Genomic DNA, 65,383 nt, shown 5'->3' with positions numbered 1-65,383 from the left:
CACCTCCACTGCCACCACCACTCCTGCCACCATCACCACCACCATCTCCACCTCCACCATCTCCACCTCCACCACCACCACCACCACCACCACCACCACCTCCACCTCCATCACCACCACCATCACCACCACCATCTCCACCTCTACCATCTCCACCTCCACCACAACCACCACCCCCTCCACCTCCACCACCACCACCTCCACCACCTCCACCACCACCACCTCCACCACCACCACCTCTACCACCACCCCCTCCACCACCACCACCTCCACCTCCACTGCCACCACCACTCCTGCCACCACCTCCACCACTACCTCCACCTCCACCACCTCCACCACCTCTACCACCACCACCACCACCACCACCACCGCTCCTGCCACCATCACCACCACCACCACCACCTCCACCTCCACCTCCACCACCACCACCTCCACCACCACCCCCTCCACCTCCACCACCTCCACCTCCACCACCACCACCACCACCAGCACCATCACCTCCACCACCACCACCTCCACCACTACCTCCACCTCCACCACCTCCACCACCTCTACCACCACCACCACCACCACCGCTCCTGCCACCATCACCACCACCACCACCACCTCCACCTCCACCTCCACCACCACCACCACCACCACCACCACCGCTCCTGCCACCATCACCACCACCACCACCACCTCCACCTCCACCTCCACCACCACCACCTCCACCACCACCCCCTCCACCTCCACCACCTCCACCTCCACCACCACCACCACCACCAGCACCACCACCTCCACCACCACCACCTCCACCACCTCCACCACCTCTACCACCACCACCACCACCACCACCACCGCTCCTGCCACCATCACCACCACCACCACCACCACCTCCACCTCCACCTCCACCACCACCACCACGTCCACCACCACCTCCACCATCATGATCACCTCCAACACCATCCCTTACATCTCTCCCCGCCCATACCACCACCACCACCACCACCTGCACCACCGCTGCTGCCACCATCACCTCTCGAGTGAGCTGACAAAGGTGGGGGTAGAGGTCGCTGTTTTCATCACTGCCATGATCTGCTGTCAATACTGGGGTGATGGTATCGCACGGTTGTTTTGATTTGCGTCTCTCGATGGCTAGTGATCATGAGCATTTCTTTCTGTCCGTTGGCCGCCTGGATGCCCTCTTTGGTAAACTGTCCACTTATGTCCACTGGCCATTTTGTAATTAGCCTGTCTTTTTCTTGTTGAGTCACTGTAGTTTTCTATAGATTTTAGAAATCAGTTCCTTGTCCCATATGTCACTGCCATACATTTCTTGTGTTTGGGAGATCCCACTCATTCATCTCGTCTGTCTTCTGCTGCGTGTGTTTTCCTTGTGTTTGAGGGTGTGCTTATGTCCGCGGCTCCTTTGTGCTGCCACAGCGAGAGGATGCCATGGACACAGTGTAACACCTGAACAACAACTGAACAACCGACTATCTGGCCTTTCCAGAAAAAGTGTCCCAACCCCTGATCTAAATTAAGTGGACTCTGGCGATGATCATGAAGCCGCAAGCACTCAGCTCAGCAGTCCGTGGTGCCTGTCCGCTCCAGCGTGGCTGGTCTCGGCGCTGTGCTCCAAGAAGAGGGAGCCGTCGGCCCTTCCAGGCTTGTGCAGGGAAGGGAGGCACAGACCCTCCCTGGGCAGGCCTCCTCCTCACAGGAAGCAGCTGGGGAGCAGCAGCACGGCCCAGGGAAGGGAAAGCAGCTGGCGGGCAGTCTGTGCCCGCCCCACCCCAACCCCTACCGCCGCGCCAGCAAAGTCCCTCCCCTATCCAAGCCCCACATTCCCTTCAGTAGCCCGAGGAGACTGACCGGTGGGCCTTAAGGACCTCCAGAGGGCCCTCTAAGGAAAGAGGAAGCTGAATTGCTCCAATGGCTGCCACGGTGACAATGGCTCAAGCATAACCACTGTGAGGCTGGTGTAGGACCAGTGTTTTGCTCTGTTCCACAAGGGGTCGCTGTAAGTCAGAACTGACTTGATGGCACCTCATAACAAGAACAGCAGCAGAGACGACCCCCCAGGTAGACCTGGTGGTGGTCAGTTAGACGATGAGCTGCCAAAAGCAAGGTCAATGGCTCAAACGCATGAGCCACTCAGAGGGAGAAGGACAAAGCTACCTGTCCCCATAAAGACTTGCCATCTCAGATACCCTCTAGGGTCACTATGAGTTAATCAGCTTGGTGGCAGTGGGTTTGGTTTTTGTTGGAATTGGCAATTTCATGCTGGAAAATCAGCCATTGGAGACCCTATGGAGTAGAGCCACTTGGACACATTACTGGGACTCGGCTTGGTGGCAACTGGAAAGAAAAGCTAGTTCGGACATTCTCTAGAAGGAGGACCCAGGCCGCCTCCTTCCCCAAAGGCTATGCCAGCACCCAGCTGTAACCCAGCACACTCACACTCACACTCACAAACAGAGGTGCGTAAAGACAGAGCTCTGATAAGGCAAGGGACTCTGGTGATCCCACACTGTTCTGCAGGGTGGGAGTGCAGGCGAGGGGGAAGAGGATGAGGTGAGGGCAAACATGGGCTAGGACTGACCACTGCGGGCACTGCGGTTTGGCCAGTGTCAATGCCACCTGCTTTCTTCATGTTCTCACACTGCACAGAATCAACGATTTCCGGGTCGGCTTAGCGGTGGAGGCAGAGCCCCTTCTGCAGTGCCTCTCAGATGCCCCTGGGCATTTCTGATGAGGTATTCCCCAGTCCCAATGGGGCCCAGAGTGGTGAACACTTACGAACCACTTCCTACATATGCACTTGGAGTTTTCGGGTACTGCAAACAGTTAACAGGCTAGTGAGTTCAGCTGCTAACTGGAAATTTGGCTGTTCAAGCCCACCAAGAATACCTTGGGTGAAAAATAACGTGATCTAGTGTTCTACTTCCAAAAAGGCCAATGCCATTGGAAACTGTGGTCTGGGACACAGCTTTACTCTGACCCACAGGGTCACCATGACTCAGTCCACTCCATGGCAACTGGCCGGTGGTCTGGGCACAGAAACAACACATGTGCGCACCAAGCACTTGCTCACGAATTCCATCAAACAGTGAGAAGGTACTATGGGAGAGGGGGCAGATTTTGTGTACTCACACACACACACACACACACACACACACACACATACAACAAAGCCCCACCAACCTTTACCATAGAAAATAGAAAGATCATCACCAACATCTCCAGTGATTAAGACCATGGAAAGGCAATGGAGGAGAGTAACAGATGACAAGGAAGAGCTAGGTAGCCCAGGAGAGGTCACTGGGGACTGTGGCAGAGACCCACCCTGCCCGGCACCACAGGGACTACGAAGGGCTGGAGTGGCAGAGCTGCTTCGGCACTCAGCACACACTACCCCCTCCTGGAGATGCACCAGACACAAGAACAGGGTGGGCAAGGCTCAGGGTTGTCAGTGGGTGTGGAGGCCTAGCACATCTCTAGCAGGCGTAAACTGGCTAGGTGCTCAAATACTAACTGTGAAGCTGATAGTTCAAACCTACCCGGAGGCTCCTGGAAAGAAAGGCACACTGACCTGCTTCCCAACGGAGCCAAACCAAAATCAGGATCATTAGGTCAAGTCTGACTTATGGCAACCCTATCGGTCAGGTAGAACTGCCCTTGTGAGCAGTGTTTTGTTTGCTCATTTTTGAGGGGAGGGGTTTGGAGGCCCAGAGAAGAGCCTGCCTCAGGCTTGCAATTGGGGATCCAGAAAAGCAACTCAGTAACCACTACTTCACACTTCAGTCTCCCTGCCTTGGCCTCCTGCATCCAGAGCGCCCCTTCCAGGAGATCCAGAGCAATGAAAAGGGGTCGTTGCAGCAGGACACCCCACTAGCTCCCCAGTCTTCATGCCAAAGAGGAAGCGACAGCCCCAGAACCCCAGAAACAGGAGCACCAACTGCAGCAAACACAAAGTCAAATCAGTGAAACAGAGAAACTGCACCCAGAGAGACAAGACAGAGACCGGAAAAGAACCTTCAGATCTAAGAAGATACTACAGTCACAAGAGAAGAACAAAGTGGGGAAATTATTTTTAGCCCCAAATCCTGTCTTCCTCCAAACTATTGAGCAAGTTGAGGGCAGTCAGTGACTCAGGGAAAAAAGTACAAAAAATCCTAGCACATTCCCTTGGTCTTCACAGTTCCCTGTAAACAGCCTGTAACTGAAGTAGGTCTTCTGGTGTACCCATGAAAGCATGTTTTTGCAATGTCTCAGAAGTCAGAACCTCAGCTAGGCCTTCTTCACCCAGGTTCTGTAAGCTCTGGCTCCCCAACCTGCTTTTTGATGTGTGTAGGGGGGAGGTGGGTGGCGGCTTAAAAGGATTATTTTGTTGCTGTAACATTTAACCCTCTGCATGCATTCAAACTGTGGTGGCGAAGAATACAATCTATATCATGAGATGCAAGAACAACAAACCAATCTTCTCTTGGGAACGGCAAGGCTTTGGCTCATTTTGGACACATCAGTTAGACCTCAGTCCTTGGCCCCGTGCGAGAAAGAGTTCACGCCGAAGCCTGGTTCATGTGATCCAAGTGAGTTTTATGAGAGTTAGAAGAAGTTTCAGGTTTACACGGCACCCATAGGACTCCTCCCGACCATGCAGCCTGGCGGAAGCTGCTCGGCGTCAGGCAGACAAAGTCCTTCTCTACTCTGGGCTCCTGCCTTTTCAAGGATTCTACAGGAGGCGTGGTGGACGACCCCTGATTGACCCCATTGGCTGAATTGAATTCACCTGGCCTAGGTGGGCCAATCTAGGTCTAGCGCCCACCCATGCCTACCTGCGGGGAAACCTGAACCTCTGAGCATGTGCAGTGCGCCACTCCTTGTTCCGTGCTTGGCTCTCTGGGCAGGCGTTAACGGACATTCCCATCCCTATGCTAGAACTACCTAACAAGACCAAAGGGTATCATGGTTAACAGAGGTTGTGTTAGGTAGCTTAGTTTAGGGAATTGGGAAGTCCATTTACGCATGCCCAGGAGAGCCAGCAAAAGACAAAGCTGGATTTTCCCACCAGTGGGTGGAGATGGGCGTTACACCTGGAGCAGCCAACATGGGCCAGGTTACTGCAATTCAGCTAATGGGATCGATCTGGGGACGTTCACCACGCCTCCCCCGGGAACCCTTAAGAAGGCAGGAACCGAGAGGGAGAGGTTCTTGCTTGGGTGGTCTGGTCGACTTCATGGGAGGAGAGAGATCCTTGCGTGTCCCGGAGCAGTCTCTGCCAGGCCGCATGGTCAAAGGAATCCTATGGGTGCCGCGTAAAACCTGATGCTTCTTTGAACTTTCATTAAATTCACTTGGATCACGAGCCCGGCTTCAGCGTGAAATCTTTCTCGCGTGGAGCTAAGGACTGAGGCTGAAATCTAGTCCCGGAGAGAGAAACCTTACAGTTGAGCAACAGGTAGGAAAACTACCAACAACATGGATTGACACAGTAGCTACAGTGGGTTCAAATATCCCAAGGATCATGAAGATGAGCTGAGCCAGGCAACCTTTCCTTCTGTTGCGCATAAGGTCGTCCTAACTTGGAGCTGACTTACTGGCAACTACCAAGAGCATCCCTAATGAACTTCATCCTGACAGGCTTCAGTGAAGTCTTGAGTCCTTCCAGATCCTAATCCGGAAGTAAAATCCATGATAGGAGCTAGCATAGACTTGTAGAAAGGACCTTGCCTTGGGGATTGGAAGGCGCACTCCTGTACAATGGGCCATATCTGAGATGAAATGGCTGGGTAACTCTGGGCTCACCAAACTGCTTCAACTTCCCTCCGTAATTTATCTGCATTAGATGGCCCCTTTGTTCTTATCAACTGGCTGGAGATAAAGTCCACCCTCAGGTCATGGCGACCCCTTGTGTAACCAAACAAAACAGTCTAATCCTGGGCCATCCCTGAATCAGTTTTAGATGGGACCATTGTGATTCATAGGGCTTTGCTTGCTTTAGAGTGAATTAAGTGAAAGTTTATGGAGAGCGATCATCATTTAACACTCAACAATTCGTAGACATTTTGTTTCAATTCATCCATTGCAATTCCTTGAAAATACCTTTGCTTATCCATCCTCCTTGTGTTTCTGTTTCCATTCCTCCTTCTTTTTCTAAACCCTCTGAACTTTGTCCTTGTGTAAAAGTTGCCCTTTGTTCTTAAATGGGTAATGATACATACACAGTGGGGGGTGAGTTCATTTCCAGACCTGAAGGGTGACTAAGGACCATAATCGTGGGGTCCCACCGGTCTCCCATTCCCCAGAGGAAAAATGAGGTTTTCTACGACTGTAAAGTTTAAAAAAAATCATTTTATTAGGGCCTAATACAGCTTTTATCACAATCCATACATACGTCAGTTGTGTAAAGCACATTTGTACATTCATTGCCCTCATCATTCTCAAAACATTTGCTCTCTACCTAAGCCCCTGGCATCAGCTCATTTTTCCCTTCCCTCCTTGCTCCCCCCTCCCTCGTTAACACTTGATAATTTATAACTCAAAACAGCTCCATGTCCAGCACGCCCTTGGTAAAGGACCAAAGACTAGTACATTCTGGAAAGGAACCAGAGTAACACTTGATAATTTATAAATTATTATTTTGTCATATCTTGCCCTGTCCAACATCTCCCTTCACCCACTTTTCTGTTGTCTGTCCCCCAGGGAGGAGGTCACATGTAAATCCTTGTAATCGGTTCCCCCTTTCCAACCCACCCTCCCTCCACCCTCCCAGCATCACCACTGACACCACTGGTCCTGAAGGGATCATCCACCGTGGATTCCTGTGTTTCCAGTTCCTATCTGTACCAGTGTACATCCTCTGGTCTAGCCAGACCTGTAAGGTAGAATTGGGATCATGATAGTGGGGGAGGAGGAAGCATTTAGGAACTAGAGGAAAGTTGTATGTTTCATCGTTGCTGCATTGCACCCTGAATGGCTCGTATCCTCCCTGAGACCTTTCTGTAAGGGATGTCCAGTAGCCTACAAATAGGCTTTGGGTCTCCACTTTGCACCCCCCCCCCCATTCACTATGATTTTTTGTTCTGATGATCCTTTCAATACCCCATGATCACACAGGCTGGTGTGCTTCTTCCATGTGGGCTTTGTTGCTTCTCAGCTAGATGGCAGCTTGTTTACCTTCAAGCTTTTAAGACCCCAGATGCTATATCTTTTGTTAGCCGGACACCATCAGCCTTCTTCACCACATTTACTTATTCACCAGCTTTGTCTTTAGCAGTTGTGTCAGGAAGGTGCACATCATAGAATGCCAATTTAATAGAAGACAGTATTCTTGCATTGAGGGAGTACTTGAGTAGAGGCCCAATGTCCTTCTGCTACCTTAATACTAAACCTATAAATATATGCACATAGATCTATTTCCCCATCCTCATATAAATATATTTACATATGCACATGCCTTTATTTAGACCTCTATAAATGCCCTTTGCCTCCTAGATCTTTTCTCTATTTCCTTTGACTTTCCTCTTGTCCCACTATCATGTTCAGTCTTCATTTGGGTTTCAGTAATTCCTCTTGGTTACATGACCCTTGATCACACCCTACCAGGCCTCCTACACCCTCCTCACCACCAATTTGGATCACTTGTTGTTCCCTTGTCCCTGGGTTTGTTAACACCACTTCCTTTCCCCCCACTTCCCCCTCTCCCATGTCCCCCTGGAACTGTCGGTCCTGTTGGTTTCTCCTCCAGATTGTTCATCCAGCCTATCTTATTTAGACAGACCTGTGGAGATAATAACATGCACACACACACAAAAAAAGACAGAACAAAACCAAGCAACAATATACAATAAAGCAACCACAAACCAATGACAAAAAAACAACACAACAAAAAAGAAAAGCTTAAAAAAAAAAAAAAAGAAAAGCTTGTAGTTAGTTCAAGGATTGTTTGTTGGCCTTTAGGAGTGTTTTCCAGTCCAGTCTGTTGGGGCACCACACCCTGGCCCCAAAGTCCACCTTCGGCATTCTCTGGGGACCTGGTCACTCCAATCCCTTGCTGTTCTGTTGCATTCCCTTAGTGTTTTGCCTTGGTGTAGTGGGATCAAATCAGGTGCAATTCCCACACTGGGTCTCCAGTGATGTCCCCTGTAGGGCTATGGGTCAGTGAGGGACATCATGTCTCATAGTGGGGCCAGCCATGTGGCTGTTCTGTGAACTGGCTGCTCTAATCAGGAACATCATCCTCAAGGTCTGGTGGGCCAGGAGGTGCTCCACTCTCTCCTCCTCCCCCTTCATCTGCTTCCGTGTGCTCTGATCAGATATGTCCCTCTCCCAGAGCTGCAGATTCAATGCCGTCCTTTGAAATAAATTCTTCTAGGGGGAGGGGCAGGTGTCCATGTAGTAGTTGTAATTGGGGCCGGCCCCTCAGACCTCTCCACTGGTTCCCTACACCACGCTAGCATGTTGCATTCACATCTTTGAGCACTGAGTTAAAATCTGGTTCCTCTTTCGCTGTGGAGATATAAACAATACCCTCTCCTTGGGTCGTTTAGTGCCCTGTGCCCCTGCTACCCATTTCTTTATTATTATTATTTTTTCCTTTCCCCTCCTCCTTTTAGTTGGCTACCATATGTATCCCTGTATTTGGTCTGGTCCCTGCCATACTACCTGGTCCTCACCCCAGGAATGTTTATATGAGTAGCTTTTTCCCTATGCCCATTTTGCATTTTTTTTAAAGCTTACCTCAGTGGACTTATGTTGTACTTGTCCTTTTGTGCTTGGCTTTCTTCACTTAGCATGATTTCCTCCAGTTCCTCCCATGCAGCAATGTGCTTCATACGTTGCTCTTTGGTGATACGTAGTACTCCATTATATGTATGTACCACAGCTTTTTAATCCACTGGTCAGTTGATGGAAATTGGGGTTGTTTCCAACTCCTAGCAATTGTGAACTGTGCCTCAATGAACATTGGAGCACAGATGTCTGGCCTTGGTTTGTTTCTTGCCTCTTCTGGGTATATGCCCAGTAGGGGGATTGCTGGGTCGTATGGTAACTTGATTTCCATCTTTTTTAGGTATCGCCAGATCGATTTCCATAGTGGCTATATATACTTACAGGTCCACCAGCAGTGGATGAGAGTTCCTGTCTCCTCACAGCCCCTCCAACACCTGTTGCTTTCTGATTTTTTAAATTGGGTTATCTTTGAGGGTGTTAGGTGGTACCTCATTGTTATTTTAATTTGCATTTCTCTTATGGCAAAGATCGGGAACATTTTCTCATATGTTTATTGGCCATTCGGATTTCTGGCCCTGTGAAACTTCTATTCAGATCCTTTGCCCACCTCCTCAGTGGCAATTAGTTTTTTTCTTTTTGGAAGCTAGCAGTATTGTAGATCTTAGTTAGTAATACAGCCTTTGTCTGATGTGTCATTGCTAAAGATGTTTTTTTCCCAGTCGGTGGACTCTCTTATTACTCTCTTGGTGCATCCTTTCGATGTACACAGGTGTTTTATCTTCAGTATATATCATTTGTCAATTTGTGCCTCTTCTGTGTTTTTGTCCTTCCCTATTTATGATAGCCTGTGTATTCCCTGTGCCAAAGTTCTCAAGTTGGTCCCAATTCCCTAATAGTTTGGGGAAGATTTTTTTTTTAGTGGGCCAGTTCATATTTTTTTTCTTTTGTAAATCACTTTATTGGGGACCATAAAGATTTAGTCTCAGAAATGTACAGAGGCTGTTCTACGCTGTCCTATAGGAGGATTGCTCTGAGAGTCAGAATTGCCTTGATGGCAGTGCATTTGTGCAGCAGACCCGCTCAATGCAACGTCATTTGATTTTTTAACTGCTGCTGCTACTATGAGTATTGATTGTGGATTCAAGCAAGATGAAATCCTTGAACACATCAATCTTTTGGCCATTTATCATGATGTTGTCTATTGATACATATGATTTTGATTTTCTTTTTGTGATTTTGATTTTCTTTATACTGAGCTGTGATCTACACTGAAGGTTGTAGTCTTCCATCTTCATCAGCAAGTGCTTCAAGTCCTCCTCACTCTCAGGGAGCCAGGTTGTATCATTTGCATATTCAAGGCTTTTAAGCCCTCCTCCAATTCGGAGGCCAGGTTCTTCATCCAAATTGAGTGTGGTCAAAGCATACAACCCTGAGATATCCCTTTCCTGATTTTAATCCACGCAGTATTCCCTGTTTTTTTTTTTTTCCTGAATGACTGCCTCTTCGTTCACGAACAAGTTTTACACAAGCACAATGAAGTATTCTGGAATTTCCATTTTTCTCAATCTTACCCATACTTTGTTATGATCCACAAATGATTTTACACAGTCCATAAAACACATATAAACCTCTTTTTGTTTACTACCCATTTTGCTTCCGGCCAAGATCCTTCCACCATTAGCCATGCTTTCTCTAGAGTTATTTCCTTTGCCATACCCAGCTTGAATGCCTGACAATGTACCACTGGCAATCCTGTTGACTTATCACCTGTTGATGTACTACTGTAATCATGTTATCACCAGCAAAATTTTACTTGCATGTGATATTAATGAAACTGTTTGATAATTTCTGCATTGTGTTGTTGTTGTTAGGTGCCGTTGAGCCAATTCCTATTCATAGTGACTTTAAACACAACACTCTTCTGCAAATTTACCCAGTGTGCCGTTGACCTCCTGCTGCTGCTTCCATAAGCCCTGACTGTGGATCTAAGCAAGATCCTTGACAACTTCAATTTTTTCTTTGCCTTATCATGTTACCTATTGCAATGCCAATGACTGGTGATTGGAACGCAAAAGTTGGAAACAAGGAGGAAGGCACAGTAGTTGGAAAATTCAGTCTTGGTGATAGAAACTAAGCTGGAGATCACATGATGGAATTCCCCAAGACCAACCACTCACTGCTTTATTTTGCCTAGAGAATGTTTTGATATAGCAACTTGAGGCTTGAATTTTTTTCTTCAGTTCTTTCAGCCTGAGATATGCTGCATGTGGTCTTCCTTTATGGCTTTCTAGTTCTGAGTATTTGTACATTTATTATAATCCTTTGTCTTCATAAGCTACCTTTTAAAAATTTCTGTTTAGCTCTTTTATTTCATCAAATTTTCTATTTGCTTTATCTACTCAACACTTAAGAGCAAGTTTTCTAGTCTCTTCTGACATTTACTTTTTAAATTAATTTTTAAATTGTGATTAGGTGGGGGGAATTACATTTCAGACCCTCAATCTGCATTCAACAGTGCAAACCATTCATCATTCATGCCCACCACCCAATTTTACGCCTTCCTATCTCCTGATTTCCCTTCTCCCTCTTACAGCCTTTCATCCAAGTTAATACTGTGCAGCATCCATTGCTTCCTTCATCTTACCCCCTTGTCGTCCCTCTCTCAAAAACCTCCAGTCTATTCACCTTGGTGTACAAGTCTTTGATTTTTTTATCCTTATAGCATTGGTCTCAAACAAAAATTTGTTGGCATGGGGTTCCTCCAATATTTGTCCTTTTGAGAGTGACTAAATTTATTCAGCATAATCTTCTCCAGATCCATGCATGTCATAAGGTGTTTTGCGGCTTCATCCTTGCTTCTTAGCAGTGCATAGTATTCCATTGTGTGTATGGACCCAAGTTTCTTTACCCATTCTTCAACTGATGGACATGTGGGCTGTTTCCGACTTCTTGCTATTGTGAACAGTGCTACAATCAACGCGGGAGTATATAGGTCTGTTCGTGTTGTGGTTCTTACTTCTTCCTGGTACACTGTCAGTAGAAGTATTGCTGGCTCGTATTCTGACATTCACTTTGATCTTTTTATGACATTTCTTCCTGTTTGATGTTCTTGATGTCGCCGTACAGCTTTTCTGGCTTTCAGTCACTAGTGTTCAAGGCATCAAATCTATTCCAGAGATGTTCTTGAAAAGTGGCATTTTGGCTCTTGTAGGCTTGTTTGTATTTTCTTCAATTTCAACCTGAACTTACATAGGAGCAATTAGGCTGTTCCACAGATTTTGGTTTCCAATATTGAGCTTCTCCGTTGTCTCTTCCCACAGATGTAGTTAATTTGGTTCCTGTATTCCATCTGGCTAAGTCACCATTTATGTTGTTGAAAAATATCTCTGCAAAAAAAAAAAAAATCTCTGCAATGAAGTCAATGGCTGCGTCCTCCAGCTTAATTTCTACCCCCAAGGCCCTGTTGTCCAACTACTGTTCCTTCCTCTTTGTTTCCAACCTCGCATTCCAATCACCAATAATTCTCAATGCATCTTGATTATATGTTTGACCTATTTTAGACTGAAGAAGTTGACAGGAGTCTTCAATTTCATCACTAGCTTGAGTGAGCCATATGATTATCTGATTCAAAATGGCCACTACCAATGGCAGTTCACCAATGCCTGGGATAATAAATCTTTCTGCATTCCATTTTAAAAAAATCAAAACAATTTATTGAAGGGTCATTTTATCAGGGAATCTTACAGCTCTTTTAACAATTCATACATCAATTGTATCAAGCATGTTTGTACATATGTTGCCATCATTATTTATTTTAATTGTAAGCATTTATTATTTATTTAAGATAATTTTATTTTAAAAATCATTTTATTGGGGCTCATACAGCTCTTATTACAACACATACATACATAGTGTCAAGCACATTTGTACATTTGTTGCCATCATCATTCTCAAAACATTTTCATTCTACTTGAGCCCTAGGTATCAGCTCCTCATATTTTCCCGTTTTATTTTTGACAGATCCCAATTTTCCTAGATTCATACTTTGTACATTCTACATTCTGATTATTAATAGATGTTTGCATTTTGAGTCACGGTCCATCAACAAATGAAGGTCCACCCAATTTTACTTCATCCACAACATTATGGAAGATTCTACTTTGAGAAGACAGCTCTCCCTCAGTTGCATCTTAAGTGCCTTCTAACTGGAGGGGTTCATCTGCCAGCACTATACCTGGCAATATTTCGCAGCTATTCAATGCCTAATCCCTCAGAAGTGGACCGCTTATTCTGTCCTTGTTGTCTAATCTAAGTCTGGAGGCTTTGCTAAAAATCTGTTCACCTTGGATGACCCTGCAGGTATTTCAAATCCCAGTGATAGATTCCAGCATCAGAGCAACACGCAAGCCACTATAGTACAGCAAACTGACAGACGGACAAGTGGTGGCCACAAGTTCCTTAATTAGGCGCCTGGAGCAACGCCACTCCAAAATCAAGCCTCAGGGTGGAAGGCACTCAGTTATTCTTGCTCACTGTCCTGGGAAGCCCACTGTTCTGTATCGTGCTCTGGTTCTTGGTTCTGATGCTGCTGCTACTGTTCCTCTTCTGCCACTTCTCTGGTGTCACAATTTTCTGTCCCTGGATCAAGGAGGCTTGATGCATAACCATATTGGGGTCCACAGGCTGAACTGCACCCCTGGCTCTTTATTCCTCAGAGTAATGAGATCCCTCTTCCTGCTTCCTGAGGTGGCCCTTTTCATACCCAGCAGGATAGCACAACTGAACAATGAGCACATTAGTTCTGAGTTTTTAGAATTACAATCAAGGACTGTTAATCACTCACACAACTGCAGCATACAAGCAGCATCTTCCCTCACCTTCTCTTACCTGGACCTATAAGGAAAAAGTAATTTGGTGGAGTTACAAAGACTATAATCAGAAGAGTCATCTTACGTAATTCACTGCACTGCCACCCAGAGGATCCTTGAAAGAAAGGCCTGTCAATCACCTTCTAAAAACCAGTTGTTGAAAACCCTACGGAGCACATGAGTCAAAACTGTCTTAATGGAGACTGGTTCCATTTTTGGGGGTTTGGTGTCAAAACAGAACTGTTAGGGCAGTGGTTCTCAACCTGGGGGTCGCGACCCCTTGGGGGGTCTAATGACCCTTTCACAGGGATCATTCGATTCATAACAGTAGCAAAATTACAGTTATGAAGTAGCAACGAAAATAATGTTATGGTTGGGGGGGGGTCACCACAACATGAACTGTATTAAAGGGTTGGGGAATGAGGAAGGTTGAGAACCACCGTGTTAGGGATACCAAGATCTGGTCCAGCCCAGGCCTGCTCATCTGACCAAAGTCCCTGTCTCTGAGTCCCCTGCAGATCCATTCTCGGCTCGGCTGTGTTTCAGATTGTGTGCATATTGCCAGGCGGTAGCAAGAGCTTTGAGGAACATAAAAAGGTTAGGAGCTGCTGGTGCGTGGGAGGCCAGAGGGGGCTGCAACTTTGGGGAAAGTATTCAGGAGCCCCTCTCCCACGGCGAGGCATTAGAGCAGATCGCTAAAGGAAGCAAGAACGCGCCTCGGAGCTATCTGGGAAAACGCAGTCACCGGGTGCATCGTACGCTTCCTTCCGCAGCAGGGCAGCGGAGTCCACGAAAGAGAAAGCACGCGAGAAGGCATGAAGCAAGAAAAAAAGAGGAAGAAGTCATTGGCTGCGTCAGATTTTTCTTTCCCATTAGAGAAACCAGCCAGCACCCAGACCTGAGCGGGCTCGGAACTAACCGGCCACCTGAGGTGCCAGACGTCTACCTCAGCTCTTTCGGAATCCCCGTGAGAGCAAACAACCGGTTCTCCCGGGCCGTGGGCATGGCCACGCCCCCAAGGGCTCCCCGCTCCGCGTCCCGCGACGCCAAACCCGGGAAAGTCCGTCCCGCTCTTCCCCGACCCCCTCCCCGGTCAGATTTCCTTGGGCCCCGCCCCTAACCATCTCCGTCCAATCGGAATGGCTCCACCTCCCACGGCTCGGATTCCGCCCTCCCTCGACCCAGAATTAATTCAGAGGCTGAGTGTCAGCGATTGGCTTACGAGCGGGAGGCTTTAAAAAAATCTGGCGTGTAATTGGCTGTGGCGCCTGCCGACTTCCCGCACTGCCGGACGCCCCGGAAGTGGTTCCCGCAGTGGCTGGCCGCGTGGGTTCGCCTCCCGGGGACTCGGCGTGAGAGTTGCTGCGGCCGCTGAAATGACGAAAATCAAGTCCGACCCGGACGGGCCGGAGGCGCCGGCGGAGGCGTGCGCCGGCGGGGAGCGCACTTACTACGAGCTGCTGGTCAACCTGAACCCCATCGCGCAGCCGCTGGCCTCCCGCCGCCTCACGCGGAAGCTCTACAAGTGCATCAAGAAAGGTGCGGCGGGAGAGCGGGCGGGCGGCCGCGGGGCGGGGGCTCCGGGGTGGGGGGCGGCGCGAGGCCCCCGACTGACTCCACTGCCGTCGCAGCCGTGAAGCAGAAGCAGATTCGGCGTGGTGTGAAGGAGGTTCAGAAGTTCCTCAACAAAGGTGAAAAAGGGTAAGCTAGATACGCCCCCGCTCCCCACCCTGGTTGTCGCCTTTCTCAACGGGAAACTGGGTTGTTCGCCACCTTCGAGCCCGTTCCGACCCAGAGCCGTCCGATGCACAACAGAAGGAAGCCCTGCATGGCCCCGCACCGTCGTCCTCACAGTGGTTTTCTGCCGGAGCCCCTTCTTACGGCCACTGGCTGTGTTGGTCCAGCCGGTCAAGGGCCCTCCCTCTTTTTCGTTGCGACTCCGTTACCAAGCCTCACACCCATCTTTGCCTCTAAGGATCACTCTGGGACAGACAGTTTACAAGACAGCTTTGCCTGTCCTCTTGGCAATCCATACTTTCCATGTTCTTGGTCAGCACCGTAATTCAAACACCCCAGTTATTTTTCGGTCTTCCGTCGAACTTTCACATGCATATGAGGGGATTGAAAATACGATGCCTTGGGTCAGGTTTCCTTGTCCTCAAAGAATGCTCCCTTGCTTTTGAATACTCAGGTCTTGTGCAGATTTCACCAATGTAAAAAACACTTCTGATCTCATGATCACTACTGTTTCCATGAGCATTGATTGTGGATCTAAGCAAGATGAAATCCTTCACAACTAAACTCCTCTCTCCATTTATAATTGGTCCAGTTGTGAGGCTTTTAGTCTTGACATTGAGCTAATCCATACCGAAGGCTGCAGCTTAGCAACTGTTTATTGTGGGCTATATCAGGTACCCTGCTGTATGGATGCAATGGTATTTTTTGAGAACGTAATTATAAACAGGAGCTGAATGAATGGGGGTGGGGGGAAAACTACCTTAATTGAATTAATTGATATGGTTCGTATCCTTGAGTTCACTTTGCTCAGTGTCCGTCTGAGCTCATGTAAGTGACATAAGGGTATCCGTGTCATGTGGCTTTTACGGACTGCTTTATTATCTCTAATGTTTAGAAAAAGCTCAAGTATGACTTCAATCCTTTTAATATCTAGCAATTATCAGAATCTGAAGTTTTCAGATTTTTATCCCCAGTATCTCCCACAGGCCAAACTAGCGCTTCTTGACAATAAGGCCCCTAACTGATTTGTCCCAAAGTCAGCCGCACTGTTGGTGCTCAAGGATTAAGGCTGGGGGATTTAGTGTACAAGTCAACCTCGGACAGGGGGTGCGGGGGACACATGCACCAGGGAGCTTGATTTGAGCTGAGATCTGAAGATGCAAGGACTGAGTCAGAGTGAGAAAGGGAAGGTAGGAGGTTCCAGCCAGGAGAGGGGCCTGCACAAAGGCCCCAGGGCAGAAGAAAGTGTTGGCAGCCAGAGGCCCTACTGTCTTAAGGGCCTGTGAGCCATGGTAAGGATCTTTGGGGACCACTGAAGGATTAATGCCAGGAAGTGACAGAGTTATGCCTCAGCATTTTTTAATGGAAGGAAAGTTGGATTAGAGGGGCAAGAGTAGACGTGGAGAAGCCGATTCGAATTGCTGCTGGAGCTGGAGAGTGAACATGGATGGAGGTGAGATTTACGTTCGAGTGAGGTATTATGGACGGAGGGATTTTGTTGTGCCCAGCCAAATGGGCAGAGTGGGCCAGTTTGTAAGGGAGGGCTGAGTTTGTCGAAAATCAAGTTTGGGTTTAGGGTTTTTTAAGACAGCATGCTCACAAGGGTGAGCACAAGGTAAGAGACACCCCTTGCCCCCAACATCCCTCAGCCTGTCACACGGCCAGAGAGGCATGAAGCCTGAAAAGAGGGCCAGCTAGAGAACAAATTTGGGAGTTGTCGGCACACAGGCGGAGGTTGATGTCATGGTTGCGCATGCATCAGCCTGAGAGACTGAAGCGTGAAGGGCAGCCCGGGGTCTAGCTGAGGAGCAGCAGCACCTAGAGGAAGAGGAGGCTGCAGAAGCAATGTTCTGAACCCAGGCTGCCTCCCTTGTTTCCAGTAGCCCATCCTAGGAGATGGCAGTAGGGAGCAGCAGATAGGACTTGCCAGCTGCGAGCCTGAAGATGCCGTCGTGTCCTACGTGGTTGCAAACACTTGTGAGGCACAACCCCCGTTTCAACCTTTGGCATCATAGGTCCTTGGCTGGGTGTGGCCCCAAGCCTGCTTTCCTACCCCCGTCAGCTCCCAAACTATCCCAGGTGACCAGGACCCATTCTGGGGAATCGTTGTGCTCCTTGCAGTCTTGAAAGTCTCTCCACGGCCTCTCCTCCCTTTTCCTGACCACAGTTCTCTTTCAGCCTTCAGTTCGGTTCTCCCCTTTGTCTCCAAGGAAAGCTTACACCTTGGGGTCCCTGCACACCTCACCTGTCCAGGCACTTGGGTCAGATGGGGCTTTTGAAATTGTTTTAAGAAAATAATATGGGCCATCTCCTCCATAGAGTGCATTGGTGCAAGTAAGTATACAATTCTGCTCCCACTGTTAGAAGTCTGCATTCCCACATTCATCAAGGGGCTCCTTGCGGACAGGGTCATCTTACTGGTTCCTGTACTCCCAAGACCCGGCCCAGAGGCAGCATTTACTGACGGGAAGGGAAAGCACGAAGTGATGGATTTATTTCATTTCAGGATCATGATTTTGGCAGGAGACACACTCCCCGTTGAGGTGTACTGCCACCTCCCTGTTATGTGTGAGGACCGGAACTTGCCCTATGTCTACATCCCCTCTAAAACGGTAAGGAGCCCGAGAGCCCGCTGACTTCGGTCAGCACCGACAGGCTGCAGGGCAAACAGACAGGTCTGGGTCCATTCACAGTGCTGCCACTTCGTTGGAGGTGCAGTTACGGCTGCACACTGCTTCCTTCCTGTCACGTGGGATCACTTCTCTGTGGGCTGAGCATGAAGGTGGAAGGTGTGTGAATGTGCTTTTTTGTAATGGAAATGCAGCCTGGTAGCCTAACGTTAGAGGGGTGTTTGGGGTGGCTACAGGGCTAGCAGGTAACCAGAGAGCAGAGGCCCTGCTTAAGGGGGCTGTGTGGCCAAACTCTAGCCCCATCACCAGCCATGTGGGGCTGTAGGTTATGTTGGTAGGTTGTGGCTTGCAAGTGAAGTGAGCTAAGGTTGAATGACGGCAAAGTGTTTTACACATAACAGTTCAACAGAGACGACCAGATTGGGCTCCACTCCAGCAGCATCCTTCAGCACGTTGTGACTCTTGGTATATTAGTTGTGTGACCTTTTTGCCCCAAAGATCCCCACTTTCTTTGTAGGACCTGGGAGCAGCAGCCGGCTCCAAGCGCCCGACCTGTGTCATAATGGTCAAGCCCCACGAGGACTATCAGCAGGCCTATGACGAGTGCCTTGAAGAAGTCCAGACCCTGCCCCAGCCGCTGTGAAGGACGCCGGCAGCAACTTGGCACCTGTTCTGGAAGCAGGGAGCCAACTGGCAACCCACACGCCCAGCATCTCTTCGGTTGCCTGAGGCGCGCACTCTTCCCAGGCTGCTATTTCATGAGGATGCAGTCAGCGGTTCTCAATCAGCACTGTCTCCTGGTGTGCTCACAGGAAGACAGTTCCAAGACTCTGGTGTGGGGGAAGTAAATGCTCAGACTGAAATGTGAGTCTGTGGGTGGTGGTGCTGTGTTTTTTTAAGCAGCAGCTGCTGGTGGGGCCGCGGAGTCGGTGGGCAGGGAAGAGTAGAAGCAGCCGTTCGGAGAGGAACCCCACAGGACACCAAGAGGGCTTCATTCTCAGCCACCCAGAGCTGGGTGCTTGGGCTCGGGCTGAGAAAGGACTCTGAGCTGCCCACCCAGTGCTTGTAACTCCCACCTTCCATGTAGGGAGCTGCAAGGCGAGGAAGCACAGAGCCCACTTCAGAAAGCCACAGCCCGTGTGGCAGGGCACCCCCATTCCTCCTCTTACCCCAGGAGCCTTAAATGCCACTGTAAAATGAAAGGAAGCAATTTACCTGCCCACACAGTACATTTTAAGTAGGCTTTGAAGTTCAATACAAAACCTCAAGCCCCCTCTCCACTCAATATAATGGCCCCTGGTAATCTGATCCCTCAGGCATTTTACACTTAGGTGTCCTTTTAATGTGCATGTCCCCATGTTGGACTCAGTGCACACAGTGACCGAGGGTCGAACACCCTGGAGTACACCGGGAAGACTGCTTTAAACTCTTAAAGTTCTCTGCAGGCTACAAGCCCTGCTGTGCAAGTCACGGCATCTTCCCAAGTCCCCTCGCACTGACTGGTGTTGTGGGGTAAGGAAATGTGCACACAAAAACATCGTGCTTTAAGGCTAGTGCTTCTGCGGGGCACAGGCCAACCGTGCTCCCACCACAGCCTAGGCCGGGCCAGGCTGGACCGGGAGCTTGTGGACAGACCTGTTCTCACTAGTCACATGAAGCTGAGGGCAGGTGGGAGAACAGTAAGGAGAAGGGCTAGGAACATTTACTGGAAGGTAGAAAACAATGACACTCAGCTCTCACTCGGACTATTTACAGTAGGAAGTAGATACATAGAGTTTGTTGTACAGTGGGAGGGAGATGGCCACAGTTGGGACCTGTGGGCTGCCGGCCATTGGACATGATGTGGCAGTAAGAGCCCTGGCTGAAGGCAGGGGTGGGCAGATGTCTGCTGAAGGCCAAGTCCTTAGCTACTCAGTTGCTACGAAGCCAACAGCAGCTATAAGGGACTTGAGAACAGGCTGGTGCAGTCCATCCCTGCCAGCAGAGGAGCCAGCTGCCTGCCCAGGACAGGTAGTTCCCTTCCTCAGGTCCTGGAGGGAGCCCCATCAGTCGGCTGCTCTGCAATGATCAGAGCCTCTGGGCCAACCACCTGACAAGGCTCAGACACTGAAGGCCTTCAACAAAGTTCCTTGCAGGAGGAATCAGAAGATGATGCGTTTCCCATCTGCCGGGTTCTGCTCCATCGGACAGTAGGGACACTTGAGCCTGCCAAGGAGAAGGGCCAAGGAGACCTTAGGGGCCAGCCAGCAGGATGGCCATCCAGGTGCTGCAAACCCCAGGGCACTTACTTCCCTCCGTTAATGAGCTTGTTGAGCGCATCTCGGGAGATCACGTGGCCACAGATGAGCTTAATAGGAGGGTTGGAGTCTGACGTCTGCTGGCGGAGGATAGGGCAAGCAAACACCGAGTGATACCAGCACTTCATGCCAAGTTCAATCTCGATCTGGGGGATCAAGCAGAGCGGTGAGCTCCACTCCTGTCCAGGCTGCCTTCTGGGTCCCTTCCCCTCACCATCCGCCCCCCAGCCCCCCACCGTGGCTCACCGGCAACTCATCCTTGTGACTCCAGACTCCAGTGCACTGGCGCTGTTCGATCACGGCTTTGATGTTCATCAGCACGGGCAGGGCCACACAGCCAGAGGCAAAGCTGTGGGACAAAGAGCCTCAGGAACCCAGCATAGCCTCGGGACATGCCTGAGACCAAACTGGCCTTTGACAAGTCTCTTCTATTGCGTGTAAGTGCACAACAGTCACAAGTAATCCAGCTCTAGATAATTCTAGAACACCCCCAAATGTGAGAGCCTACACTTCAGTCATTCACTGCCACTGAGTCGATTCCAACTCCCAGTAACCCTAGAGGACAGAATGGAGCTGCCCCTGTGGGTTTCTAGGGCCGCAAACCTTTATAGAAACATCTTTCTCCTGCAGAGAGCTGGCGGGCTGTAAGGACTGATCTTCAGGTTAGCAGCCCAATGCTTAACCTGCGATGCCACCGGGGCTCCTTGAGAGCCTACAAGGAAAAATCGGGGGCATATGGCCGCTCACTCAAGACATTAAAAAATTCTCCATATGATAGCTCTAGCCTGCCTGCAGTCACCTGAACCTCTCACAGTTGTATCTCCCAGGAACGAGGGAGGGGGGCAATGGAAGCAGGTTGGACGCCTGCTGGCATGGAAACTCCCATCTAAGTGCCTCAGCTCCAGGAGGAGAGGAGCGCCAGAGGCTGCATAGGAGAGGCCAGTGTGTCCCAGTAAAATGCCCCCACCCCAAACCAAACTGGCCATGGGGCCAATTCCAACTCACAGCGACACTACTGAGCGTAGAAACCACTCCCCAGAGTTTGCAGGATTGCAAATCTTTACAGAACAGTCTGTCTGTGTTTCTCTCTTGATGGGGCTAGTGGGTTTGAACCACCTCGGCCTTGTAGCAGCCCAGCACTTAGCTCACTGCACCACCAGGGCTCCTTGCCCTGTGAGACCTTAGGCAAGGGAGCTCTGCCTTGAGTCTCGCTTCCTCATCCGTAAAATAAGGTGACTAGTGCCCGACTCCTCCCACGCTGACTGAAGCCGAGGGGCCTTTGTGTAAAAGCCTCCAAGCTCCGCTGACAGCACAGCTCCAGTCAAGTCTTCCCTGAGGGAGCTTGTGAGAAGCAGGCCACTGGAGAGGGTCGGGAGGCAGGGGCACACTGCAAGAGACCCTACACAGAGCACCAGCCTGCGAGTGACCTCAGGCTACAGCTTGGCTGTGAAATCGGAGGGGATTTCAATGTGATGAAGGACTATGAGCCAAAGTGCCTGTGGATGCACTGGGCCCCACAAAGTCCCCTGTTCCCTTCTTCCCCTGCTGCCCCCCAGAGCTGAGTGGTACCTGACGCTCAGAGGGGACTCCACAGAAAGCCCCAGCAGGGAACATGCGTCCCGGGTGAAGGTCTCGCAGATCTCAGCCCAGTGACTGTTGTCCAGGAGGTGGCAGTAGGGTGACTTCTCCAAGCCCAGCCGCAGGTACACCAGGCTGCCCATCATCACCTGGATCTCTACAAGGCAATGGGGGGGGGGGGCAGCTCAGGGTGGGCCCTAGCCCCAGAAGTGGCAGGGCTAGGTCATAGGGCCCTCAGATATGACTAGTTTTCAAAAAGATCCAGTTTAGGGTTTCCTTGATTCTAGACAAGGAGGCCGAGTAGGAGCCAAGTGGTCTGCTCAAGTGGGATTAAAAGAAAAAGAAGGCCCAAGTTCACTGATGCTGACTCATAGTGACCCTATAGAACAGGGTACAAGTGCCCCTGTGAGTGGCCGAGATTGTAACTCTTTACAGCACTAGAAAGCCCTGTCTTTCTCCCTCAAGAGCAGCTGGTGGTTTTGAACCGCTGACTTTGCAGATCACAGCTCAATGCATAAGCACTAGGAATTAACCATTCATATCCTACTGGGAGGTGGGCTCTCTCGCCTATCTCCTGTCCTTCTGGGGGCCCAGGAACAAGTACCCGTCATTTTCAGCATTTTTCTTTTAATGCTAATCTTCCATTTTAGCAGAGCAAGACCCCCACTCCTAACACCCCCCCCCCCCCCCCCCCCCCGCCAGGGTCAGACCCCTCAGGAGGCAGCTGAGGCTAGCTAAAGAATTTAAGAACACGCCTTTGGCTTTCAAACTTACTTTTAAAACTAACAAGCAAAGACTGGCTTCCCCCGGTTTGGGGCTCCTGGTGTCACAGACCAGGGCAGGCAGGCTGCGGCAGAGAGCAGGAACTTGAGCTCGGTTCCAGGAAATGGCAGGGAGAAAGGCATGCACTGAAGCTGAGTAGCACAAAGGCCCAGCCCGTGGTGGGCACGGGGACAATGCAGGAGTGTGTGTGTGCGTGTGTGAGACAGTGCACTGGAGATGAGAGTAGCCGGGGTAGGCTGAAGAAGGTCGGAAGCCAGTGAAGAAGGCACTTGAGGCCACCTTCCACACCAAGGAGTGCTCCAGGTGGGGCCGGCATCTGTCACTACAGCCCCACATTGAGGCTGGCAACCTGATAAACCTGCCAGAGCAAAGCTGGCAGCTCCAACCTCTGCATCCACACCTGTCCATCCCAGCACCTACCACGCTGGTGCAGCCGAGCAAAGGGCTGGAAGTGCCGGGCGTAGCTGAGGGCCTCCAGCTGCTTCTCCGGGCCGCCTGCCAGGAGGCGGATGAAGTGCAGGCGGTGCAGCTTGAACTCCAGTGAGCTGTTGAGTTCCAGTAGGCGCTGCCTGTGGGAGACGGCCCATCTGGGAAGAAAGGAGCCAGTTTAGAGCTGGTGGCAGGGCCAGGACTGGAGAGGTGGGATCCCAAAGCCTACATGAGGCCCCGAGAAGCATGACAGGTTGCAGCTGGGGGAAATGAAGCCCACGACCAGCCTGTCCCCTAGGAGCTAGGGCAGACCAGGAAACGCTGGCGGTGTGGGCCTCTGGGCAGAGTCGCCAATGACCCACCCAAGGGCGGCCTCCTTACTCCAAGGCAGGGCCCAAGTCCTGTTCGTGCAGAGCTTCCAGGATGCGATTCAACTCCAGGAAAGGCTGTTTGAAGTCCAAGTCCACACTCAGCGTTGACTCCTATGGACCAGAAAGACCCCGCCACTGGAGGGCAGTGTTTCTAGAACGCTCTGCTTTACAAGGCAAAGTCCACAGAGGACCCAAGCCTGTTTTGGTGCTGGGGAGTTGAGGCTGCCTCTGTGATTCCCCCAGGGGCCCCCCAAAGCCCAGCCCTGACCCACGAGTAGAAAGTTCTGTCCCTCCAGCCTCGATGATGGGCTGTCCATTTCCTCTATGTTCTTGCTTTCCTAAGGACAGTGGAGAGAGATTTTAGTTTCAGGCCTGGCTAGTGGCCAACTCTAAACAAATTAGTAACTTCATTTTATTGTCATCGTAGATGTAGATTTTACTTAGGGCTACCTTCTATTTATGGCAAAGAGAGACTGACTTCCTTTCTAAAATAAACATACTCAGATTCACGGGGGTGACACTGACTGATGGAAGCCCTGAAATGATGGCCAGATAACAACTGTTAAGCCCACAACCCAATCTATCCCAGGACACACAGTTGTCTTGAACTGAAACAAGGTCACTCTCATGAAGTCTGCTGCCTCGAGCACTATGCTCTTTCCAAGAGGTATCTACTTGAGACCACATCAGTGGTTCTCAACCTTCCTAACGCCGCGACCCTGTAATACGGTTGTGGTGACCCCCAACCATAAGATTATTTTCACTGCTACTTCATAACAGTAATTTTGCTACAGTTATGAATTGGGCGACCCCTGTAAAAGGGTAGTTCGACCCCAAACGGGTAGCGACCCACAGGTTGAGAACCGCTGGGCTAGGAGGACAGTTGGAACTATGAAACCGCAGAGCAGACCTTTGAGGAGAGGAAGTCCAAGTGACGCTGGTGGCACAAACAGAGGCAGCGCTAAGGAACATGGGGACCCAGCGTGCCGTATGGAAACAGTGTCAATGACTTGTACATGTAAAAACTACTGATGTGTGTTTTCTTATGTAGATTTCCACCAAATAACAACAGGGGCTCAGTTGGTGGCACTGGTGTTAGGGACAGCGACAGACTTCTCATCTTCCCAGCCAGTGCCCCCCGTGCGCAGCCCCCCGTGCGCAGCCACGCGGCATCTGTCTGTGGAGACTGCGTGCTGGTCTGATGCTGACCGGGATTCAGCAGAGCTTACAGACTAAGAAAGACCTGGTGCTTTGCTTGCAAATGAAAACCAGCCCATGAAAACCCCGTGGACCAATCCCACTGTGCATGGGGCCACCAAGAGGGGCCAGGTTGATGGCAGTGAGCAGCAGCAGCAGCGATCGATAGGTTACCTGGCACAGCTCCTCGGCAACGCTGAGCATGCCCTGCTGGTACAGGTGCTCCACGATGGCCATCTGCAGGATCTGCTGCTGCTTCTCCCGCGAGTCCCACACCGCATCGGAAACCACGCCGCAGATCTCCGAGTCGAAGTTCTGCCGGACGAGAGCGGGCCCTGTGACCTGGATGCGCACGCACGCCTGCCTGCCGAACCCCAAGGCCTCGCTCACTCCTGGACAGCCCCGCAGACGTCCCCGGGCCCCGCAGGCTCACCCTGTCTATGGCTTTGCCCACGCGGGACACGCTGCTGTGAATGTCCTTGTGGTCCGAAGCCAGCTTCTGGACGGTGTCTTTGATCTTCCGGCAGCACTGGGACATCACCAAGGAGAGAGTGGCCGAGAGAGGGGTCCCCTGGAGGGCTGCAGAGAAACTCTGGCTCTGAGTCACAAGCAGGAGTCTGACCCGAGCGCCCCAGGACGGAAATGCCTAGGGCAGATTCTACTCCAGGTCCTGTTACTTTTAACAACATGATGCAGGACAACCCGGTCCCTCTGAAAGGCAGTAGGTAAGAGGACTGGCCTTGTAGATTGTTGGGATGATTGGGGGTCTGGTGGCACCAAGGGTGAGAGCTTAAGGTGGGTGGTTCAAAGCCCCGGAGACAGGAATCGCAAGGCCCAGACCACCGATGATCGCACGCGCAGCTCTCCTCTGTAAGGCGCACACCGGGCCACAGTCCAGCCACTAAGACGAGCTGTGCAGTCACAGCACCCTCCACTCCACAAGTCTCTTCTCTCTCGGACTCACTGGCAGCCCCCCACCCCCACCCAGCTACTCGCTAATCCACTTACTATCACGACAGATTGGCCTGTCCTAATTTCATATTCATAAAATCATACAAAATACAAACAGTAAGTCAACAACAAAAAGCAACAATGACCAACAAAAACAGAAAAGGCTCATTCAAAAAGAAAGCAGAAAATATTATAAAACAGCTTTAAAATGGATCAAAGGGAGATTAAAGGATAAAGTATTACATTTAACCTAACTATATCTGCCGCAATTGATCTTACCGTGCTCTCTGATATTAAAGCTGTCCCATTCATGGACTATCTGGTCAGAGGGGGTTCACCAGAGACTCCATCCATGTGGGGACCCTGAAAATGGACTTGGGACATCCAGTGTCAACCACAGCCTTCTGCAAACTGGGTGCTCATAATTGAAGCTCTGACATGGTTCCCTCCTTCAGATTTGGGTTCTGTTATTTACAATCCTTGGAACACACTGGCTGCTGTGCTTCCTCCATGTGGACTTAGCTGATGCCTGGTTTGGGCTTATGTTAGCCTTTAGTTTTAGGTTTCTGGGTGCATTAAGGGCAGTGGTGGTTCATCAGTAGGATTCCTGCCTTCTGTGTACCCCATGGACAACCACTCCTGTCAGTGGAGGTCTGCATGTGGCCACAATGCTGCACAGGCTTCAGTCCACCTTCCACACTGAGAGATGAGAAAGAAAGGCCGGGCAACCTACCATCCTATGGACCACAATGGTTTAATCCTATTGTTCATGGAGCTGCCAAGAGTTGGAGGTTGACTCAACAGCAGCTGTGGTAGTTATATAATCTGCTGTCAATTGGAGAGGATTAAGAGTGAAGGGGTGGAGTGTAGCCTGTCAATCAGGTCTTAGCTGGATGACCTCATTTGGAGGCACTAAGGAGATAAATAGCTCACTGGAGGCAGGATGCAGGCTCACTCCCTGGGAGACATTGCAGCTGACAAGACACATGAAACTACACTAGTGCTCTGGAGCTGGAGGAGCCACGTGGAGACCTACGCCAGCACTGACATGCTTACACTGCTATTGGATCCACAAGACTTCCCACCCACTGGCCTGTGGTCTTCCGGCATTCAGAGTCATCGCATGTTTCATGAATCTGAAGAGGAATTCATAGACTGGTATTAGGCATATGGGCTAATACCAGACTTAAGGATTTGGACTGGGCTGAGATGTTTTCTCAATATTCACTTGCTCTTGTACATAAATCTCTTTCTATTTGCTTGTTTAGTCTATCCGGACTAACACAGCAGCTAACTTTAACCTGGGTTAAGTAGTCCAGGTATTTTGGCTCCCTTAAGCCTCACCACCATAGCGACCAGTTCCATAGCTGAGGAGATGGAGGAACTGATTCTCAACGTGCCCAGGACTCAGAGCAGTGACAGGTCTGAAGCCTGTGCTCATCACCACGCTGGCCTGGTCCACACCGTCCTGAGAGAAGAAGCATGGCACTTTCCCCACATCAATGCCCCTTACTGACCAGAGACTTAAGACAGGCTAGGGTCTACCAGGAAGGCTGGGGACATTTCTGGCTCAGGATACCAAGCCTGCAGTGGCCTGTACCCCCAAGGTTTGGCAGGAGTACAGGGGGCCCGGAAGAGAGGAGGGAGAGAGGCCCCTTCACTTCGTCCAGTCTAACACCTCTATCTTTCAGAGGCAGCATCATGGTGCAGGGAAGGGCACGTGACTCAGGAGGGCCAATGAGAGTCTCAGCTCCGGGCCTGAAGCCCTGGAAGAGAAATGTCTTCCTGCCGGGCTGCTGGGGAATTGAGGTCACCTTGAGGAGAAGCCGCACCTTGCAGGGCCTCCTGGAGGAGTACAGAGCAAAGGGCCAGCGCACCAGGGCAGCACCTGGATGCAGGTGGGCCTGGGTGCTCGGTTATGTGGGGCCGTGAACCCTGTGTACTTTGTCCAAGCTGTTCTCAGCCGAGTTTCTGTCACTGGTAACTGAATGGCTTCTGATAAACACAAGCAGGAGGCCACCACCCACAGACAGGCATCTTCTGCTCCCGGTGACACCCCAGCTTCCACGCATTACTCCTCACCTCCTGGCCACAGTGGGGTGCACTGTGCACAGTCCAGTCACCAGCTCTCAGTTAAACAAAACATTTTAATCTAACAGTTCCCAAGTCCCTGACTGCCAGTAGACCAGCGATGCCATGTCTGAGAAGGGAGCACGTCCCTGTAAACACGCTGCAGCCCAAACCTGGTGCCATCTACTACCCACGGGCACAGGCAGCTCGCAGATGCAGTCAGCACCAAGGGAGCTGGGGAATCGGTGGCAGACCAGCCCCACGCAGTAGAAAACCGTTAGCCAGCGTGAACTCACAGAACGGTGTGCCCATGGAGAACATGGTGAGGGACTGGACGGACAGATGGCTAAGGGAAATGCCTTCCCAGTGCAGGGCAGCGGGTGCTTTCTGCTGCCCTTTGCTTTTTACAAAAGAGGTGATCTTACAAGGTCAAATGGACAATAGCCCTCAAGGAAGTGGACTGGAAGCCTGGGGGCAGCGGGGTAGGTTGATGAGGGAGAAGCACACGGGAAAGGAGAGTGAGAACTGGCTGCAGAACTGGACGAATATGATCAGCACCACTGAATTGTACATGTCGGAACTGCAGAGCTGGCTTATGTTCTGCTGTGCGTGTTCTCACCAATTAAAACCAAACCAACCCACGGCCACTGAGTCCCGACTCACAGACACCCTATAGGCCAGAGCAGAACTGCCGCCTGGGGTTTCTGGGGCTAAAACTCTCTACAGGAGCAGAACACCTCACCTTTATCTCTCGGACTGAAATGAGCATGGCCAGTGCAGATTAAAAATGGGGGGTTGAAATGGATAATTATCCACACCCCTATATGTTCATACGGGCTGCCCTAAGCACACTGGAGAAACTGGTTACATTTAGGGAGGGGCATTCAGGAACTGAGAATTAGGGGAGAAAGGGAGAGTCACTTTTGATGGTAAACATTTCTGAAACACAAGTTTTTTCTATATACAAGCATTCTTTAAAAATAACAATTCAAAAAATGAAACTGGTAGATTTTTCTAGGCATATAATTCTGAGAATACTTTGTAAGCATTATAGGAATTGAGCAAATGAGACAGTTCACTGATGATGTTGAGAGCCAGGTTTCATTCTGCTTGCAAGGAAAGAGAACTATGGAACGGGAGATGCCCATCACAAAAAACGAGGTTCAAGCAAAACTACTTTTATGAAAAAAATTCAGTGACCAGAGAGAAACTTCCCAGGTGATGCCACTGGGTGCACTAATTAGAGCTAATTGTTCGATGCTCACCTAGTGGGGAGGGGTGTGTGTGAAGGAGAATGCATACCATGAAAGCTCCGCCCATGGGAGATTTTCCCCGTTGTTTTTTTTTGGGGGGGGCACTTCCCTTATTCACAATAGCCAAGAGGTGGAAACAACCTAAATGTCCGTCAACAGGTGAGTGGATACACAAAATGTGGTGAACAGCCATATGAAGGATGAACTCTGAAAGCATTCTCAGTGAAAGAAGCAAGACACAAAAGGCCACATTTGTATGATTCTGTATATATGAAAATCCAGAATGGGAAATAGAAAGCAGATCAGGGGTAACCAGGGCCAGGGGTAGGGATGAGGGTGAGGGAGATGGAATGGAAAGTGACTGTGAATGGGGGCAGGGCATCTCTGTAGAGTGATGAAAATATTTTGGCATAGATCATGGTGGGGATGGTTATATACAAATCCATCAAACCAAAAACCAATCTCACTGCCATTAAGTTGACTTCGACTCATAGTGACCTCATAGGACAGGGTAGAACTGCCCTAGGGTTTCCAAGACTAATTCTGTGCCACCCCCACCCACAAAAGCCATTTAATTGGGAGCAATACAGATATTATATTGTTCCATAGTTCAATCACATCAAGCAGTATTATACAATTGCTACCACAATTAGTTTCCAAACATTCTTTTCTTTCTTGAACTCCTTGACATCAACTCCTTTTTTCCTCTCCCCCGCAAGGCTGTACTTCTTGATGGGAGTAGAAAGCCTCATCTTTCTCCCAAGGAGTGGCTGATGGTTTCAAACTGCTGACCTTGATGTTTGCAACCCAACACACAACCGCTACACCACCATGGCTTCTCTGTACAACTCTGGAAAGTCCACCAAAGAGCACTTAACTGGGCACTTTAAATAAAGGTGACTTTCATCTCCATGTCAAGACAAAGGGCAAAGGATGCAGGCTGACGGGGTTCCCTTTGGTCAAATTTGGCACAATCTGAGTACCAAACTAAACACCAGTACTGTCCACTGAGTGAAACAAGAAATCTGTAAGTACGAATTGATCATTGATAAACAGATACACGAAGGGACAAGGGAAAGTTCTTCCTTGCAGTAAATACCAGCACAAAATGTCGAAGGAAAGCTTGAGCTGTGGGGGAAACACAAGCCACCCCGTTGCAAACAGCACGGCAGTAATTTGATTCAGGCGTGAGTCACCGCGGATGTCAAATTAGTGGGTTGAAGTCTGATGATGAGCAAGACATTTATATAGTCTCAAAGTATGTTGCCACAAATGATGCATTAATTACAAAGAAAAAATTAATAACTTTATGGTAGAAGCTGGCAGACACCACCTTAGCCAAGCGATCAAAGTTAACTTAGCTACTAATGGGACGAGCCAAACAGCACGAGCCTCTTTACATGAAGAACTGAGAACACAGTGCTTCGGAAGCACCTCCGCCAAAAATACACAACCTGCGTTGAACTGTGAGGACGCGCTGGACAAATCTACATGGAGACTCAGTCTACAACACACCTGGCCTTATGCTTCAAAATGTCACTGTCACAGGAGACACGGGAGGCAGAGGACGTAGCCTAGATTAAAAACCTAGAGACACACACGCAACGCCAAATGCAGTGCATGATCCTCGATTGGATCCTGGACTGGCAAACTAAACCGCTCTGTGAAAATTATTGGGACAAGAGCAAACATGAAATATGACCTGAATTCGTTAGCTAACATTATACCATTGTTTTTTGTCTTGCTTTCAGGAATTACACTATAGTTCTGTAAGACAACGATAATGTCCTTGACCTTGGAAAACGCACACAGGGTTTCGGAGCAAAGGGGCAGGCTATCTGCAACTGACATTCAAATGGTGAAAAATAAGAACAGCCAGCAAGAGGATGAGACAGCAAACATTCAGTTGGTGAGACTGGGTAAATCCATGGGTGTCTGGGGATCTGCAGTTCTATCTACTCTTTCTCACCAGAGGAAGACACGGCAGTCAGCCCCCAGAGACTTGCAAAGCCTGTAAAGAGCAGTTCCATGGTGTCCTGTATGCTCACTGAGCCAGAAGCATTTTGATGGCAGTGAGTCCTTTGGGAAAGCGTGAAGCTCGTACTTTACAATGACAATAATCTCAAGTCACTTAATCATTTCGGTTGGCTTTTTAAATGGCTGAGATGTCCATTACTCCCCTTTGAAGAAGCCACGTCCCACATCCGAACCATCGTCCTAGAACCCTGTCCCCAGGTGGCCTCTGGGTCTGAGCGGTGACAAAGGCACTGGGGGAGCGGGCGACTCACATGGGAGGACACCCACCTGCGCTGGCCAGCTCCGCCCTCAGCTGGCCCACGTAGTGCAGCAGCTCCTCCAGGCTCAGCTCGCAGTGCTGCCCGTAGGTGAGGAACTTCTGCAGCACCTTGTCCAGCTCTCTCTCCACACATGCGCACTGCTCCATGGTGGCCTGGGCCAGGAAAGCAGGGGTCAGCTGTGTCAGGCGCCGGAGGCCCTGGCCGGCCCAGGGGCAAGGCTCAGACATAGCATCTCCTCAGCAGGCCCGTGTGTCAACATCCACATTCCCTACTTAAACGTCTGTCCACCACTCTATCAGGTTGAGTTTTTTAAATCGCGATGAGAAAATGACCCCTTTTTCCCTCAGGACTCGTGCCCCTTTCTCAGCCCGGGAACGCACTCACCGCTTACCTACTGACGCACCAGTAACCTGGCCTGTTGCCAAGTGCATATTCCACGGCCGCCTTCTCTCACAGTAAGGGGGTCTGGCTTTCTGCCTACTCTCAAGCAGGCCCAACTTACAACATCTTCAAGTCACAGCAAACTCTGCTTCTGCATGGGTTTTCTCTTTTTTGGGAGTGTGCATCTTCTTGTTAATAATATATACGTATGTATTACAAATATCTCTACGTTTATATGTAATGTTTTCAACCCTCCAAGACAAATGATGGAATTTATAAAGATACTGAAATAAAAGGCAATAATGATATGAAAACATTAATTTAAAAATTTTTTTTAAAGGAGGTAAACATGCTGCACCTCTTTAGAGTGTTGAAAAGCGAAGATGTTACTTTGGGGACTAAGGTGCGCCTGACCCTCGCCATGGTATTTTCAATCGCCCCATATGCATGTGAACGTTAGGCACCAAATAAGGAAGACTGAAGAACCGATGCGCCTGAATGACGGAAGAGCCCCACGGACTTCCAAAAGGACAAACAACTCTGTCTCGTCCAGGCAGAGTGCTCCTCGGAAGAAAGAATGACGAGCCTTCATCTCGCAGACTTTGGACATGCTATCGGGAGGCCGGTCCCTGGAAAAGGACATTGTGTTTGGGAGAGGGAAAAAGAGGAATGCCTTTGACAAGCTGGACTGACACAGTGGGCGCGACCATGGGCTGGAGCACCGCAAGAGCCGTGAGGGTGGTGCGGGGCCAGGCAGTGTTCCACTCTGCTGTACGCAGGGCCGCTGTGAGTCAGAACTGACTCAATGGCCCCTGACAACGACTTCCGGTCGGTCAGAACGGACAGAGTTGTCTCGGTCGTCAGCCAGGACTACCTGCAGTGATGTAAGCCATGACTGATATTTAGAAATGTAGCCTACAGAAGGATGGCTGGCTGAAAGACTGCCATGCCAGACTGGCCTCGCTCCCCCTCTCCGTGCTCCTCAGCTGGGCAACCTTGCGGCTGGCCAGAAGCACCTGTCCTCTCCGGATCCACGCTTGGGAAACTGCTGCTTCCACTCCCTTGCCTCCTCGCTCCACACTACTCGAGAGGATGGCGCATCCTTCCCAAGTTAGCGCAAAGGCCATCCATCTCTGCCAGCAGCTGTCCCTAGCCTGCTCCCACCCTGGATCTCTTTCTACAAACCTTCTGGCGGTTTCCATCACTCTTCGAGGACCTGCCTCCCCCACAGCAGCACTCTCGTTCTGTCCATGTCACGATGCCACTACAAGAAAAGTGCTCTACCACTGAGGCCCCCTGCCGAAGTCCTGGCTCTCCTGGGTCCCTGCTAAAATCCTCCCCTCCCGGGGAGGGGGTGGACCAGGGTTTGACTCCTGGCCACTGACCCTTATTGGCAGCTACCCCTTGTCTCAGGGGAGGCTTGTGTTTTGCCGTGATGCTCAGCAGGCTTCAGCGAGCTTCCAGACTACAACAGACTAGGAAGAAAGGCCTGGCGATCTTCTGAAACCCACCAACAGAAATGCAGTGGATCAGAAAAGTTTTATCTGCAACAACTGGGCTGACAGCCACGTTTTCTGTAGGGTCAGGGAGCTGGAGACAAACAAGGGGCCTCCTCGCCGGGAGAATCCGTTCGTCAAGTACGGGAGGTCTGGAGAGCGCACCTATGGGAACCGTGGCAGCATTTAGACACACCCAGAACGACACCAGTGACCCGCCTGAGCCTGGCCCTGAAGGGGGAACTGGAAACAAAATGAAGCCTAGGCAGAATGCCATTTCATTCCATTAGACACACAAAGATAACCACCCAATATTTCCCCCAACACCTGGGAGTGGTTTTCCACGGCAGGGGAGAAGGGATGAGTGAGGACAAGCAGGAGCACGTAAACAAACAAAAGTGAGAAAAAGACCCAGCACGGATCAATTAAGCGTGCCGTGAACAGAGGCATATGATAAACTCAACGCAAGTTTGAGTAAGGAAGCCAGCCAGCGATGGCATCAAACAATGGCTCCAGAGGTGTTCCATCCAAAGCCCAGGAGCCTGTTTGGGTCTGTGGAGAGTGGGCCACTGCGTGAATCACACATGTCGTCTTCTCCAGGCCCAAGGATGTCCTAGTGTGCGCACGTATGTGTTTGACCAAATCATTCTGTGACTAATACGAGTGCTGATGGCTGGCATGTCGTCCATTGGACCCTGTCCCTCCTCTTCAAAGTCTCGCATGTGCAGAGACCATCCGCCATGACAATCCCTCTAAAACACACATTGGATTTTGTCACCTCTCGGCTTAAAATCTGCACAGGAGATCTGTGCAGTTGGTGCATCTGTCTCCTCTGCACAAGCTGTTTCTGGGTCCAAGTGCCCTTTGTCCTTCGAGGGGAGAAGCCAGGGCAGAGTTTAATCATCAGCTCTCCGTGAAAACTCACATCTCGTCTGCTTCATTCGTTCCTCTTGGCAAGCGTCTCTGCCCAGGGCACCCGCAGGACACAGCAGCAACACCTGCTTATGTCTTTCCCTCAGAAGACCGTGAGCTCAAGTGCTAGAGCCCAGGCTCACTCCTCTCTCCCCCCATTAATGCCTCAACAGGGCAGGGTCACCTGCCGCCCCTTAGGGCCTGGGTCACCATGTGCTGATGAAATGACTGCCTCCATTCCTTCACTCTTGGGCCAATGGGACTGCCCGCTCACCTGTGGGCTTGGGGGAGAAGCGGCGGGAGTGAAATATTAAAATCATCACCAAGAGAGGCATGAGGGTTTGGTGCCCAGTCTCCAGCTCCCTGAAACATGAGGGTCCCTTCTGTGGGGGGACGATGGGAAGTTTGGGCAAATCACAGAAAGGTCCCCTTGGTCTGACACAGAGTTGGAAGGCTCCATTGACCCAATCTTAGACTTCTGTACCCTTCACTCCATTCATTCTCCATCCACCCTCCACGGCACTCCTCTGCTTAAAACCCAACAGCCTGCCACTGTATTCAGAATAAAACCCAAGCTTTCTGCCACCCACCAGGTTCCACTTCCACCACCTCCAATCTCCAAAGGCTTCTCCTACCACCCTCTCTCTTACTCACTCGTCTGGTCACACTAGCTTTTCTGGTCCTTGACAAACAACATCAAGTTCATTTCTGGTCCCTCTGCCTGAAACACTCCTCCTGATTGGGGGCGCAGCATCAAAGTCTTCCCTTGGGACACAGCTTATGAGAATGCTGCCCAGTGCACCGGACCACCACGACAATCACCCTTTCCTTCATGGCGGGTCCCCAGGTGAAGTTTCCCATCTTTCTTTTCTCACTAACAAAACGGAAGCAGGGAAACTGTCTATGAGCACCCCAAGCCCCAGCCCCGGGCGAGCAGCCCCTACAGCGAGTCTCATCTGCACCACGGTGCAAACGACGGGCAAACTCCCACTCATCCTTGGAAAGTCCCTGCTCAGATGTCCTGCCTGGAGCGCATGCGGCAGGCACCGTGTTACCTCCGACTCAGCCCGCCGCACTAGAACCCGTCGCTGGCGTCCGAGCGCGTCCCAGACGGCTAAGACCCTTCGAGGCGGGGCCCGGGCCGGGACACACGTAAAACTCCAGCTCTCCGCCCCGGCGGCCCCTTCGAAGCAAACAAGCCAAAGCGACAGACGCGGGGGCCGTGGTGGCCGGAGGCCTTCCTGGAGCAGGCCGCGGGCCGGGCGCCCGGCCGAGAGGCACCCACCGCGCCCACGCCCCTCCGCCCGCCCTCTCGGCACGCCCCGCCCTCGGCCAGCGCCGCCCGGCCCCGCGCCCCTCCCGGCCTCACCTCGTCCCCCGGCCCGGGCCCGGCTTCCGGCGCCGCGGGCCTCGGAACCGGAAGTCGCGGCTGCGGCGCCGCAGGACCGGACGCGCCCACTCGCGGCTCCGCGGAGGGGTGGCTCTGCCCCGCAACCCGAGCATGTGGGTTTCCGCCTAGGCGCTGAGCCGCCCCCCCCCCGCGTCCACCGAGAGTGGAGGCGCCGGGCGAAGCCGCGCTTCCCGCCACGGGGGGGGGGCTCCCGGCGCGCTCCCCCGCCGGCCCGGCCGCTCCCCGGGCGGTGACGGGAATGGGACCGAACCACTCCCTTTCCAGCGGGGGAGGGGGGGTGCTCGGGGGCGGCGTTCACAGCCCCTGGAGGTTCTACCGGGCCATGCCCGGGTGCCAGCGCCTACTCACTGCCATCAGTTGATGCCAACTCCTAGCGAGCCTATCGGACAGGGGTTCCGAGTAGGACGCGTCATCCTCCCGCACAGCGTCCTGGAGATTGCGAACTGCTAACCACTGTGCCACCTCGGGCTTCCCCAAACTCCCGAGCTTCTGCGTTTCGGGTGGGGCCGAGCGCCCCGAGGGCTAGAATTCGCACGTGATAAAGCCACCCACGCTCCCCCCCCCCCATTGTACCCTAATCCCAAATCCGTACTGTGGGCATTAGGGATCCAGCAGGGAGGCTTCCCTCATGGCCCCCACGGCTCTTGGAGGTTGTTTCATCAACTGACACAGCAACGTTGTTGCAAAGGGAAATCTTTGTGCCCTGGTTTGGCTGGACTCCTAAACCCTACTTAATCTGCCCACAGAGTATCTAACCAGAACCGGCAACGCTGGAGGGACACAGCCCAGCCTTGTCGCCCTTGCCCTCAACCTTGCCCTCGACTCGCCCGCCATGGTAGGGGGTGAGCGATGGGGCATCTTTACATCTCAGCTCTAGGGAAAGAAAGTGAGGGTTAGGAAGGGGTGTGGGAGCTGTGACCCCCCCAAGCTCCGACTGCTCTGGAGGGAAGGGGGTGGAGGCCACCCATACAGACCTCTGGGACACAACACAGCCCTACTTCGAAGGCATCCTCTCTTCTAGCCCTCCCCTCCCCTCAAAAAACAAAAACAGCCTTAATCTTGCACAACTCCGTTTTCTTTATAGCAGTAGACTTGAAATGATCTTTTGTGTTTGTTCTGTCTCCCTCCCTGGCCCTATGCCCCTTCTAGAATAAATGCTCTGTTGGGGCTGGGGCTTCTCATTGCTGCTAGATCCCCCAAAACCCATATCCACACCGAGAACACGATTTTCTCAAACATATTTCCAGGTAGCTAAAAAGTTGCGGCTCATAAATGTATATGGGTTCAATCAGGCTTTGAGGAGGGCATCCCCAGCTGAGTGGAGTCCTCTGCAACTGGCAGATGGGCCCTAAGGGCTGGTCCTGGAGCCTGGGTGGTCTGGGCCCGGCCGCTGGCTGCGGAGGCGGTGAGCTCAGTGAACCTTGCCTAGGGGCCGCTGGCCCGCCGCTTCCCAGCAGACAGGACCTCACAGGGTTTCGCAAGGTCCGTGGCTTCCCCAGCTTCTGGTCTGGAACTCCCGGGACCTGCCTGCCCTGCGCCTGGCTGGGAGTGAGCTGAGTGAGCCATTGCTCACACGGAGACCATGAAAGCGTTAGCTACCTCTCCCAGTTGCTCTGCATCTTGGTGGTTTTGGAAGGGACAGACTGGACCGTGTCCATCAAAGCTGCATCTTCATCTTGATTTTACTTTTCACTATGCATCAAGTTTTATGACATAATTGATTTTGTCAATCTGCACCTATTTGGGTTTTCATTTTTTCCCCTCAGAATGAAGAAACTTAGTTCCCCACTAATCCAACAATAGTCTATTTCACTCTTTTGCTAGTTCTTAACAGTTTGTTTTAATTTAAACTCACCTTTCCATTTTAATTTTTCCCCACATTTCCATTTTATTTTTGGCAAGGGTTGATTCAAAATGTTTACACCCGCAAAAAAAATTATCCAGTTAACCTTGGTACTCCTTATTAAATATTCCTTCCTTTTTTTTTTGAGGGAGTTTTCTTTTTAACTTTTATTGTGACGTGAGTGAAGGGTTATAGAACAGACCAGTTTTCATTCAACATCCGATGCACGTTTGTTGCATGTCATTAGTTGCAATGCCCACAGCATGACATCATTATTTCACACCCTGGGTTTCCGGTTTCCAATCCTCCTCTTTGCCTAACCCTTTCAGACTTCTAAACTTTGTCCTTGGGCAAATGCTGCCCTTCTGATGTCGAATGGCTCCTTAACAAGGACTCATACCTCCCCTCCATTATTATCTTAGATCCCTGTTTGGCTGAAAATTGAGCCTAAAGGATGAGTTCAGTTCCAGGCCTGCAGGGTGACAGGGCCATGGGCATTCCACCCATCTACACAATCAGGACCTCTGTGTTTCAAAGCCCTTGATCACGGATCGGCTTACCAAATGGAAACTACTTTTGGCTACTCATTCAATTCTACTGAGGAATATATAGCTATTCCCACACCAACACCCAACTGTTTTACTTGCTATTTGGCAATATGTTCTAATACTCCTCACAAAAAGGCAAAAGGCCAAGGGCAGCGAGAGGACAAAGGATAAATGATGGCCAGGAACTGGGCTGGGAGAAAGGCGAGGGCAGTGTGGAGAGCGATGGTACAATTCTATTGCTCATCCTGTTTGTAGACAATTCCACGTATTTGCCAAACTCTACAAATTTCACTTAAAAGAGATGTAAAAAAATATATATATCTTTTAAAGAGATATGTTCAATTGTATGCAAATTATACTTTACATGGGCAGGGGGAAAGGATAGGAGGTACAACTCATTGTGTACCATTGACTTCCTATCAACTCATACCAGGAGCAATGGTTGAAGTACTTGGCTGCTAACCCAAAGTTTTGGCACATAGAGTACCTTGACTGTACAAATATTTTTTAAAAGTGGGGCAGGGGGAGGTTATTAAACTGAGAGGACCAACCCAGCAGTGCCTGTGGAGTATCTAAAGCATATATGCCTTCATCATTTCCCAGAAACTTCCCTAAAGAAGGTGCTAGGAGAATCTAGGCCAGTCCCTGAGAGCTGGCACAGTGGCTGTTTCACTCACTGTGGGCTCTGCTCCTCAGAACCTGGGCGTACCAGGGCTCGGGCATGAGAACCAAACAGCCTTCCCTGTCTCCCTGGCTAGGCCCAGGACCTGCTCAGGCTCCCTCCCCTTTCCCCCTTTCTCCTGCAGGTGGCTCCTAACCTGCCCCCTGCCCCTCTTCCCTGGTCTCCTCCTTCATGTATGATTTTGGCTTAGGCTAGGAGCTGCTAAATATTTTTCAGTCTAGTGCAAAATGGCCTTAAGGGTTGCTTGATGGCAGTGCGTTTGGTTTGGGGGAAGAATGACAAAACAGAGCCTTTTGTTTAAAAGGAAAACTCAAGATAACAGCAGCAGGCCATTACAAGTGAGCGTGGGGTCGTTGTGATGGCTGGTCTGGTCGTTGGTTGCCCCTTCCCCTCGGCCACTCCAGGACCCACAGGGTGCAGGGTGGCCGCCACGACCAGCTTATTGGCAGTCTGGGCTAGGCTGTCTTCTGGTCCATCTTTCCCTTCCCCGGGCCGCCCTCCAACCAAGCAGACCCCATCCTCCAAACCTACCCCACATCGTCCTTGTCCACACCTAGACCCAGCCTACAGTGTCCTAAGGGCATTCCCATACTTACCCTGAAGAAACCCCTCAACCTAAGTGAAGGCCACTTGCTGTGCCCTCCTCAGGGAAGCTGGGCTTTCAGCCCCACCTGGAGAGATGGGCAAATAGCCCACTGACAGCCCACAACACTTAAGGCTCACCCCTCTGGTTGGAAGATACCTTTTTTATTGGTGCAAGAAACATGACATGCTTTTCCTTGGCTGAGTCAGAGGTCTGAGCCCCATCCAGCAGGGCAGGGAGACTCGTCTGAAGGAACTCCTGGGGCCTGCACCCTCTTTGGAGGAAGCTTCCCTACAGTGTATTTCCCCCCAGTCTCAGGAATCTCCCCACCCCCGTGCCTGGCAACCCTGGCTCCAGAAGCCACTCATTAGTCTGTCTGTAATCCCCTCCCCTCCAACACTAAGCACTTCCAGAATCCCCATCTCCTGCCTGGTCCCGGTCACTCCCCCAAATGTTCACTAACTCATAATCATATTGCCCCCCCCTCACCCACCCAGGGGCCATTGCAACAAATGCAGGGAGCCAGAGGCCCCCAACTCCGCCTAGTCCTCACTTCAGACCCTTCATTTGTGGATTGGCTACTGGCTTTCCGGAGCCACCTGCACCCAGGGCCTGGCATGGGGCGGGTGCCACCAGCAGGGCACAAACCTTAGTGCTGGAGCCTCAGTCCCAACACACTCAGGGGGACACCTGGTCACCCTTGATTCGACCTGCCCCCACTGTCTTCTGGGCTGGACCAGAATGGGATTCTGAGCAGAGATCAACACACAAGGTGTTCTGCCCACAGTGCCCACAGCTCATGGGGGGAGACTGCCTAGGAGAGCAGCAGGGAAAGCCAGTGGCGAGGCAGAGCGGTTGTGGGTACAGGGAAGAGTGGGTACCCAGGCAGTGAGTGATGGGAGTCTAAGAGGGCATCTTTGTGGAGGCTGTAAGGGGCAGCTAGATTGGAAAGGGGCCACAACTCTGAGTGACTCGGAGGTCTGCCTCCATGATGGGCTAAGGGGCCCAACTAGCCGATGGGAGCTTGGAATGGGTCGTTCAACTGTGGGGAACAGGAGCGATGGGAGACCAGGAGCCCCATGGAGGAACTCATCAGCACTAGATGCTGGGCTCCTGGACTCGGAGGGGAGAGGTCAGCTGGGGAGCCACAGGGCCCACCAGGCACAAGAGAGTGGGGCTGCCCTGAAGCAGTTGTCACTGTCACTGCACTGGCACCTATGATCAGCTGGCCCTGGAGCCACCCAGCCGGCCCGGGGACCAAGAACTGGTTTGCCAGGCACAGACAGATGATCCAGTTCCCTGTGAGTCGCCCAGCTCGGGCTCTCGAGCACCCTCCCCCCACATCTGGGCCTGGCTGTGGTTTCTGGCACAGTTGCCAAGTTTTGGTACCGCCCACCCAGCCCCCTCCGGCTGTCCTAGCCAGCCCAGCTCTCTAATTGCTGGGTGGGGAGCTGTTCCGCAGGCTGGTACACCAAGAGGTGGCCCTGGCCACCGAGGGCCCACCAGCTGGCTGTGGGAATGGGTGACCGAGCTTCAGGACAGCACTGGAGTGGGGTGATCTCCATTAGCTCAGAGACCTCTGTCTGGAGGGCTTTGTGACATGGACACTAAGGCTGAGTGGCGAGTCTGGCTCACTCAGGGCTCCCCATTTCCTGGAAAGGAGACCTGGGCCCAAGAGGGGTTTTAGCCAGGCCTAGGGGTCCATCCTGACCAGTCTCCAGGCAGGCCTGGCCAGGCAGAAAGGTGAGGCCCGGAAGCAACCCTTCCCACCTCTAACCCAGGAACTCCAGGTGCCCCAAACACACCCCCTTGGACACACCCACCACCCACGGTAAACACCTCTACACACACCCGCCACTGACAGCTATAAACACCATCCCCATGACAGAAGGCTCACACACCCCTCTCCAAGCTAGAGGCAGAAGCATGAGCACCCCCAGCCCCATTCATCCCTCTAAACTCTTGATTCCACTCCCTCACCAGAGCCCATCTGCTGGCCTGGGGGCGGGGGCTTACCAAACCAGGAGGTGAGGTGGTGGTGGTGGTGGGGGGGGGGTGTCCTGAAGAGACTCAGAGGAAAACCAGGGAAGGGGCTGTGAGGGCCGTGGGTTCCTCGGGAGCAGGAAGCAAACACATTTCCTCCTGTGCCCCTAGCATGCCTAGCTCGGGCCACACAGCACCCACAGACTGTGAGCACTCAATGCAGATGCTCTAGCCCCAAAGAAGCTGAGAGAATGGGGGAGACAGGAGGCCCGTTTCCTCCCTGCGAGGGATCTTTCCAGAATACAAATCCGATTCTATCACACCCCTGAGGAAAAGTGCCCCCATGGTCCCCACTGCCTGCTGGGAAATGTTCGTACTGCTGTAGGGACGGCCCTCTACCAAAGGGACCACCAACTTTCCTGCCTCTCCACCTGCGGCGGCCTAGCCACCCCCTCGCCCCCTCCCACAGTGGGTTCGGGGAAGGGCCGAGCTCTCCTGGAAACTTTGGATGCTCAAATTGCAGTTGTCTTAAGCCAGCCCCAAAGCCAACAGGGCCCGGGCACCTGGGGCCCAGACTCCCCCCAAGAAATGGTTCCTGTTCTAGAAGTGCCCTGATTGACTCGCCCTGTTCTTCCTGGGGTTCCCGGGTATTGTTGCTCCTCCAAAATCCCACCTGTGCTAAAGAACTCCCAGCCCACACGACCGCCAAGGAAGCGTGCAGGACCGGAGCAAGGAGAGAGGTTCCTCCACTCCCTAAATCCAGGCGCCCAGCAGCTTCACACCCAGACTCGGGCACACCCCTCCCTTTCCCAAGCTCGCCTACCCTGAGAGGAGCCAGGAGCCCAGGTCAGCAACCCCGACTGTGCAGGAGCCTCTGGGCTCAGGCCAAGGCCAGGCCCAATGTATCAGCCAGGGCTTCCTAGTAGAAAACCTGGTTTTATTCGGGGGAGGCCGAGGTTCCCACTGTAGCCTCCTTACAGGGAAGTCTCAGCCCTGGTTTCAACCGCCCTCCCTCACGTGGCCCCCTCTCCTGCCTCACGTCCCTGTGCCACCCCCCTCCAGGGGCCGGCCTAGGCCCTGCCTGGGTGCTCTTCTCCTGGCACCTGTCTAGCTGCTGGGCCCCCTGGATCCCTCCTCTAGATGGGCCTCCCCACCCCGGGGCCAGCCTTGAAGATAGGGCCCCAGACTCAGGGTAAGGGAAGGGGCCCAGCGCCGTGGGGCTGGCTGCCCAGGCCATCTCCGGACAGCTGTCAGCTGCTTCCACTGGCCTCAGATCTTGGAGGATTCCAGCCGAGGGCTCCAGGCTGTGGGAGTCTCCCGCAGCGCCCGCAGCTCCTGCTCCAGCGCCTGGTTGCGGCGATACATGTCCATGTAGCCCCCCTGGATCTCCCTCTGGTATCGCAGCACCCGCTCCTTCTCCTCCTGCCACGTCCGCCGCTCCTGCTCGAAACGCAGCGCCTGCTCCTGGCCCCGCAGTCGCTCCTGCAGCAGCTCGGCCCACAGTTGCTCAGCCCCGTCCCGGTCCCCGGGCTCGCTGCCGCCGGCCTCCCCAAGCATCCCCCGGCTCTTGCAGTCATCGGTCTCACAGCTGCCAGGGGCTTCCTCCCGAGGGGCTTGCTCCTGCAGGCTCTGCACGGCCTCCCGCAGCCGGGCCAGCTCCTCGTCCTGGGCCTGGGCCTGCACCCGGCAGCCTCGAAGCTGCGTCTTCAGGCTGAAGATCTCTGCCAGCTTCTGGGCCAGCTCTGCCTGGGCCTCCCGCAGCTGCTGCTTCAGGAGGCTGATCTCGGCAGTCTTCTGGCACACCTGCGGAGGGGGACAGGACCGGCAAGGTGAGGGCAGGCAGAGGACGGGGCCTGCAGCCAGGCGGGGAGGCTCTTCTGAGCACCTGTGGTCTCTCACCTCCCACCGGGCTTCCTCCTCCGGCCGGGCGCCAGGGTCACCATCTGGAAGTGTGCCCGGGGGCCGAGGCTCGGGGCCCAGGCCCTGCTGAGCCCTCAGCTCCTTGCGCAGGCGCCGCTGCTCCTGCTGGGCCATGAAGAGCTGAAGCTGGAGATTGCGCTCGCTCCGCTCGGCCTTCTGGACGACCTCGTGCAGCCGCTCCACGTACAGACGCTTCAGCTCAGCCAGCCACAGCCGGTGACGCTCCTCCAGCACCTGCTAGGGGACAGGGAACCGGCGAGGGCTACTGTAGCCCTGATGGACAGCCACCCACAGTCCATCCAGCCTCCCACGAAGAACCCTTGCATTCAGAGCTGACACCCCGTCACCCCACACACCCCATCTCATCCCTGGTTCAGGTCCTGTGCCCGACATCACAGCTCCCAGCTGCTGGACCTCGGATGTCATCCAAAGACAAAGTGCCCACAACACAGGACCCTCCTGTCAGGGGACTGCTCTCCGTCCAGCCTGATGTCCAGGCAGAGTACTGGTGACATGTGGGGTGGGGGACAGGAGCTGAGTCACCTTGTTTCCTGTTCTCCTGTGCTGAGAGCCATGTGGGTGCACTGGCTGGGGGGCCCTCAGTCCATCCCGTACCCCAGGGAAGGGGCCTCCCTCACCTGTGTGAAGGGACTGGAGCTGTCTTCATCCCCAAAGCCTCTCTTGAGTTCCGCACAGGTCTCGGGCAGCACCGCAGCCACCACCTCCTCGGCCGACGGGCAGGAGAACTCGTAGGGGGGAGGTGGCTCTGGCAGGCAGCTCAGCATAGCCAGCGGCCCCGCTTCCTTGGGGACCCTGGAGGTCCGGTCCAGAGAGCCCCCAAGGTGGTTGATGTGACCCACGGAGGAGCTGAAGGAGCTGGGGCCGGTGCCAGGGCTGCGGCCAAAGCTCCCTCCACTGGAGGAGTCCGACAAACTGGGCTCGGGCTCGGGGCCCCCCTCGTCCAGGCTGAGGGCGTGCAGCAGCTGGGCCCGGGCCTGTGCCTGGCTGGCCCGGGGCCCCGGGCTCAGGGGTGGGTGGCAGGCCAGCGTGTGCAGGCTGCCATTGCTGCGCCACAGTTTCTGGCCCTTGTGGGCTGCTAGGCTCTGCATGGACAGGAAGCCTTTCCCGGTGCCCGCTGTGGGTTTGAACACTGATGGGCGAATGCGGCACTGCCGAGAGAGAGGGCAGCATGAGGCTCTGGGCTCCAGGCTGGCCACTCGCACGCTCCCACACCTCCCCCCATCCCCCACCCCAGGTCCTCCGGGAAAAGCTTGCCTGTGTCCCCAGCTCAGGCCATCCTGGGCAACATCCTAGCCCCTGGGTCACCAAGCAGATCCCCACCAGTTCCATCTCCTGGCCCCCCACAAAGGAAAGGCAGGGACAGGGGTGCACACCTTGTCGAAGCGGCCGCGCTCCGGCAGCGAGGTCTTGCTGAAGTCTCCAGCCCAGGGATGCTCCCGGTAGTAGAGGGTGGCATAGTCGGCAGATTCATTGCGAGCCGCCCGCTTGGCAGCCTTGCCATCTCTCTTCGGGAGGTGCAGGTAGCTGAGGAGCTCACGCTGGCCCAGGCCCTTCCGAAAGAGACCATCCGGCTGGCGGGAGCCCCGGGACCCCGCGAGCGCCGCCCGTAGCTCTTCAGGGGAGAAGTCCTGTCGTTCCAACAGGCTGCCCACGCTGCCCATGGCAATGCCAGCAGGGCCTGGGGCTGTGGCCATGAAGTGTCAGCGAGGCACAGGCAGCAGCTGCTTCTGGGGATCAGGAGGCTTCATCAGGACCGGCGAGGTGCTGGCTTCCCACCTCCCCCACCACATCCCTGAGTCTAGGTGCTTGCTTGGGGTGGGAGGCTGTTGCCCACCTGGCCCAGACCCAGGAGCAGGCGGATGTGGGTCCCAGAGCAATGTCCAGGGCTCCCAAGCTGGGAAGAGGAAAGGGGTCTGTACAAATCCACATGCCTCCGTGCCACCCTGCCGCTCCCATTCTCTCTGGGACTGAGTCCCAAAGCCCAAGGAACAGGACAGGGTGCTGTGTCTGTGTCTCAGTGAGTGCATGGGTGTTGGGGGTTTGTGCCCCTGAAGCAACAGGATAGCTCCCCCAACCCCAGAAGGAAGCAGCAGAGGGTGGAGGTGGACTTCGGCTATGAGTAAAACCTTGGCCTTACTCTCCTCCTGGGCTCCCCCACCAAATCTGGGGTGGACACAGGGCACCCAGACCCTCCAATTCATTTTCCTCCCTTCACCATAACCCTCTGCTAAGGAGCCCACCTACTGGCCCTGGGGACAGGGCAGCACTGCTCCGTGGGCTTCCTTACAGCTGCGGCCTGCGGCCTCTGTCTCCGCAGCAGTGGCTGGTGCGTCCCAACCACAGCCCTTTCCGCGGTCAGCCCAGCACTTGATACACTGCACTACCACGTCAGTATTCCACACCTCGGGAGGGGGGAACACCCTGCTCAGCCCTTCTTCCGCCAACGGTCAGAGTTCCCCAAGGGAAACATCTGGATGGGGTGGGACTCGGGGGGGGGGGGGTGGTTAGCTACAGCAGGAGGACTATAAACAGGAAGGGTGAGGGGAGGAAGGATGGAGTGAACAATGGGCACGGCTTCCGCAACAGGTGTACATGTGCGTTCAGGGGGAGGGAACAGGAGGGGGCCCCGAGTTCTGCCAGCCCTCAGAGCCCACCACCAGGCAGGGCAGGGTCCCAGACCCTGCCATCAGTGAGTGACTGCACGAAGTCACTGCCTCACATCCTCCTCTGTAAAACGGACACACACCAACCACAGCTACAGGAGTTCATCCCCCACCCCCCAGTGATGAGCTTTAACTTGCCGAATGACCTCTCACAGCTGGCGAGGGAAACTGCTCATTGGCACCCCTCAAACACCACCCCCACCCCCCAGTGTCACCCAGAGCACACGCCAAACCTGCGCTACCCACTGGTGAGATAGCCTAAGACACCCAGGCCAGCACCCAACACCACACTAGTGTGATCAGGGACCTATGTGACCTGGCTGGCTGGCCTCTCCCACCCCCCAGGGCTTGTCCATGGACTCTGGAGGGCAGAAGCTGCACTGGATCCCAAGGAATCCTTCAGAGGCTTCAGAAAGCCACAAAAAAACCCAAAATCACCAGAAAACCCATTGCCACTCAGTCAGTTCCGATTGAGAGATCTGAGGGTGGGTTGACAGTCTTGTCAGTCTCCCTTGGAGTGGCTGATGGGTTTGAACTGCCACCCTGGCTCAGAAGTCTCTGCTGGCTGGCTGAAGAGATGCTCTCTTCCCTACTCACGCCCACAAGCTTCCACCAGGCCACCGTGCTGGCTGCAGCTGCAAGTCCCTGCCACACACCCACTGTGCTTCCCGGACACACGCTCCCGCCCCAAACAATGGTCTTTAGGAGGCTCCATCTTCCTCAACCATTTCCAGGCTTTGTGTTTGTGGGGCATGAGGGGGGGAGGAGACAGGAAGGGCTGGATCTCGTCCCTCATACCTTGTAGCCTTCAACCTCAGCCTGGGAACAACCAGGCCTGAGATGGGGGTGGAGCGGAGTGTGCAGCCCCCTGAGGATGTCACCACTGCCCCCCCACCACACACACACAGAGGAGAGTGGGGTGGGGTGGGGAAACAGGTAAGGCTTCACAGGAGCTGAGCTCCTACCGAGATGTGGCCCTGAGTAGAAGTCGAACTGAGTCCTGTGACAGATGTATTGTTTCTATTTTTAGGTGAAACCACAGCCTCAGAAAGGTGAGGGGGACTTGCCCAAGGTCACAGAGCGGGCCATATCCAGGATGTCGGTACTCGTGGGCAGGAGAACTGAGATTCAAACATCTTGCCTCCCACCCTGATACCTCTCCCCAGTGACAACCCTCCAGTGACACACACACACACACACACACACACAACTCGTATGGTGCCTGGGAGGGGGCCAGGGAAGAGAGCAGCAAACAGTCTGGTGTCCAGTCCGTCCTCCACACTCTCTCTGTGGGCCCCTGGCTCAGCTCCCCCAGCTTGGAAACGGTAGAGACACTGCCTGCCATGTGGGGTTCCTGTGACAGTCATGGGGACAAGGGAGGTGAAAGGGCTTTGGAACTTTAAGTCCTGTGAGCATATGGGAGCAGAGATGTTGGCTGAGTGGCCAGATTCACCCACCTCACTCCACACATACCATCTCACCTTCCACTGGGCAGTGCCTCACTTCTTCAGAAGACTGACACTCTGGTTTTCCCCATGATGGGTTTCAGGCTTCGGGGAGGGAGGGGTGCAAATCCATGGACAAGAGGCAGTCACAGGTTCCAGGAGGGCATACAAACACACAACTAGGCCACAGTCAGCCCCACTCAGCAGCGCGCACTTGCCTGCTACCTCAGAAGCCAAAGTGTAGACAGTCGCCCTCACTGATCACCCCCCCACCGCCACACACACACACACAGACACCCCAGCATGAAGACCCAGGAGTCCTTCCTAAGCTAGATGCCGGCGCAGGTGGCCAGTTAGAAACAGCCAAGGAGGCAGGTTCTAGCCCCTTCTGCCCCTCTGATGTAGCCTATTAGCAGTAGGCCCTTGGCTCCAGCCTGGGGAGGAGGTCTCCATCTGGGGCCTAGTCCCCTCCTCCTCAAGGGGTCCATCCCACTGCCACCCCTCCCCCATCTCACACATTCCTCCCGGTTGCCACGGGGCTGGTATGGCTGGGCGGGACAGGGCTCAGGAGAGGGAGGAGGGGCGAACAACAGCGTTTGGGTTGCTGCCTCAGTGGGACAGGCAGAGAAAAGCCCAGAGCCGCGGCCTCCTCCAAGAACCTCTGCTTCCCTGCCCAGAGCTGACACTCCACCACCCCAGCAGGGCAGCACAGCCATTCTCTCTGAGCCCCAGGTGCCCCCAACATGGCCCCTCACATCTGCTGGCATCACCTGACCCTCCAGCACAGAAAGCCCTGGACACAGCACGACAAACCTGGTGGAGATAGAAGCTGGGCCCTGGGGGACTGAACTGGCCTCGAAGCAGTGGAGACCATTAGCTTGGCGCACGCCAGCACCCAGTAGTGGGTGCCTCCCTGGGTCAGTCCTAACCTGGGCACGACCACACTCTCAGAACACACCCAGGAGGTAAGGATGTCCTTCCCCTTCCTCAGGAGGTGGAATACTTGGCTAAGGCCCCATTCAGCTGCCCAGAGAGAGGACACGGGTTTAAAGAGTCTATGTGGCTTATTAGGAAGCCTTCTGTGACCCCCACCTTGCATGTCTTCTGGGGTGGACATCCCAGCCCCCATTGTGGGCAGGGAGCTCAGAGGCCAGCCTGGAGAAGGTTAGCCCCTCCCTAGCTCTGGCCCCAAGGGAGGGTCCCACCACCTGCTGGGGGATCAGCTTAGCTGAGGCGTAGTCTGCAGCTGCCCCAGAGGAATGAGATTGGAATGTCCCAGCTCAAGGAGGGGGCAGTAAAGGGGCAGGGGAGAAGGGAGGCACTGGGGCGGAGCTCAGGGTCAGAGCCCGGCAGGAGGGAGGCTATAGTAGTCACCCACACTTGCTCAGCACTCTACAGTGTGTTGGGTTTTTTTAAGCCCTTTCATTTCATCATCTCATCTCATATCCACAACAGCCTCTGGGCTGTCAGGCAGGACAGTAATTACCTTCACCCCCATTTCACAAACAGGGAAATTGAGGCCCAGAAAGAGGAAGTCCCCAGAGTGCCAAACAACCTGGACTTCCTGGACAAAATCCTCACTGATGGACCACACTGTCCCAGGATCAAGTCACTAGCTGGCCCCCCAGGAGAACACATACTGTATATCTGCCCAGGCCTCTCTGCCTCCACCCCCACCATTCATCTCTTTCTCTCTCTCTTTTCCTCCTTCCCTCCCTCTCTCTCATGTTTCAAGGGGATTTGCTTTAGGTTTGGGATCCCAGTTCCCACCCCAAGCCTGGACTCCCTCCTGCCTGGCCGGACTGGGTGAGGAAGAAGTGCACGTGTGGACGCCCAGCCCTGGATGATGCTCCAGAGGCGGTGGCGGGAGCCGGCTGCTGCGTTCATTCACAGTCTCACACGTACACACCCACACACAGCCAGCCGCAGAGAAGCCCGGCCCGGCTGGGAGGGCCCTGGGAGCCGGGAGCAGGCTGCTCCCACATCGGACGGGCGGGCCAGCCTCCTGCCTTCGCCCCTTTCTCTGGCCGTGCACGCAGAGGGCTGGCAGGAGGCAAGGGTGGGAGTACACCCATGGAAGACTCCAAGAGCACCTCAATCTGCAACTAGGGGGTCTTGGGCCGGGGTGAGGGGTCGGTGGGTCCCAGCCCTATTCTCGACACAGCTGTGGCCCTAATTCCGATCTGGTCTCAAGATGGTCCCCACTTTAGCCATAGGTTGTGGCCAAGCCATGGGACAGCGTTCCGACCAGGGAACGGGCGCCCTCGGGGTGCTTGGCAGTCAACTGCAGCCGGGACACGAAAGGGGGGCGGGGGGGAGGGGTATCTCGGTGTGGACAGGTGAAGGGTCTCCTGGACAGATCGGAGGAGCAGCCGAGGTCGGCACCCTAGTCGAATTTCTCTCGAGGAGGCCGTGGTGGAGGTTCAGATCGCCCCAGCACTGCAGGAGATCCTCGAGCTACCTGGGGTGGGGGCTGCAGCTCTCTCTGCCCAGTCCCTCCCAGGGGCCCGCCCGGAGCTGCCGTCCCACCCAGGCTGCGGTGCGGGATCCGGGCCGCTGCGCCACATGCAGGGGGAAGGGGTGACGAGGAACAGACCCTGCCGCCAGACCCTCCGGAGGCGCGTCGGGGTCGTCGGTGCACCGGAGTCAGAAACACCTGGGCGCACCCGCACCCTGCTAGCCCCCGCCCATTTCTCAGACGGGTGCCTCGGCCGGCGAGGGGCTGCGGCTCGGCCAAGGACGCCCGGACGGCGCGACCTCCGCGGCGGCCCCACCCCGGGTCTGGCCCTGGTCCTCGGCAGAGCGCACGCTTACCATGCTGGCGCCGCGCTCCCGCGCTCGCCGCCGGCCACACTCCCAGTCTCGCGCGCCGCGCTTCCTCGGGCGGATTCGAACCTCTCTCCAAGCAGCCGTGCTCCGCCGAGTCTGCGAGCCCGGCCGGTGCGGCGCTGCGGCCGGCGCCGGGAAAACGCGGGAGGACGGCGGGCGGGCGGGCGGGCGCCGGAGCCGGATTGGCGAGGGAGGGACCGGCGCGGCGGCGCTGCTTGCCTGCCCCAGAGGCGGAGGGAAAACCCGGCCTGACTCACCGCGCGCCGCGAGCCCTGAGCCCGACCGGGCCCCCGGATGTGGGGGGCGGGGACCAGGGGGTACACCGCCCACCCGGAATCCAACCTGAGCCTCGCCCAGCGCGGCCAGGCCCGCGCGGTCGGCCGCTGAGCCCTCTGCCGGCTGCGCCCCGCGCTTCGGCCGCCCTGGGCGCGCCGGCCTCGGACTGGCCGGTCCGCAGCCTGAGCGCGGCGACGCCCCCGGGGCGCCGCCCGGCTCCTCCTCTTCCCCCCCCCCTCCTCGGGCCTCTCGCCTCTATCCTGTTACCGAACTCCACGGCTTCGGTCCATCACCTCCAGATCCTCAGCGCTGCGTCTGCTCTCAAGTACTCAGTAGCATTTCCGCTTGAGGCTGAACAACATAATACTCTCCGAGAGGTGAGACATTTTCCCAAGGTTCCCAGCTAGTTAGCAACTGACTTGGGTACCCTCTCACAAGTTACACCTCCACCCCACCCCATCCCACCCACCCCTCACGCCCAAGTTTTCCACGGGTTGCAAATCCAGATGCCTTCCGGCCACTCAGATCATCTACATGAGTTCAGTAGGTTGGGGGTACGACTGTAGAGAGAGATGGGGACCTAGCATCTACCTAAAATAATTCCAATCCCCAAAGTCCAAAATCTCTTCCTCAATGAAACGGAGTACCCTACCATATGGATGACCCAGCAGTTCCATTCTTAAGTACATACATAACCCCTCAAACCGAAAACGTGTTCAAAGGAGTCTTTTATATAGGACTGTTCCCAGACCATAGCCAAACAGATGGATAAACAAAACGTGCTCGGCCCACACAGTGGAATAGTATTCACTCGGCACAAAGGAGCGAGCCATACCACATGGAGATGACCTTCCTGGATGAGTCTCAAGAACAAGTCAAGGGGAAGAAGCTACACAAAGGGGATCTTGTGTGATTGTATTTATCTGAAACAGGTAAGTAGGGAAATCTATAGAGGCCAGAGGCAGATTAAAGGTCATCAGGGGATGGAAGGAGGGGCATGAGGAGTGACTGCTTAATGGGCTTCTTTTTGGGGTGGTGAATTTGGTTTGAAACCAGAGTGGAGCTGGTTGCGAATTGTACACTTTGAAATGGTTAATATTATGTTATGCCAAAGGGAGTCCATGCTAGGTGCTGAAGAAAATTCAGGTTCAAGTGGATTGTTTGAAGCGCAGTGAGGTATCCAAGGTCGTCTTGACCTTCCTAGGCCAGCGTTCTGTGGCCTGCGCAGGCTGCCAGTGAGACGTGCTCCCTGTCTTCGACCATGGCAACAAGACGGCAAACAAGCAGAAGGCACCCTCCAGCCCAGAGGGGTCAAAGGCAAGGTCGTGAGGAAAGAGGGACCAAAAGGGAACCTCCAGATAGCAGCTACAGACCAGAGAAGGCCACTGCAAGTGGGAGGCCAGTCCTCTCACACCCCTTTCTTTCTCAGCCTCCTTCAGCTCAGCTTGTCCCACACCACCCCATCAGGAACTTTCTGCAGTTGCTTAGGGTGTAGCGCTCAGGGGGGAGCTGAACTGCAGAGCTGTGGTTTACAGATGGCAAAACTGAGCTGCCCGGCCCCTCCAGTCTGGGCTCCAGGCTATTGAGAGCATACCCCCTCCCCCACAGTCTTCCCCTCTCTGAAGCTGGCCTGGCAGATACTGCTTCCTGCCTGGCATCTCTGAGCTCTTTGAGGTTGCCCTGGTCACCTGGTTAGGGAGTGGCAAGGCTGAGGGGGACCAGCTGCCCCAGGGTAGAAGCAGTGTTTGTCTTAGTCTACAAAGTGTCTCCTCCTCCCGCCTCCACGAACCCAGCGCCCTCTCAGTCCTCCCTTCTCCATCCTCCCTTCCGGTCTTGTTATGGGTTGAATTGTTGTAAACCCTAACCCCCACACCTCTGGAGGCTCAATGGTTAAGCACTTGGCCACTAACCTTTGGTTGGTGGTTGAAACTCATTCAAAGATGACAGCAGAAAAACCCAGTGGGGCAGCCCTATTGGGTCCCGGGGCTCTCTAACAACATAGCTGTAGCTGTCCTCGCACTGGAGCATCTGGTCATGTTCTGGTAGTGAGTTAGTGTCAGTGAGGGGGGATCTTCAGCTGGTCACTTGTGAAACATAAGAGGAGCAAATTAGGCACAAAAGCAAGGAAGTCCAGTCGGGGCAGATAGCTGCTACTCCCACTGAAGATGGCCAAGGATCAGAGGACAGAAGCTGAAAGGGGACAAGGACCAATCCCCAGCGCTGAAGGGGAGAAAAAGTCCTCCACTCCAGATAAACCCATAGCCAGTGGGTCCAGTCCAACCTGGAGTGACCATAGGACAGAGTAGAACTGCCCCAAGCAAACCGCCTCAGTTGTCTCCTGGGGAGCAGCTTGTGGGTTGGAACCATTCATTATTTTGATTAACAGCTGGGCACTTCATCATTTCCCCCCCCCAGGACTCCCTCCCCCCCAGGGCTCCCTCCCCCTGGAGAAAACCAAACCAAAACAAACAATTTTGACTCACAATGACCAGACATTCCCAAGACTCTAAGTCCTTACAGGAGCAGACAGCCTCATCTTTCTCCCTCACAGCAGCTGGTGAATTTGAACCACCAACCTGGAGGTTAGCAATCCAATGCTTCCTAGACAACGCCATGGGGTCTCCTGAATGTAGACATCTAGCCTCCTGAACTGTGAGAAAATATGTCACTGTTCCTTCTGTTCTGTTCCAGCCTCTTGTGGTCTTGCTGTTGTGGCAGCTCAGATAATGCACGTAGGATACCGCCATAGCCTCGAGCACAAACCGTCTGTAAGGTCACCTCTGGCTGCCTGAAGTCCAGCTTCCTGGGATGGAGAACGAAGCCCAGAGAGACCGCAGGACCTATCCCCTGCAAAAAACAACTCTGAGCTAGTTCCTGCAGTTACAGGCCTCTGGCCGCCTAGTCTGACTCTTCTTTCTCCTGCTTCTGACCTCAGTGCCCTTGGGCCAAGTGATAACTTCACGGCTCACAGTAGCCAGAAGGTGGAAATGGACTAAATGTCGCCCAGCAGATGAGCGGGGACACACGATGGGGTGTATGCTGTCAAGGGGCTATCGTTCAGTCAGTCAGAGAGATTGGTGGACCATGCATGCTCAAACATGGGTGAGCCTCGAAAACATGCTCATATTGGTAGTAGAAACCAATTCACAAACACTCACATGTGTACAAGAAAGAGTTTTATATAAAAGAGCAATTGAATATTAAGAAAACATCCCAGCCCAATCCAGATCAAGTCCATAAGTCTGGTATTGGCCCATATGTCCGATACCAATCTATAAGTTCCTCTTCAGACTCACCCAACACATGCAATTTCATTGAATGCAGGAGGATCACAGGCCAGTAGGTGGAAAGTCTTGTGGATCCATTGGTGGTGGAAGCTTCTCAGCACTGGCATGGCTCCTCCAGCTTCAGGGCTCTCTGGCTGCCATCAGCATAGCTCCATGTGCCTTGTCAACAGAATGTCTCACAGGGAGTGAGTGTGTGTCTGGTCTCCAGTCAGCTATTTATCTCAGTCTCACCTCCAAGTGAGATCATCTAGCTGCAACCTGATTGATAGGCTAGACTCCACCCCTTCACTCTTTTTTTTGAGGAGCTGCCAAAGTTTTTTACAGAGGCTGCATCTCTATTTATTTAAATCATTTTTTAAAAAACATTTTATTAGGGGCTTATACAACTCATCACAATCCATACATCAATTGTGTAAAGCACATTTGTACATTCATTGCCCTCATCATTCTCAAAACGTTTGCTCTCCACTGAAGTCCCTGCCATCAGCTCCTCATTTCCCTCCTCCCTCCCCGGCCCTCTCCCTCATGAACCCTTGATAATTTATGAATTATTATTTTGTCATATCTCACACTGTCTGGTATCTCTCTTCACCCACTTTTCTGTTGTCCGTTCCCCAGGGAGGAGGTCACATGTAGATCCTTGTAATCGGTTCCCCCTCTCTACCCCACCCTCGTTTGATCCTCCCCGTATCCCCACTCTCACCCCTGGTCCTGAAGGGATCATCCGTCCTGGATTCCCTGTGTTTCCAGTTCCTGTCTGCACCCAGTGTGCATCCTCTGGTCTAGCCAGATTTGTAAGGTAGAATTGGATCATTATACTGGGGGTGGGAAGGAAGCATTTAGGAACTGGCGGAAAGTTGTATGTTTCATCGTTGCTACACTGCACTATGACTGGCTCCTCTCCTCCCCACCACCCTTCCGTAAAGGGATGTTCACTTGTCTACACATGGGCTTTGGGTCTCCACTCCGCTCTCCCCCTTATTCATAATGATATGATTTTTTGTTCTGATGATGCCTGATACCTGATTCCTTCAACATCTCATGACTGCACAAGCTAGTGTGCTTCTTCCATGTGGGCTTTGTTGCTTCTGAGCTAGATGGCCTCTTGTTTACCTTCAAGCCTTTAAGACCCCACAAGCTATGTCTTTTGATAGCTGGGCACCATCAGCTTTCTTCATCTCCTTTGCTTATGTACCCATTTGTCTTCAGCGATCATATCGGGGAGGTGAACATACAATGATATGAGTTTTTGTTCTTTGATGCCTGATACCTGATCCCTTCAGCACCTCGTGATCACGCAGACTGGTGTACCTCTCCCATGTGGGCTTTGTTGCTTCTGAGCTAGATGGCCGCTTGTTTACCTTCAAGCCTTTAAGGCCCCAGATGCTATATCTTTTGATAGCTGGGCACCATCAGCTTTCTTCACCACATTTGCTTATGCACCCGCTTTGTCTTCAGCAATTGTGTCGGGAAGGTGAGCATCATGGAATGCCAGTTTAATAGAACAAAGTGTTCTTGCATTGAGGGAGTACTTGAGTGGAGGCTCAATGTCCATCTGCCACCTTAATACTAAACCTATAAATATAGGTACATAGATCTATTTCCACATCCTCATATGTAAATGTATTTCCATATGTACATGCCTTTATTTAGACCTCTATAAATTCCCTTTGCCTCCTAGCTCTTTCCTCTATTTCCTTTGACTTTCCTCTTGTCCCACCATCATGCTCAGTCTTCATTTGGGTTTCAGTAATTCCTCTTGGTTACATTACCCTTGATCACGCCCCACCAGGCCTCCTACACCCTCCTCACCATTGATTTGGATCACTTGTTGTTCCCTTGTCCCTGGGTTTGTTAACTCCACTTCCTTTCCCCCCACCTCCCCCCTGTCCCATGTCCCCCTGGAACTGTCGGTCCTGTTGTTTTCTCCTCCAGATTGTTCATCCAGCCTATCTTATTTAGACAGACCTACAGAGATCATAACATGCACAAAAACAAGACAGAGCAAAACAAAGCAACAAAATAAAACAACAACAAACCAGTGACAAAAAAAAACACACAACACAACAAAAAAGAAAAGCTTGCAGTTAGTTCAAGGACTGCTTGCTGGCCTTTAGGAATGTTTTCTGGTTGAGTCTGATGGAGCGCTAAGCCCTGGTCCCAAAATCTACTTTTGGTATTCCCTGGAGACTTCTTTGCTCTGTTCCCCTTGCTGTTCTGTTCCATGCACTTAGTGTTTTGCCTCGGTGTGGTGGGATCAGATCAGGCAGAATTCCCACACTATGTTTCCAGTGTTGTCCCCTATAGGCCTACGGGTCAGTGAGGGATGTCATATCTCATAGTGGGGCTGGCCATATGGTCTTCTCTGTGTATTGGCTGCTCTGAGCAGGAATATTGCCCTCAAGGCTTGGTGAACCAGGATGTGCTCCACTCTCTCGTCCTCCCCCTTCATTTGCTCCCGTGTGTTCTGATCAGACATGTGCCTCTCCCTGAGCCGCAGATTCAATGCTGTCTTCTGAAATAAATTCTTCTGGGGGGAGGCGTAGGTGTCCATGTAGTTGGGATTGGGACCTGGCCCTCCCTTCACTCTTAATAGTCTCAAATTGACACCAGATTATGTAACTACCACACAGCCTTTAGCTTGCCACCTGCCCTTCTGAGAACCCTGAGAGATGAAAGAGGGAATCCAGAGTCAGCAAAAAGACAAAGTTTTTCCCACCCTCTCCCCTAGCCCCTTGCCTAGGGGAAGGAGGTCTAGTGGGGGGGACTCACAGAAAAGAGACTCATGGGGGAAGTGAATATCATTGCTCCCTGAGGCCACTCGGCCCCACATTGGCTGCCTTCCTGAAGTTGGCATGGGAGACTTGCTTTCAAGTGCCAAGGGGTGAGGCACTTTGGGTGCCATGCCAGGGGAAATGAAACCAAGCACCCTGCATGTACCCACTTCCTGAATTGGCTGGCCTTGGACAATTTAATTTATTTCTCCAAGCCAAGCATCAGTTTCTTCATCTGTAAAAGGAGATCATGATTTGACTGTGAGGATCAAATGAATTAAGGCATCTCAAGGTCCCAGCACATGCCTGGTAAATGGCAGGCATCTGAAGATGCTTGCGCTCGTCTCCGCAGGAAGAAAGTGTAGGCGACACTGAGGCAGAGCCTGTCTTGAAGTGGCCAGGAGGACTGTGTGAGGTTAGTGTGTTGCCCACACCAGCACGCACTGGCACTGCCAGGGTCTCTGCATGTCCCTGCTGCCTGCAAGGAGCGAGGACTGATATTCGGGAGCCCCCAGGCCTGACTTAGATTTCCCCACCTCTTTGGCCACCACCTCCAGCCCTACGGGTTTCATCAGTCTGCCTGGGATCCTTATCTTGAAGTGTCCCAACCAGCCAGCCTGCCCTCAGCCCCAGAGGGTGCTTCCTAGCCCACATTGCTGTCTGTTCCCATTCCTGCACCAGGACTGACTGGTCCCACGGCTTCCTCTGGCTCAGCCACTGTGTTCCTGCATCTCTGATCTGGTGCCCTGGTTTGTGTCTTCAGCCCCGCTATTGGGAGAATCCATTAAGAGGGCCTGCTGTGCTCAAGAGCCCTTGCCCCCTAAGATTCCAACTTCTGCCCAAACCACTTTCATTTCCTCACGATAGCCTCTGCCTTAGAGCTTAAATGCTGGGCACCCTGGTTTGCAAAAGGCTCTGGATGGCAGAGCGCCCAAATCCATTTGCGGGATTCCCAAATAGATACAGCTTCAATTTAATTTCTTATCATTAACCAAGAACTTAGATGATCTTGCCCTCAGGCCGGGTATACTGAAAAGTACAGCCGACGCAGGGAGAGGCAGTCTCGCTTAGAGAGACTGGACCTTGATGGAGGTTACCATGCTGGGCCAGTCTTACCCTGACTGCCTGGGTCAGCAGGCTTGGACCAATCTTGTAAGCCCTTCTGTCTGACAATGTATTTGTTCCAGTCCTGGTCCCTTTGTGTTCTGTAGCTGTGATGGGTTGGTATTCCACCAACCATGCTCTGTGACCGTTTCTTTTGTTTGCCTGTGCCCTTTTAAAAACTTTATATTTCAACAAACCTTCGGATGCCATTTGGATCCCATCCCTCCTTCATCCAGAATCTGTGTCTGTGGCTTTGCCCCTTTTAAAATTTAGTAAATGTTCTCCTTAGATTATATTTGAGATGCGATCTCTCTTGTACCCTAAAACACCACGCGGTGACTCCACTTACCAGTGCATCCTAATTTGTGGCCGACTTGCCTCTCTCTCTCTTTCTCTCTCATCCCTCTCCCCTTCAAAGGAGCCCTGGTGGCTTAGTGGGTTACATGGTAAGCAGATAACCAGAAAGTCAGCAGTTTGAAACCACAAGTAGTAGCACCTTCTGGGAAAGATGAGGCGCTCTACTCTCCTGAAGATGTATAGTCTCAGAAACCCGTCGCTGTGAGTTGGAACTGATTCACCGGCAGTGAGTTGCGTGTCTCTCTCCCCAGTGAACGCTGGTGGCCCTGTGGGCTACATTGCTGGCCAGTACAAGGTCAGCAGGTCAACGCACCAGCTACTCTGCAGGGACAAGATGAGGCTATCTGCCCTTGTCAAGCTTGACAGCCCTGGGAACCCTAGACAGGGTTGCTAAGAGTTGGAATTGACTCAAAGGCAGTGGGTTTATCGCTCCCTCCCGGGACACAGAAGGGGACAGGGACTGATGTACAGGTCCAGCTGGCGTCCCTATTCCATTGCTTCTTCCGGCGCCTCACAGCTGACCAGATTCAGGGGCAGCGCACCGTCTGGCAGGAGAGAGTGAGAGCAGGAAGACAGCCCAGGCTCCAAGTCCCAGTCTGTAACTTCCTGGGGAGCTCTCTGAGCCTCAGCCTGTTCGTTTTAAAGCCAGCAGCGTCACCACAGGGACTCAGTGAAATGACCCAGGAAAGGGTTCCTGGCTGGCAGTGGGACAGGGCAATTGCATACACCCACCTGCCTGCCCGTCACCCTTTGCCCCATGTCTCCCTCCTGGAGCAGGGCCAGCCTGGCCTGAGGGAGGAGAGCTGGATGTTCCGGCAGAGCAGCAGCCTCCACGGATTTCAGACCTCGTCAAAGCAAGCTCACAGATGCATCTGGCTCCTGCCAGCGTCACCACGATTGGTTAAACCTGAGCACTGTGCCATGGAGGGACAGTGAGGCAGTCAGGTCCCCTCCACCCTCACACGCTGTGAGATGTGCCTCGTACCCTGAGGTGACTTGGAGGGCCCTGACTGTCCTCCCTCAGTCACCAGAGCTGGGGAGGAGCCCTTGTTCACCCCTGTCTGCCCCCCTCCAGGGTGACTGGGGCAGCCTCAGGCAGGAGGTGGGGGTGGAAGCTGAGCCCTGCCAGGGCTTGCTCAGGAGCTTACCCTGGGGCAGAGAGCTCAGACCTGCAGGAGCCAGCCAGGACTCCAAGTGGACACCGCCCCGGAAGCCCTGGCCACCCAGCTGGCCTACTCTTGGTCACAGGAAACCTGAGCTGGCCCCATGGTCAACCCCAGAATGAAGCTGCCAGCCCAGCTGAGAAGAGGGTGCCCTTCTCTGGAACTCAGGAGACCTGCACTCAAAGCCTTCTTTTGCAGTGATTGAAAGAGTTGGGGTGAAGTGGAGGGTGGGGGAGCCTCTGCGGAAGTCAGAGCACAGCTTTGCAGTCCAATAGGCTCAGATTTCTCAGGCTCCAAAACCTGTCACCACTGAACCCATTCCAAGGCTTGGCAATCCCATGTGGCATAGAGCAGAACTGTGCTCTGCAGAGTTTTCTTGGCTGTGATCTTCATGGACGCAGATACAAGGCCTTTCTTCCATGACTTGGCTGGGGGATTTCAAACCACCAACCATTAGGTTAGCTGATTGCAAATTTCGGCACCACCAAAGACCTTTTCCTATATTGCAAAGTTGTCTGAAAATTGCTAATACTCATGGTGGGACAGGCTTATTTTTTTTTGGTAAAGACTTCCTTGAGATTACATTAAAAAAATTAATTGTGAAAATATCTCAAAAGTAGAAGATCGAATGAAAAAGTCCCACATACCTACCACCCTATCACCCAACTTCAGTAGCTACTAACTGGAGGCTGATCTCTCTCACCCTCCTCTCCCCTTCTCTCTCAACCCCTTTATTTTGAAACAAATCCCAGACACAATGCAAATTCATCCTTTAGCATTTGGGTGTCGACACGTGTTTTCAATGATGCCATCAGCTTTAGGCTGGGACGGTTGGTCTCATAACCAACACAGAGGCTGGGGAAGGGCCAAGCAGTGGCTGCTGAGCAGGCTTCTGCCAGTCCGTCCATCTGTCTGTCCATCTCTCTGTCAGCTGTCCACTGATACTGCTCTGCTCAGAGGGGACAAGGGAGCCCACCCCTCTTGTTTGACCCCAGGAAGGCCAGGAGAAGTGAATCCTCTTTTCCTTCTGGGGATATCTGAAGAGAGACTTGTACCACCTGTGGGCTACCTGCCTGGAAACAAAGGCTGAGATGCTGAAGTGAGCCAGCTCCACAGCAGAAGGAGGACATGTTCCCTGACGTGTGAGGGTCACAGGCCTGATCAGGTAGGTCCTGGTCCCAGGGGTCTCAGCACCGGGCCATCCATCATCCCTCATGGACACATCCCCCCTTAGCCCCTCATCCTTCTTTACATGCCCAGGACATCCAGATGTGGAGCCCTCCCTCACCTGGGCCCTAGGTGGGGGCCCTTGAAAGTCCTCTGTAACTTCGTCCCCATTCCTCAGCATCTTCTGCCAATACAGAGGCTTCCCTGAGCTGCCGCCTACTCTACTTCCTGGGCCCCGTGAACAGGCGTGCCTGACGCAGCCAATCTCCCTGGCCTCCATCCCAAACCTGCAGCCTGGCCGACTCAACAGGCCTCGTGATGGCCGCCACCCAAACACAACATTCACCCAGCCCCACCCAAGAGGGCCAGACGGGCACGACACACCTCGCCCTCCTGGCTGTGCCCGCTCGGCCTCTAACCTCCTTTTAAGCCTCTCAGAGCTGCAGCTCCACCTCCTGAGATCCAGGCCATGCCCAGGTCCCCCAAGCATGTGCACCTCACACCCCGGGCAGGCCCAGGGGCAGGGTGGCACGGGGTGTGCCGTGTGGAGAGGTCAGCGTGTGCATGCTGGTGGAAACCAGGGCCTGCCTGGGCAGTTGGGGGCCATGAGAGTGCTGGAGAGGGTGAAGACCACAAACTTTGTGCACAATGGCGTGTCATCGTGGGACCCTCTGGGGAAATGGTTGTGGAGCTCAAGTGAAGGGGACAAGACCTTTCTTGGGGGGCACCAGCTGTGCTAAGAAGCCAAGGCAGTGCCATGATTAAAGCACCCCACGACTGACTGTGAGGTCAGAGGTTGATATACACACACACACACACACACACACACGGTGACTCCATGGGCAAACCATCTGGCGGTCTGCTTCTGCACAGACTGGCTTCCCCAGGAAACCCAACAGAGCAGCCTTTGTAGTCCTCTCAGATCCCCAAGGGACCCCCGGTGGCGTAGTGGTTGCTCACTGGGCTGCAAGTCCGAGGGCTTTCTAACCCCATAATGAGTTCCCTTCATCTGGGAAGCTCACAGGGGCTGTGCTTCCCCGTCTCCGGGGTTGACATGAGTCGGCATCAACTGGAGGGCAGTGAGGGTGGCGGGTTGGTGTAGGAATGCCGATCGCAGAACAGACTCAATGGCAGTGTGTTTGGAAAGGAAAGTGGAGGAAGACGGGTCGAGCAGGAGCTCCTCCAGATTGCAGCACTTGGTGTTCCTGTGTGGTAGTTAGATAATCTGGTGTCAATTTGAGAGGATTCAGAGTGAAGGGGTGGAGTCTGGTCTGTCAATCAAGATACAACCAATGAGGCCTCTGGGTGGGCATGGCCTTATCCTGAGAATTCTGGGAACTCCTGGATTTCTTCCTTGGAGGAAGGAGACATGCTGTCTCTACTCATAAGGCTGACTCTGTGAGACAACTCTGAGTAGTAGCCATATGGACCTACCCTGATGCAGCCAGAACCCTACACCTGGAGAAGCCCTGTGGAGACCCCTGCTGCCAGTGCTGAGATGCTTACAACACCACTGGATCTACAAGACTTCCCACCCACTGGCCTGTGATCGTCCTGTATTTGGCATCATTGCATGTGTTTCATGAGTCCGAAGAGGACTTTATAGATTGATATTGGACATATGCGCTAATATCGGACTTATGGACTTAATCTTTTTTTTCTGGCTTATTCTATTTTATTTTTAAAATTTAATATAATTGTTTTATTAGGGGCTCATACAACTCTTATCACAAGCCATCTATACATCAATTGTGTAGAGCACATTTATACATTCATTGCCCTCATCATTCTCAAAACATTTGCTCTCCACTTAAGCCCTTGGCATCAGCTCCTCATTTTCCCCCTCCTTCCCTGTTCCCCACTCCCTCATGAACCCTTGATAATTTATAAATTATTATTTTGTCATATCTTGCCCTGTCCGACGTCTCCCTTCACCCACTTTTCTGTTGTCCGTCCCCCAGGGAGGAGGTCACATGTAGATCCTTGTAATCCATTCCGCCTTTCCAACCCACCATCCCTCTATCCTCCCAGTATTGCTACTCACACCACTGGTCCTGAAAGGATCATCCGCCCTGGATTCCCTGTGTTTCTGGTTCCTATCTGTACCAGTGTACATCCTCTGGTCTATCCAGATTTGTAAGGTAGAATTGGGATCATGATAGTGGGTGGGGAGGAAGCATTTAAGAACTAAAGGAAAGTTGTATTTTTCATTGTTGCTACATCACACCCTGACTAGCTCGTCTCCTCCCCAAGATCCTTCTGTAAGGGGTGTCCAGTGGCCTACAAATGGGCTTTGGGTCTCCACTCCACACACACCCCCAATTCACTATGGTAAGATTTCTTTGTTCTGATGATGCCTGATACCTGATCCCTTCGACACCTCATGATCACACAGGCTGAAGTGCTGCTTCCGTGTGAGCTTTGTTGCTTCTGAGCTAGATGGTCACGTGTTTACCTTCAAGTTTTTAAGACCCCTGATGCTTTATCTTTTGATAGCCAGGCATGATCAGCTTTCTTCACGGGATGTTTTCTTAACGTATAGTTGCTCTTGTGTATAAAGCTCTTTCCTATATATATGAGGGTGTCCATGAATTTGTTTCTCTAGTCTACCCGGACTACCACACTGTGAGTCAGCCCTTGCCTGGTGACCGCCCCACACAGAGAAACACTGCCCACTGTGGTCCCAGCCCCAGGTCTGATAGCAGACCTGCTCTTGTGACTCACAGGGTCTCCTGGGCTGACCTGGGGAAGTAGATCTCCGAGCCTTTCCTCCAAGCCCTTCTTACTAGTCTGGAGGCTCCACTGAACGCTGCCAGCGTTGCACCCACATGCAAGCTTCCACTGATAGATGGGTGGTGCCTGCACATGAAGTGCACTGGCTAGGATTTGAACCCCGGTCTCCCACTTGGGAGGTGAGATTTCTGCCACGGCACCACTATCCTCCCTCCCCCTCTTCTCTCATGACCAAGCCTTTCCAGCAGGGAGCTCAGCTCTGTTGCACGTCTCCCCACTTGGGCACTTGGAAAGAGTAAGACCTGGATCTGCACCCAGAGGTGGCCCTTGAAGGTTTGCACATCTGGCTACTACCAGCCAACCGCTTGTAGCTGGTCAGTGGATCCTCTCTGGAAGAGACATAGCCTCTTGACTGCCACCCAGCCAGGCCGGGCCTGCAGACAGAAACCTTTAGTGTGAAAGTGGGTGGGGGTGGGCATGGCCTCATAGATGCTGGCTCCTCTCAGTGTGACCCAAGACACTCTGCATCATGAAATGAGTGTCATGGTTACCTAATGCTGCCCAGGTAAAAAAGTACCACAAGTGGGAGACTTTATTATTTTAATTTTGTAACTTCCTGTTGTGATTTGGGTGACAGAGCAAATCAGTTTTCCATCCAACAATTCATAGGCATTCTGTTTCATGCCATTGATTACAACCCCCACATTTTAACATTTCTCACCCCACTTGCTCCCTGTGTTCCCCATTTCCACCTTTTCTTTTTCTTCATCCCTTCCTGCCTTCTGAACTTTGTTCTCAGGTAAATGCTGCCCTCCTACCTGGGATCATGAGAACTGAGAGCCCTGGAGCCCTTTGGTTCCCAAATAGTTGATTGCTCTAAGGAGTGTGGACCGCCCGAGTGGAGTGTCATTGTTCCCTGATAGGCCTATTTGGCTGAAAAGTGAACCATGGGTGGGCTCATTTCCAGACCTGAAGGGTAACTGAAGGTTATAATCTCCCGGGTTCTAGGGGTCTCTGTCCAACTAGTGACTCTGGTCCTTTTTTATGCTGTTGAGTTTTGTTCCACGTTTTCTTTCCAGTCTATCCAGAACCTGCTACTGTGATTGCTTTTTGAATGGCCACTACAGGTAGCCCTGGCTCATCAGGTTGCTCTGGTTCAGTGTTGTAGAAGCTGAGATTCACACTGGACTGTCAGTCTTTTGAACTAATTATGTGCAGGCACCTATGATCTTGTCTCTCTTCTTTTCTAAGAGGGTGACTTGAAAGAACAGAAATTTATTTCCTGATAGTTTGGGAAGCTACCTTCCCAAAGTGGCCTTATCCTGGCTGGATCCTCCTAGGGGTCTTAGAGTTTCTGGTGCCGACCCTCAATCTCTGGCATCTGTCTTCCCCCTGTGTGTGTCTCTGTATCTATGCTGCCCTATTTATAACTCAGAAATTGTTAGGTTTAGGACTCACTCTCTACTGGCATAATTTCATGAACACAAATGGGGTCATTGGATTAGATCAGCAGTTAGGATTTCAGCACATTTGAGAGAACATAATTCAATCTCTACACGTCAGATATTGACACTTGTCATCAGGAACCTCAAGATTTCCGACCCTTCTTAGCTGTGTGACTCTTAGGCCAATCAAGACCTTAACTGTTTGTGAAATGAGGATGGTGTTCTCTGTAATGAGGTTTAAATGCAGTGCTGACTCTGCGAGCTGGCTGTGGCGTGAAACCCTGGGCGTGTCATGCTTTCCCTTACGTGGAACATAAATAAGCAATGCAAGGAAAAGGACCAGGACGGAAATCCACTGGAAACGTTAACAGTCAGTGTCACTGAATGAATAACATACTCACCAAAAAGGTGCAAAAATAGTAGACTTTTCCTTTTAAAAAAGTTATTTATATTCCATTATATTAAAAATTTTTTTTCCAAGTAGAGTTTTCTTACATCCTTCATTCTACCTCTCTCAGGTGCCAATATCTTATATAATTATAGTGCAATGACTGATTTTACTAAAAACTGGCACCGGAACATTGTTCAAATGGTTGTTTGTTTGCTTGCTTGGTTTGTACCACACAGGTGGGTTCGGCTCTTGACCTGAAGGGTGCCGAGAGGCCATGGTCTCGAGGGTCCATCTGTGTCTTTTCAACGAACAAGCCCGCTTTCCTTGATGACTTGCAGCGTCGTTCTACAAGGTCCTCCTCTGCCCTGGGCCTTCGATGCCCTCCTTTTCAGAGCAGTTGGTAGCACTAGCTGGGCACTATCTAGTTCTTTTGGTCTCTGGGCTGTGGAGACCAATGTTTTCCTGTTCCATTAGTCCATTGGGCCAATTGTTCCCATATGTCTCTGATTTTCTTTTCTTTTCTTTTCTTTTTTGTTTTATGTCTCTGATTTTCATCACTATGGATGGCTACATCTTGCCTACAGCACCTTTACTCTGGTGTTCTCAGAGTGACTTTCCACCACCTCCCGATCTAGACTAGGCGGGAGCATGTACATAGGTATAGGCAAGCGATAAAACTCACAACACATGGAACCCAGGAACAGGAATGGGAACAGAGATACCAAAAGGGTAGGGGGACAGCGGGGAGAGGTGGGGAGTTGGGGGCACCGATCTCAATGAATGGCACATA

General features: G+C 52.7%; 3 protein-coding genes across 7 annotated transcripts; 1 reads left to right on the top strand and 2 right to left on the bottom strand.

Annotated features, from left to right (window-relative positions):
* Positions 1–14,882: 14,882 nt before the first annotated feature.
* Positions 14,883–18,821, top strand: NHP2 (NHP2 ribonucleoprotein). The gene is made up of 4 exons (XM_075542054.1): positions 14,883–15,125; positions 15,218–15,287; positions 17,830–17,935; positions 18,471–18,821. Exons 1-4 carry the CDS (start codon positions 14,963–14,965, stop codon positions 18,594–18,596), a joined length of 465 nt encoding a protein of 154 aa, XP_075398169.1. The 5' UTR covers positions 14,883–14,962; the 3' UTR covers positions 18,597–18,821.
* Positions 18,822–19,633: 812 nt separating this feature from the next.
* Positions 19,634–35,850, bottom strand: RMND5B (required for meiotic nuclear division 5 homolog B). 4 transcript variants are annotated; one of them, XM_075542050.1, is made up of 10 exons: positions 35,728–35,850; positions 31,187–31,331; positions 25,042–25,187; positions 24,783–24,923; positions 23,422–23,522; positions 23,032–23,198; positions 21,820–21,985; positions 20,497–20,599; positions 20,242–20,396; positions 19,634–20,158 (listed from the first exon to the last, which is right to left on the bottom strand). In XM_075542050.1, exons 1-10 carry the CDS (start codon positions 35,731–35,733, stop codon positions 20,095–20,097), a joined length of 1,194 nt encoding a protein of 397 aa, XP_075398165.1. In that variant the 5' UTR covers positions 35,734–35,850; the 3' UTR covers positions 19,634–20,094. The 4 variants fall into 4 exon arrangements, with proteins under 4 accessions (XP_075398165.1, XP_075398166.1, XP_075398168.1 ...); XM_075542051.1 differs by lacking the exon at positions 35,728–35,850 and adding an exon at positions 35,338–35,451; XM_075542053.1 differs by lacking the exon at positions 35,728–35,850 and adding an exon at positions 35,024–35,264.
* Positions 35,851–39,183: 3,333 nt separating this feature from the next.
* On the bottom strand, positions 39,184–50,328 carry N4BP3 (NEDD4 binding protein 3). Of its 2 annotated transcripts, none has more exons than XM_075542048.1 (5): positions 49,882–50,328; positions 44,333–44,686; positions 43,577–44,107; positions 42,918–43,175; positions 39,184–42,821 (listed from the first exon to the last, which is right to left on the bottom strand). In XM_075542048.1, the coding sequence occupies exons 2-5, from the start codon at positions 44,651–44,653 to the stop codon at positions 42,288–42,290; spliced, it is 1,644 nt and encodes a 547-aa protein (XP_075398163.1). In that variant the 5' UTR covers positions 44,654–44,686; positions 49,882–50,328; the 3' UTR covers positions 39,184–42,287. The 2 variants fall into 2 exon arrangements, with proteins under 2 accessions (XP_075398163.1, XP_075398164.1); XM_075542049.1 differs by having other exon boundaries at positions 42,918–43,172; positions 49,882–50,327.
* Between the last annotated feature and the right edge of the window lie 15,055 nt (positions 50,329–65,383).

The sequence above is a fragment of the Tenrec ecaudatus genome, chromosome 2 (assembly GCF_050624435.1).
Source record: "Tenrec ecaudatus isolate mTenEca1 chromosome 2, mTenEca1.hap1, whole genome shotgun sequence".
NCBI classification, from domain to species: domain Eukaryota; kingdom Metazoa; phylum Chordata; class Mammalia; order Afrosoricida; family Tenrecidae; genus Tenrec; species Tenrec ecaudatus.
Note: the sequence above shows the minus strand (reverse complement) of the source record. Positions and strands in the feature narration are given on the sequence as shown.

Coding starts and splice junctions, on each gene's coding strand:
- NHP2 (XM_075542054.1), top strand. CDS start 14,963: ATGACGAAAATCAAGTCCGACCCGGACGGGCCGGAGGCGCCGGCGGAG. Junction 15,126..15,217: donor CTACAAGTGCATCAAGAAAG/GTGCGGCGGGAG, acceptor CTGCCGTCGCAG/CCGTGAAGCAGAAGCAGATT. Junction 15,288..17,829: donor CTCAACAAAGGTGAAAAAGG/GTAAGCTAGATA, acceptor ATTTCATTTCAG/GATCATGATTTTGGCAGGAG.
- RMND5B (XM_075542050.1), bottom strand. Junction 24,924..25,041: donor TGGGCAAAGCCATAGACAGG/GTGAGCCTGCGG, acceptor CTCGTCCGGCAG/AACTTCGACTCGGAGATCTG. Junction 23,199..23,421: donor GACTTGGGCCCTGCCTTGGA/GTAAGGAGGCCG, acceptor CTTTCTTCCCAG/ATGGGCCGTCTCCCACAGGC.
- N4BP3 (XM_075542048.1), bottom strand. CDS start 44,653: ATGGCCACAGCCCCAGGCCCTGCTGGCATTGCCATGGGCAGCGTGGGC. Junction 44,108..44,332: donor AGCGCGGCCGCTTCGACAAG/GTGTGCACCCCT, acceptor CTCTCTCGGCAG/TGCCGCATTCGCCCATCAGT. Junction 43,176..43,576: donor GCTCCAGTCCCTTCACACAG/GTGAGGGAGGCC, acceptor CCTGTCCCCTAG/CAGGTGCTGGAGGAGCGTCA.